This window comes from Callorhinchus milii, unplaced genomic scaffold, assembly GCF_018977255.1.
Source record: "Callorhinchus milii isolate IMCB2004 unplaced genomic scaffold, IMCB_Cmil_1.0 Scaffold3, whole genome shotgun sequence".
Classification (NCBI taxonomy): domain Eukaryota; kingdom Metazoa; phylum Chordata; class Chondrichthyes; order Chimaeriformes; family Callorhinchidae; genus Callorhinchus; species Callorhinchus milii.
In genome coordinates this window covers 20,152,824-20,224,912 of record NW_024704744.1, presented here as the reverse complement: position 1 = coordinate 20,224,912, position 72,089 = coordinate 20,152,824, and the positions used below count along the sequence as shown (strand labels likewise).

At 40.0% G+C, this 72,089-nt stretch overlaps 1 protein-coding gene across 1 annotated transcript; it reads right to left on the bottom strand.

Annotated features, from left to right (window-relative positions):
* Positions 1 to 16,409: 16,409 nt before the first annotated feature.
* LOC103187473 (apolipoprotein B-100) lies at positions 16,410 to 55,534 on the bottom strand. The gene is made up of 29 exons (XM_007906981.2): positions 55,438 to 55,534; positions 54,808 to 54,852; positions 53,517 to 53,632; positions 52,568 to 52,713; positions 52,005 to 52,158; positions 50,244 to 50,399; positions 49,612 to 49,736; positions 48,586 to 48,671; positions 47,444 to 47,660; positions 47,111 to 47,338; positions 45,239 to 45,356; positions 44,880 to 45,026; positions 43,757 to 43,968; positions 43,164 to 43,389; positions 42,736 to 42,915; positions 42,080 to 42,274; positions 41,099 to 41,266; positions 40,459 to 40,664; positions 40,194 to 40,370; positions 38,397 to 38,518; positions 36,964 to 37,174; positions 36,100 to 36,272; positions 34,782 to 34,966; positions 33,373 to 33,518; positions 31,909 to 32,297; positions 22,429 to 30,366; positions 21,049 to 21,166; positions 19,107 to 19,290; positions 16,410 to 18,445 (listed from the first exon to the last, which is right to left on the bottom strand). Exons 1-29 carry the CDS (start codon positions 55,493 to 55,495, stop codon positions 16,820 to 16,822), a joined length of 14,052 nt encoding a protein of 4,683 aa, XP_007905172.2. The 5' UTR covers positions 55,496 to 55,534; the 3' UTR covers positions 16,410 to 16,819.
* Between the last annotated feature and the right edge of the window lie 16,555 nt (positions 55,535 to 72,089).

Sequence of the window (72,089 nt, the reverse complement as noted above, 5' to 3'; positions counted from 1 at the left end):
ATCTATTCCTGAAAAATATTATCAATGTCATTGACTAAACTGACTGGCCAACTACAACAGTAATACTGATTAACACTAATTTAGACCTTTCACATTGGGAGGACATCTCAAAGTGCTTTACACAACTAACTAGGAGCCCAAGTCTGGGGTGGGGCGGTAGCTGAGGAAGGCCTGCTCCATGTCTCCCGCCCAACCCGCCCGACCCGCCCTACCATTAATGGCCTGGCTTTCAGCATCTCTGCCCCCACCCTCTGGAACTCCATCCCACAGTCCCTTCGCCTCGTTTCCTCCCTTGCCTCCTTCAACACCAGTCTCAAGACCCTCCTCTTGGATTGTGCTTTCAGTCGCCCTCCCACCTCTCTGCCTTCCCTCACCCCTACCCCACCCCTCCCCCATGCTCGGGTCCTGAGCCCTGACTGTCCAGCGCCTTGGGACATCCTCACGACGTGAAAGGCGCTCTATAAATGTCATTTTGTTGTTGTTGTTGAAGGTGTGTTTTGAAGGCAAAGAGGGAGGGGCAAGTTGAAAGGAACTGGGATGGAGTTCTAATAGGCAGGGGCACTGAAGTCTTGCCTATTGCTGGTGGGAGGATTAGGTAGGGAACGTGAAGCAGGCTGGTGTTTGCTGAGCATTGGAAGGGGTCAGGGCAGTTTGGTCACAGGAGGTTGCAGAGGGAGGGTGGGATGAGGCCATTGATCCTTTTGATTGTGAGGTCAAGAATGTGGAATTTGTGAGTTGTGTAGTGTATTGGTTAGAGTATTTGCCTCGAAAGCGAGAGGATCTGGGTTTGATGCCCGGGCTGAGCGAAACCTTAAGCAAGCTTCCTTACTCCACGCGCCTGTTTACCTAGCAGTAAGTAGGAACTTAGCTTTAGTTGATTAGCGGATTTTTATTCCAATGATAACAATCCTTTAAAAAATATCAATAAATAAAAATAATAATAACTTGGTCATTGCATGTGAGACACTACTGTACACAATTGGCTGCAGCGTTTCGCCCACGTCAATTCACTTCACAGTATATTTTGAGACAATTTGAAACAGTGATAAGGTGCTACATCAAATACAAGGATTATTGTTAATTCAATAGACTGTGGATAGGGAGCCAATGGATGGGATATTGGGCTTGTGATGTCTGGTGTGGGAGAGGACAAAGCAGAAAGGGATCGAACACTTTAAGAAGAGGAAGAGGAATATTTAAAAAGTGCTACTTCATTGTTTTTCCTTTGTCTTTACTGATGCAATAACGTCTGAATCTATTTTATTCCTTTCCTATTTCTTAAAAGAAATGACAATTAGAATTTTCAGCTGCAATGTTTTCCACCTTTGTGATCTAAAACTAAAATTTAAAAATATTATTTACCTGTCCTCTTCCTAATCGAGATGAAACCTTTACTTTATGATGCATATTTTTTCTGACAGTGATTACAGAATGACAAATGAGGGACTTTACCCTGAGGGATAACACCCTGATGTTAACGCTGAGGGAGGTTTCAGTCCACACAAGTGTATCAAACATGAATGCTTATAACACTTGTGATTGCTGTTAAGTCAGGAACGTTTCTCTGTGTGGCTGTGGGCACAATGCTCAAACATATTCACAATGATGCTCATTGTTATCGTTAACCAGCTGTATGTGATATCTGAGGGATATCACATAACATAAAGCATTTCCTTGTTATTACACAGCATAAAACACCCTTTGACAGTACAAGTGACTGATTGCAGAAAAGGTTCCAGCATTATAGGTCACTGGCCTCACATGAGTTCTCTATTAGAAATGATACTCTTCAGAAGCTGTTATACCGTGCCTCACAGTCTGGTCAAGGACATCACTCTTCTGTTCAGCTTGTGCTCTATACAATGCAAGATACAATATCTCAATCAAGTGTTACCCTGACTCAGTTGGTGACACTCTCTCACTCTCTCCTCTGAGTCAGAAGATTATGGGTTCAAGCCCCATGCAGTGCTCTGAACTCACATAGCCTCGGCTGATATCCAGTGCAGACCTTGGGGAGCACTACATTGTTAGAGATGCTGTCCTTAGATGAGATGTTGAACCAAGGGCCTACTTGCCTGTTCAGGTAGATCTAAAATATCCATTAGCACTGTTCAGAAAGATAAGGGAGTTTCTCCCAGTGTCTGAGACCTTAACCCGTGTGAAGGGTGCCTGTATAACAAAAACAACAACAACAAAAATTACATTTGTAAAGCTCCTTTCACGTCGGGAGGACATCCCAAGGAGCTGAACAGTCAGGGATCAGGACCTGAGCATGTGGGGGGCAGGGTTGAGGTGAGGGAGGGCAGGGAGGTAGGAGGGCGGCTGAAGGCACGGTCGAAAAGGAGAGTCTTGAGTCGTGCTTTGAAGGAGGCAACTGAAGGAGCAGGCAGTTTTTGTTATGACTGACATTCCCCCCACATAATAATAATCCTATAATAATCCTTGCATTTGATATAGTGCCTTATCACATCATTGAAATGTCTCAAAGCGCTTCACAGAATATATTGTAAAGTAGATTAACTATGTATTTGTGAGCGAAACATGGCAGCCAATTGTGTACAGCAATGTTCCATAAACACTCATGGATTGAGTAACCACATTTTTTAAAATTATTTTTGCTATGTTATTGTCATGTGTAAATGTGGGTGCCGCATTCGCCTACAAAATACACAGTCACTACATTTTGAGATGACCACCCGACATGAAAGGCCCTATATCAAATGCAGAAAAATTATTATAAATTGAATCGATAATGACTTGTATCCTATGATTGCTCTAGTTAACCAGGATTGTTGTCTTATTTATATTGATTTTCTTTCCCATCTAAGAAATGATCATTTACTGTTTCAAATATCTTACATTCACTTTTGGTATCATCTATAAGTACAAAATATCTCTCAACACTGCATAGTCTTGTATGTTTTTGAAATAATGAAATCTCCTTATTTTCTCCTGTAGAAATTATAGCAGTGGACACAATAATTACCCTCAGGAATCTATCCAATATAGTACAACTGAAGAACTATTTAATAATTGCCTTTTTAATGATGTCAACTATCCAAACTGTACCTTCAAGAGAAATTTGTCACCCTGGTTGAAAAAAAGCACTCAACAAGAAAACTGTGGTGTAAATAGTACCTTCACTTCAGAAAAGGAGCCTCAAGCTATAAAGTCCATCTCTTGCAGGAATTCCCATTTAGAATAATGACACATGAGACCACTATCCTCACTTCCATTGCCTCAGGTTGTTTTTGAGTTGCTGTGACGTACATGGAGTAACTTGCAGGACATGCATTTAATGTCCTGAAGTGCTTTGTTCTATGCAGAGGTATCATTTACACTCCTGTTTTCCTGATGAGCGCTGAAGGACCTTCTTCCTTTCTTGTGTTCCTGCCATGTGAATGAATTGGTTATCATTCTGCTTTGAAATCCTGATTGAAGTGATACAATGCCAAGCGACTCAATCTGAGATAGTGCAACACAATCAGTACTTGAAGAATGCTATGCTGCATGAAGGGCATTGTATAAATGCAAGTGAATATTGTTGTATACAGGGTATAAGGCTTTCCATAAATTATAAAATAATCCGTGCAACTGAAATGTGGACGATCATTGTTAGGAATTAATCTGCATTTGTATTCTGTACTTTCACAGCAGCCATACAAACACAGGTTAATGTATCATTACAACAACAATTTTCATTTATATGCCAGCCATAATATAGAAGTATTGTTCTGGATTTACTTTCTTAATTCATTTAATTGCTTGTATTCGTGATAAGGTACTATTAATCACTGGCAGTAATTCTACATCAAATTTGCAAGATTTCCTTACATTATCTTATAATTAAATCTAATTCAAGTGAACGTGTTTTTTGGAGTGAGTGTCTTGTGAAAACAAAAATAGAATGGAAGATGGTAATTGATGGCCGCATGGAAGACAAATCCATCATAAAATAAGGTCACACCACCATCTTTCTTGCTGTTCTCATGTATAGTTTACTCCAAGAATACCGTGCATTTTATTTTTATGGACAACAATTTGCCACCAAGTAACCTCGATTTGATTCTGAACTTGTACACAATTTTCTTTTGGTTAACCGGGTGTCTGAAACATGCGGAAACCCAACTCCATGCTTAAGAGTAGCCAAATCAAACTGAGAGTTCCATGCATCCCACCTATACAGGGAAATTTCAGAGATTCCAATAAACATCCCTGAAATTTCCATGTATAGGTGGAATGCACAGAACTCTTGGTTTGGTTTGGCTATACATAATAAACATAAACATCCTTGCATTTGATATAGTGTCTTATCACATCAGAAGGACATCTCAAAGCACTAAATGAAGTGACTGTGTATTTGTAGGCAAACACAGCAGCACAAATGTGCCCAGCAATATCCCACAAACAGCCATGAAACGAGTAACCAATTTTTAAGGCTGGGTGGTAGGGCAGGACACCGACAAACTTCTTTCTCTTTTTGAATAGTGCCATAGGATTTTTAACATCAAAAATGACTAGGTAGACCTCAGTTTATTGGGACCTCAGTTTAATGTCTCATCTGAAGGATGGCACCAGTGACAATGCAATCCCCCAGCCTCCCCCCAGTGCTGCATAGTGTGTCATAGTCTAACTCAAAGGCGAGAGTCAGACAACTGACACACTATGCTAACATTGATGTTAACAGTACATCAATTTAATTTCCATTTATGCCATACCTTCGATATCAAAAAGAGCCTTAGTGCAAAGGGCACAGAAATGTTTGCAAGTGGTGTGCCTCAGGAGATATAACAACAACAACCACTTGGATATATTTAGCGCCCTCCACGCCGGACGGCGTCTCAGAGCGCTTCACAATAATGGATCCCGGGGCCAAGCCAGGGGGAGGGGGAAGAAGGTGACCAAAGGCATGGTCGAAAAGAAAGGCCTTTTGCCAAGATCTGAAAGTAGGAAGAGAGGGGGCGAGGTGAAGGGGGTGAGGAAGGGAGTTCCAGAGCCTTGGGGTGTATTGGCTGAAGATGGTGGAGCGGAGGATTCGGGGGACAAGGAGGAGGCCAGACCTGGTGGAAAGAAGGCAAAGGGCACTGTTGTGAGAAGAGAGGAGATCAGAGAGGTAGGGGATGCAGAGGAGTGGAGGGATTTGAAAACAAGAATGAGGATCTTGAAATCGATCCTCTCTGGGACAGGCAGCCACTGCAGTCTGGTAAGGACTGGAGCAATCGGGCAGTGGAATTTGGTACGGGTTGCGGGCGGCAGAATTCTGGATGACCTGGATTTTATGAATGGTAGTGGAGGGTAGACCGGCGAGGAGCGCATTTGAATAGCCCAGCCGAGAGGTGACAAAGGCATGGACCAGGGTTTCCGCGGCTTTTGGGGTGAGATATTGGTGGAGACGGGTGATGCGTCGGAGGTGGAAGAAAGCGATGCTGGTGAGGGACCGGATGTGGGGGAGGAAGGATAATTGGGGGTCGAACCTGACGCCTAAGTTGCGTAAGGGTTCAGAGAGTTTTAGGGGCAGGTCACGTAGGTGGAGGATGTGAGAATCGTGCGATTGAAGACGTTGACGAGAGCCAAAGAGTATGGCTTCCGTTTTGTCAACATTTAGCTGAAGGAAATTCGCACTCATTCAGTTCCTGATGTCTGACAGGCAGGCTGACAGAACATCAGGGGACTGGGGGTCGCAAAGTGAGGTGGAAAAATAGAGTTGGGTGTCATCCGCATACATGTGGAAGTGTACCCCATGTTTGCGGATGACATCCCCAAGGGGGAGCATATATAGATTAGGAAGAGGAGGGGGCCAAGGATGCAGATAACCAGGTGAGAGCGGGAAGAAAAGCCGTTAGTGCAGATGTACTGCTGGCGGTTTATGAGGTAGGATTCGAACCAGGCGAGTGCGGTCCCACTGAGGTGGATGACGGAAGAAAGGCGGTGGAGGAGGATGGCGTGATCGACTGTGTTGAAAGCAACGGAGAGGTACAGGCGGACAAGGAGGCACAGATAGAGAGGATGTCGTTTGTGACTTTCACAAGCACAGTCTCTGTACTGTGGGCAGGGCGGAAACTGGACTGGAGGGCTTCGAATAGTGAGTGGGAGGAGAGGTGTGCGCGGAGCTGATTGGCAACAATGCATTCTAGGACTTTGGTGAGGAAGGGCAAGTTTGAAATAGGGCAATAGTGGCCGGGGTTTGAGGGATCTAGGGAAGATTTTTTGAGGAGGGGGGTAATGACAGCAGTTTTGAGGGGGGGGGCAGGGATTGATCCAGAGGAGAGGAACTGATTGATGACATCAGCCAGTAGTGGAGGAAGGAATGTAGGATGGGGGTTATGGTAGGAGATGTTGATGGGGAGGGTGAGGGGGACGGAGAGGGGGTGGTGGTGGGTGACAAGAGGCAGGAGGATGAGGCTGCCTGGCGGATATTATTTATATAGTATATAACAATAGTTTCATGCTGTAGCTCGCTTCAAAGCATAATTTCTAACACCGGAGGATGAGATAATTTAACACACCCTGGTTGTGCCATATAGATTGACCCAGCTGCATGCATTGGGTCTTCTGGATTCGTCCAAAATGTAGAGCCTCAATGGGGATGAGCAGACACTTACAGAGTGTTATATAGTTCCTTCCAAGAAAAATTTGTAATGTAGGTCATTGCTCTGGACAAATTGACTGCTGCGTTTGCCCACAAATACACAGTCATTACTTTTTATAGTAAATTTTGTGATATGTTTCAATAATGTGATAAGGTGCTATATCAAATGCAAGGATTATTATATTTTGGCAAATCTTTTAATCTCAATTCACTGCCCTTTCACCATATGCCTAAATACCTCTACTGCCCAAGTATATATCCATCTCTCTTGTAAACAGCCCTGTTGATTCCACCTCTATAGCTTTCTGGGGAAGAGTGTTCCATATCTTCAAATTCCTATGTATAAAGCTCCTGTTTGCAGGTCTATCTTGGCTCTGGTTTTAAAGCTATGCTTCATTGTAATAAAGGAGAATTAAGATGAGTTACCTATCTATGATAGACTTGAATATCCAATATCTGAGTCAAGTAAGTCCGCAGTACTCTTTGGCAGTGTTGCTTCTTGTCTGGCTTATCAATGGAGAGGTCTTGGGAAGGTAGATATGTCAGTGGAGAATGAGATTCTTCCCACTCGGATCCTGTTGACACTCAATGGACAGAGTCTTCTTAGCTGGGGGAGAAACAGGAATAATCCCTCAAGAAAAAAAATTGGTCGCTTCAATCCGCGACTGCTGTGTGCAATTGACTGCTGCGGTTCGCTCACAAATATGCAGTCTATTCACTTTAGAGTATATTCTGTGAAACGCTTTGAGACGTCTAGAAGATGAGAAAAGCGGTATATCAAATGCAAGGATTATTTTATTTATTATATATAGCGCCTTATCATGTCTTCGAGATGTCTCAAAGCGTTTCAAAGAGATATAGATACAAGACAGCCACAGGAATAGCAAAAGGGGAATTTAGGAAGATTTTTTTCACCCAGAGAGTAGTTGCGATATAGAATATCCTGCCAAGTAGGTGAAGGAGGCAAAGTCCAATGTAGCTTTGAAGAGCGAAGTAGACAGGTATCTGAAAGTGAGGGGCTTGAAGAGGTATTGGGATAGGGCGGAGCTGTGGAATTGAAGCGATCTCCTTGCTCAGTGAATGTATGCAGGCTTAATGGCTTCCTTCTGAGCTGCAGATGTCTATATGTCTGTCTTTATATTCTTCACATGGTTTTAAAGTAAAAAAGGAGTGGTCATTTCCTGTTGATAATATAATGCGACCTCTTCCTATAATGAGGTCAGAAACAGCCTTCGGATTGTAGGTTCAGTGGAGCATTGGACATTTAATCTTATCTGAGCAGAAACAACAGATGCAATTTACTTTTAGCACAAAGAAAATCACCTGTCAACTTTCTTTTGACATGGAATATTAACTTATGTTTGTGTATATAAAATAGGATGTTCATCTCCATTGCAGGGCTTTAGACATGACAATCAGTGAGACCAAAGGACATTCCTGCAGATGCACAATCTCTGCATCTGCAGGGTAACATTACGAAGGTCAAATATAACTCATCCGGTACTGGTGGCTCACGCTTTGTGGTATGTGTCTCAGATTCCTTTGATACATGTTCTTGAAGTTTATTTAACGAGTTAGATAAAAAGTTATGAGAAAAGAGCAAGGGATTTGGGGTTTGAGTAAATAACTGAACGTGGGGAACCAGCACAGAGACAATAGCATAGACATCCAAAAGACCTTTGACAATGTAGAACGTGAGAGACTCCTTTACAAAAGGATGTCACTATGGATTAAAGGTAACATGTGGATTAATAACTATACCAATAATAATCCTTGCATTTTGCATACAGCATTTTATCAGGTCATCAAAATGCCTCAAAGTGCTTCACATGATTTTTCTGTGAAGTGTAATCACTGTGGATTTGTAGATAAATGCAAGTCAATTTGTGCACAGCAATGACCTGTAAACATCCATGATGTAAGTAACCAATCTGTCTGAAAAGAAGGAATCATAATATAATCATTATGGGAGCTATGTTAAAATGGTAGAGAGGGGATTCCACACGAGTCTTGTGAGGACTAATCCTGTTCCAAGTGTATTTAGATGTTCTAGATTGGAGAGTCAGCGAGGTATAGAGGCCAGTGACATGAGATTGAATGAGGCACAGCGCCTTCTTCATCTAAACCTTTCTTGTGCTTGTGATGAAATGTGAATATATTTTACAATATGACAGAAACGTGATGTCAGCTTGGTTCAGATGCTAGCATTTTTGTCTTGTGGCCAGAAGGTTGTGGGTATATACCCCAATTCAGGACTTTAATCTTATTGCACTCTGGGACGCTACCCCACATGAAGGGTGCTACAGAAATGCAAGTTGCTGTTATTGTCTAGGCTGACACTCCAGTACAGTGCTGAGGAGTGCTCACTTGGTAGAGATGTCATCCTTCAGATGAGATGTTAAGCATATCCCTCCAGCCATGCCTTTAGTCAGATATTTACATCTTTTATTTCTTTGTTCAATGCGCATCACTACTACACTTATCAAGTGCTTTGAGATTTTTGTTTATGTGAAAAGTGCCTAATAAATGCAAGTTGATATTTATTAAGAATTTAGGAATGCGCAGTTAAAAAAATACTGCCATTCTGGATAGTTCATTCTACATACGCCACCACTGTCGGTGTAATATATTGAAGTCTAAGATGTCAACTCAGCTATCTTGACTCTGTAAATATACAATGCACAAAATACAACTGAAAATATTTAATTAGAGACTATTTTTTCTGCATATTGCTTTCGGTATTTTATTGGGTAGCCCACTTTGAAGAGCTACCAAATGACATGGTAGCTTTCATTACTTAGGCTTCCAGTCTATTTTCTGCAATGAACAGTCATTGAGGAAAATACAGTGGAAGGAAAATAGATCGTGAAATGGTTCAAACCGCATGCAGACAATTCCTGCCATTGTGTGCAATGTTCTCTCATTCAGGATTGAGATGGCACACGTGGTCGGTTTTATGCTGTTTCATAAGTTTGTAAATGGTTTGACTAGAATCAATTAACAAAGCTACATAGCATAGTGTGCAAATTCAATAAATGGAGAATTTTCACATATGCAGGTGTTAAGCTACTTTGGCAGTAAAAAAGTGCTAACTACTCACATTTACTGCACACTTACGTTTCAACTATCCAGATGGTAATTTACTGCTGAAAGCATACTAAGCCATGTAACAAAAAGTCTTGAGACATCAATGAGATATTCTTCCAATTTGAAAGATGCTATCTACATTGAAATTGTATTTGAAATTGTACCTCCTCCATCCAAATTATTTATCTGCCTTGGGATTGCGTTAATCGTTACATTTTAATAGAACAAGAGAACATTGGTTTATAATTACAAAGGACAATTTCAAGATAGTTATCAGAAAGTTTTTCTTTACTCAGAGGGTGACTAACGACTGAAAGAGGTTGCCAGGAATAGTGGTTGAGGCCAGGACACTCGATTTAGGAAATAGTTTGATGTGGTGATGGTGTTCTGGAAGGATGAGATCAGATGGGCTGAAGGGCTTTGTTCATCCAAACCAGTCTAGTCTTGTAACATAGAAATATTTTACGACACAAAGAAACTATGACATGCAGATATCGCCAAACAGGGCTTTTCTCTCCATAGGTAGAATTACATAGAGTGATACCGCATCGAATTAGAGCAGGTGTTCCATGCAAGTGTTTATACTCCACATGAGCCTTTACCCATATGATTTCTCTCTCCTATTACATTTATTTTCAATGTCTGCCATCTAATTTCCCTCTTAAATACATTGATAAGATTTGTTCAACCACTTCTTCCGACAGAAATTCCAGCAAAACATTGTTTTAGGTCTACTAGTTGTTCTCATATATTTATGAGCCCCACCCCTCTTCCCTCTTCCAGCTGTCACATCTGGCGTCCCCCAGGGCTCTGTCCTCGGCCCTCTCCTCTTTAATATCTATATGCTCCCCCTTGGTGACATCATCCACAAACATGGGGTTAACTTCCATATGTATGCGGACGACACCCAACTCTCTCTTTCTGCCTCCACCCTCAACTCCAGGACCATTGCTGTCCTGACAGACTGCTGTCGGACATCAAATCCTGGATGAGGGCAAATTTCCTACAGTTGAATGTGAACAAGACTGAGGCCCTCCTGATTGGCTCGCACCAGCGCCTCTGCACCTCAGACTCTGGCAGCATCAACCACCATGGTTGCACACTTCAACTCATTAAGCCAGTCAGGAACCTAAGTGTCTTGTTCGACCTTCAACTGTCTTTTCTTCCACTCATCCAAGCCATGACCCGCTCTGCCTTCCCTCACCTCCATAGCATTGCTGACTCCGCCACTACCTCACCCCTCAGGCCGCTGAAACTCTTGTTCATGCCTTCATCACCCCCAGGCTCGACTATGCAAACGCCCTGCTTGTCGGCCTTACCAACTCCTCCCTCCCCAGGCTGCAGATAATCCAGAACTCTGCAGCCCGTGTCCTCTCCCGCACCAAACTCCGTGACCCCATCTCCCCCATTCTCATCCAACTCCATTGGCTCTCTATCCTTCAGAGGATCCAGTTCAAGATTCTGGTCCTCACCTACAAAGCCCTCCATGGCCTTGCCCCACCCTACCTCTGTGACCTCCTAACCCCATACCAACCTGCCCGCTCCCTCAGCTCAGCCAGCTCCGGTCTGCTCCATGTCCCCCGACCCACCCGCCCCACCATTGGCGGGAGAGCCTTCAGCCACTCTGCCCCCAACCTCTGGAATTCCATTCCCCAATCTCTCCGTCTCGCCCCCTCCTTAGCTTTCTTCAAGTCCCATGCCATTGGTCATCACCCTTCCCCTCCACTAATCTCCCCCCCTGACCCCAGCTCGGGTCTGAAATTCTGTACACTGTCCAGCGCCTTGGGACGTCCTCCCGACGTGAAAGGTGCTATACAAATGTAATCTTGTTGTTGTTCCCTAGATATTGATATATCAACAAGTGGTCTTATAAAGATCCAACTTATTGAATCTTTTCAAAATCATGTACACCTCTATCAGATCCCTTCTCAATTGTCTCATCTCCATCTTGCTTACCATTTAAGAGGGAAATGAACTTTTGTTGCCAATGTCAAGACAAAACCATTAATTTTTGCTAATTAGGTTTCGGAGTTTTTTGGGTTGTCTGATGCATGCAGAAATCCATCACCATGCTTAAGAGTATCCAAACCAGACTGAATGTTCCGCATATGTAGGCTACCTACACCATGTCTAGAATGGAATAGGTCCTCTTTCCCTAGAGGAACACACACTGTTTGCCTAATGCATCCCTGCAACTCTAATCCTAATCCCTAGCCTTGACCAAAAAACTAACCCTAAAAAATTAAATGTACATCTGGGGCTAACCTCATCCAAATACCCAGCCAGCAGTTTAGACTCTGAATCCACTAAAACAATCTAGACAGCTCTTAGATTAAATATGTAATTAATAAACCCTGATAAAAACTAAAAACAAACAATTAAGTGAGAATTAAAATCTTAAAAATGTTTTAAAATAGATTAAAGCAGCAAAGGGAATTTTCCTTGCCAGTGTCACAGTGATTTCATCCAGATGGCTTTTTGAACTGGCTCTTGTTTCAGTATATTCAACCACACAGCATATTTTTACAATAATCTAATAGGTAATAAATCCTCTCCACTTGACAGTTTAACAAAATCCCCAGCCACTTACTGTTCTTCACTTGTTAGCAAGCTGCACTTCATAAATTACTAGTAAAGTGGCTCTCCCAGAATAAGCAATAGGTAGGAGGGATTACCTGGGAACAAAGGTTTATGGGAGAGAGCTATTGGTTCTGTGTGTAACTATACTTTGTGATAGTGTCTCTCACTCCTATTTGTCTCTGTGTGTTTCTACCTTTCAGTGCCTTGGGACATCCTCCCGACGTGAAAGACGCTATACAAATGTAATCTTGTTGTTGTTGTTTCTCTTTCACGCTTCCTGTCTTTGTCCCTCTTTTTATCCCTACCCTATCTTCCTGTCCAATTGTTCTGTGTGTTTTTGTGTGTGTATTTGTATATATCACTCTGTCTCTCTCTCTTTTTCGTTGGTCTTTAACCTTGAATTTTTTGCTTTTAGTCTAGTCAGGCTAATGGATCTACCATTGCCAGGTTCTTTCTTGAATATGGGAACAACATCTGATTGCTTCTAGTCCATTGAAATCTCCCCAATCCTGATTGACTCCCTTAAAAGGTCTGTCAGTGGTGCACAAATCTCCTGCCTTGTCTCCCTAAGTACCCTGGGGTCCAATTCATGAGTTGGTTTTAAACACATTGAGCCTATCCAGAATCTCAGCCTCATTTATCTTAAAGTTCTGGAGCTGAAACAATGTTCGCTGGCTGTTCGGGCTGTGTACTTAGTGTCCTTCCGGGTAAAAATCTCCAGGTTGCAGTCATTTAATGTGTTTGCTATCTTCTTTTCATTCTCTTTATCAATCCCATTTGAATTATGTCTCTTTCCAGTTCTTTCTTGGGTTTCCTAATCTCGTTTTTTAACTCCTTTTGTACAGTGGGGTCTCCTTGGAGCTGGACTGGCTCCAAGATGCCTGGCAAAGGAATGTTGGAATCAAGCCAGCCCTCTGTGCTGGTCTCAGTAGTCTGGTTCCTGAGTCAAGCGGGTCCGCAGTATTCCAGGGGACTGGTGATCACAGCACGATCCTGGCTGATCGGCAGAACTGGAAGGGCAGATCAGTCACTGGAGGCAAGGAGTCACTACTGGAACCTAACAAGTTCAGAATCAAATCGAGGTTACTTGGTGGTAAGTTGTTGTCCATAAAAATAAAATGCACATTATTCTTGGAGTAAACTATACATGAACAAACACATTCCCACAGAGGGGAAAGGTAGGGATTCCAAACCTCCCTGGATGAATAAGGAAATTGGGATTAAAATAAAACAGAAAAAGGAGGATTATGATAAATGTCAGGAACAAAATACAGAAGGTAATTAAATAGAACATAGAAAGTACAGAGGAGAACTGAGAAAGGAAATAAGAGAGGCAAAGAGATTGTATGAGAAAAGATTAGTGGGTAACATAAAAGGGTACCCTCAGGTATTTTATAAGCATATAAAGAATACACGTTTAATTAAAAGTAGGTTGGGTCCAATTAGGGACCAAAGAGGAAATCTTCTTGTGGAGGTAGAGGGCATGGCTGATGTACTGAATGAGTACTTTTCATCTGTCTTCACAAAAGAAGAGGACACAGCCAATGCCACATTATTGACGGAGAGGGTAGAGAAATTGGATACGAATAAACTGAGAGGAGGTACTAAAAAGGTTGTTGGTGTTCAAGATAGATAAGTCACCCGGTCCGGATGGGATGCATTCTAGGTTACTGAGGGAAGTAAGGGTGGAAATAATGGAGGCTCTGGCCACAATCTTTCAATCCTCCTTGGAGACCAGGGTAGTGCCGGAGGACTGGAGGTTTGCAAATGTTATTCCCCTGTACAAAACCGGTCAGTAGGATAATCCCAGGAACTACAGGCCAGTCAGCCTAACGTCAGTAGTGGGTAAACTTCTAGTGACTATAATCCAAGTAACAATTTTCACTTAGAAAAATATGGGTTAATAAAGGACAGCCAACATGGATTTGTTAAAGGTAAATTGTGTCTACAAACCCGATAGTGTTTTGATGAAGTAACGGAAAGGGTGGATGAAGGTCGTGCAGTTGATGTAGTTTATATGGATTTTCAAAAGGCTTTGATAAAGTGCCACATAAGAGACTTGTAAGCAAAATAGAAGTCCAAGGTATTAAAGTGACAGTGGCAGCATAAATACAGAACTGGCTGGGAGACAGAAAGCAGAGTGATGGTGAATGGTTGTTTTTCTGACTGGAGGGAAATGTGCAGTGCTGTCCCCCGGGAGTCAGTATTGGGACCACTGCTATTTTTGATCTATATAAATGACTTGGACTTGGGTAAAGGGAGTACAATTTCCAAGTTTGCAGATGATACTAAGCTAGAAAAGGTAGTCAACAGTGAGGAGGATAATAGCAGTATGCAAGAGGACATAGACAGACCGGTAAAATGGGCCGACACGTGGCAAATGAAGTTTAATGTGGAGAAATGCGAAGTGATGAATTTTGGGAGGAAGAATAAGGAGAGGCAATATAAGCTGATGGTACAATCTTAAAGGAGGTTAAGGAACAGAGAGACCTGGGGTTTCATATAAGTAAATCTTTGAAGGTGGCAAGATAGATAAAGCTGTTAAACAAAGCAAATGGGATATTAGGCTTTATAAATAGGGGCATAGAATACAAAAGTCAGGAAGTTATAATAAACCTTTATAAAACGCTGGTTAGGCATCAGCTGGAGTACTGTGTTCAGTTCTGGGCACCACACTTTCAGAGGGATGTCAAGGCATTGGAAAGGGTGAAAAGGAGATTTACCAGGATGGTACCAGGAATGAGGGAGTTCAGTTATCAGGAAAGGCTGGAGAAGCTAGGATTACTGTCCTTGGAGCAGAGAAGATTAAGAGGAGACTTAATAGAAGTTTTCAAAATTATGAAGGAATTCGATAGGGTGAACAAGGAGAAACTATTTCCACTGGCGGGTGGGTCGGTAACCCAAGGATACCAATTTAAAATAGTTGTTAAAAGAAACAGAGGGGAGGTGAGGAGAAATTTTTTCACACAGCGAGCTGTTCGGATCTGGAATGCATTTCCTGAAAGGGTAGTGGAAGCTCATTCGATAACAACTTTTAAGAGAGTAGACAATTATTTGGGGAGGCCAAGTTTGCAGGGTTATGGGGAGAGAGCAAAGGAGCGAGATTGATTTGGAAGATCTTTCAAAGAGCCAGCACAGACATGGTGTGCCAAATGGCCTCCTTCTGTACTGTATAATTCTTTGATTCTATGATTAAGTCCTTGATGAGTGCCATCTTTCTCCAGTTGAATGTCAACCACACTGAGGTCCTCCTAATTGGCTTCCGTCAGCACCTCCACACCTCAGGCGCTGACAGCATCACTATTCGTGGATGCACTGTCCACCTCACCAAGCGAGTACAAGAACTTGGGGCCTTGTTCAACCCTTATTTATCCTTTAAACCCTACATCCATGCCATAACCCGTTTTGCCTTCTCCCATCTCCGCAACATCGCCCGGTTACACCACTATCTCTTCCCCCTGATCACCGAGATCCTCAGCCACGCTTTGATTATATCCAGGTTTGGCTATGCTAACCACCTGCTGACCGGACTTCCCAACTCTTCTCTCCACAAGCTGCAAAACTCTGCAGTTTGTGCAGAATCTGTGAGCCTATCACTCATATCCTTGCCCGGCTCCACTGGGTCCCCATCCCCAAGAGGATCATGTTGACGTTCCTCGTCCTCAATTTTAAACCCTTCCGTGTTCTTTCCCTTCCCTACCTCTGTGACCTTCTAAAACCTTACCAACCTGCCCACTCCCTTTATTTTGCAGGCATTGGCTGCACCACCATCAGCAGTCGGGCTTTCAACCTTTCTGCCCCACTCTCTGGAATTCCATTCCAAAATCCCTTTATCTTGCCCCTTCAAGGCCCGTCTCAAGACCTTCCAATTTGCCCACGTCTTTGGTCATCTTCCCACCCCACCTTCACTCCTCTTTTGCCCCCACCCTTCTCGAATCCAATCCCCAACTCAAACGCAAACCCTCAACTGTCCGATGCTTTGGGATGTCCTTCCTACATGAAAGGCACTGTATAAATGCAATTTGTTGTTATTGTTGTAAACGTGCAGTACCTTTTTTTTTAAAGTGTGCATTTTGCCTGGATGTAATTTAAAAATGACAAGTATTTTACTTTCCCCTTCCCATGGGTTTTGTACACTTCAATTAAACTTTCAAAGTGTTTAAAATCTTTTTTATTTGAGTACAACTTAAAACATTTGCAATAGGGCCACATTTCTTTCACATGAAGAAAATAAAGCAATACATGAAGAACTTGCCAATTTATTCAGAAATCTGTAAATATTTGCATTGTGAAGGCACTGAAATAACATGTAATTATCTTTTTCATACATGAAAATAACACAAATTCTACATGCTACTTTGATTACAACAACTTAAATATTCAGCTAAAATTTTATTTTTTGTTGTTTATTGTCCTTTGGGCTGGTTTTCCTAGAGAATAATTTTTTTCATGTTTGATAAGATTATCATTTCTTTGCTGTACCCGATGTCCATTGGCAATGGTTGTGTTTAACTGACTCATTGCATCTGTTTCAATTATGGGCATTAAATCAAAGATTTAACATTAAAAATTGTGAGGCAGATTAAGTGTAACTTGTCCCTGGCGGACTTCCAAGTAAGACTGAGTTGTTTCAGAGATCATAATGGAAATGGATTCCACAAAATTATATATGGTTTGCATGAATTGACTGTATGTTTTAATGAGAATATCAATCGCCATCTGTGCTTTGTCATTTAGCATTCCATATGATTCAGTGAAGTAGTCATAAGCTTCGCTTACTTTGATTTTGGCTGTCTTTTTATATTCAGTTATGCTCCTTTTAGCTTGAAGGCGTAACTCAGTCAGCTTTGTTTTCAGCATTCTAAGATATTCAGTAATGTTTATGTTCGCTTTGCCTTCAAAACCTATTTGTATGTCTTTCAGATAGTTGAAAACCTTGTCAGCAGACATTTCAACAAATCTTCTTGTTTCCTTTTTCAGATTATTGGTATTTGTCACAATCTTGTCAATTATTGTTGGACTCTCTTCTTTAATATGGTCCAGCAATTCTTTTAATGACTTTAAGACATTTTCTTCAATCTCAATGAATTTGGCAGTCCATCCAAACAGAAAATTATCAAGATGCTCTTCACGTATTGCCTTCACATAGAGGCCTGCTGCCTGAATCTTTTCCACAAGAACTTGCAAAATGGTTTGGCTCATTTGAAGAAGTTTGGAAACATATTCTTTCACATTATCTGAATGCAATATTTCGGCATATGGTGAATCAAGTATATCAAGGTACATCATGTGCACTTGATATCTAATGGTTTCAGGGTCTCCATTCTCTAACTCTCTGAACTTTAACTCAATTTTGCCATAGCAGTTCTTCATATATTCTTTTATTGATTGCATATCTTTTTCAAAATTAGATTTGTTCATTTTCCTTAGAGTTTCATGGATGTTTCTCTGAACTTTTCTTAGAAATTCTTTTAATTCTGATAGGATTTCTGAGCCTTTGATGATTTTGTCAGTAGAAGGTACTTTAATTTCCAACTGAACAATATATTTTATCAAAGCTTCAAGATATCCTTCCACAATTTTATCAAGTTTTTGAATGAGTTCCTCTAATAGTGCCATCCGATCCATGGCCATGTTGTATAGCTCTTGACCCGTATATGGGCGATCAAGTCCTGGTGGTTGAAATCTGGTCATCTTTGCAAAATGAATGAATGAATCAAATTGACGTTCAAATATCCGATAATACTGTTGGAATATAAATCTAAAGATATCGATCAAATCTCTTTGAATATTTGAATATTTTACATTTATTTTTGCTGTTTTGAACATTTTTCTCATCGTTTCCCTCATCTGGTCGTAATTCAAGGAGATACCATCAATATCAACCTGGAGATAGTTTTCTACTTCATTCATTTGATTGACTGCTATTTTGTATGCTTCATTGATATTTCCATTGATTGATTCCTTCAACTTCAAGGAGGCAGCACTTAACTCCATTCCAAAATGATCATTGTGATACTTGTTCACGCAGTTATATAGAGCTCTTGTCATCTTAGGTACTCTCTCCTTTAGACCTTGTAGCATATCTACAGCAACATCGTTCCTCCAGTTGACTTGGACTTGGATGCTTTTTGGATTCTCCAGTGAAACTTTGCCATCCAGAATAACTAAATCTGTTGTAGGAGATGACTGCAGAAAGCAAAATATGCAATAATAATAATCATCCATACATTTGGTATAACTCCTTTCATGTCAAGAGGACGTCCCAAAGTACTCAAAAGATATTCTGTAAAGTGTATTTACTGTGTGCTTTGTGGGTAAATGTGACAGTCGATCTTGTGCACAGCAATGTCTCACAAACAGCCATGAAGTGAATGACCAATTTTATTTGGGGGATTGTTGGACACTTTTCAAATAGTGTTATGGGATAATAATAATAATAATAATCCTTGCATTTGATATAGGGCCTTACCACGTCTTCAAGATGTCTTAAACCCCTTCACAGAATATACTGCGAAATGAATTGAATGTATATTTTGTGGGCAAAACGGGATATTTAATTTCCTGATGGGATATTTAATGTACAGGCAGAAAGGGCCTCAGCTTAATGCCTCATCCAACTCATAAGTAGATTCATATTCCATGTAAAGTTATGTACATAAGTTTGGAAATAATTCCGAAGTGAAAGATCAAATCAATTCACAAATCTAAGTATTTTCTCCTGCCATTTCCTATATAATGCAACACATTTAAGCTTTGTGAATCGAAACAATATATTTGGTTATTAAGTTAACTGAATAATGTATTTGTATGGTAGTTGATATAATATTAACACTGTAAAGTTACTTACTGTTTTTTGGGCATAAAGCTTTGAGTGCAGAACTTCTGATCCTTGCATTTCAATGATCAAGCCCAAAAGTCCAGCAGTTGGAGAGGAAATTGTTGTAGAAAGTCCATCATCGTTTTGCAACCAGGAAAGATTAAGATCTGTGAAAGTTGGGCTGTTGACATCTATGTTGACCTTACATGTCATTCTAAAAAAAGCACACAAGATCATTAAAAACAGACATATATTATAAAGCTGAAGCAATAATTTATTAACATGGAAATACATTTATTTTAAAAGTTTGAAAAGAAATGATAATTGTATCCAGTGAGTGGCTGAGCCAGTTACATTGGGAAGAGTCAAAGATTGAGCCCTGGTACGGTATCTGATTGCTGTGTGACCTTCCAGTTCAATAGTTAGGTAATACTCAGTGTTAAGATACATAGGCAATGAATAATGCTCATTTGATGAGATATCAAAAGGTTATAACAACCTGTCTCCAATGTCTATACCCCTTATAGAAGGAAGCACTACACATAGAAAGTCCCAATCCATTCTAGAGGCAGTTTCACTGCACATGTAATTAGCCAAAACACAAAATACTGCAGATGCTGGAAATCTGAAACAAAAACAGAGAGAGCTGGGAAAACTCAGCAGGTCAGGCAGCATCTATGGAGAAAGAAAACTGAGTCAACGTTTCGGGTCCATGACCCTTTGTCAGAACATCAGAACACGTAATTAGGCAGCTGACTTGCTCCATGGTTCACCCGCTAACAAGAACATGACTGACTTCCAGGTCATCAGGTCACTACTGTGTCATTTGCTGTTCGATGCGCAAAGCAGGACGACATGTCCTCAGTGACCTAATGACTCAGAGGTTGTTCATTATTCAAGCATGGGAAAGCCAGCCGGACTGTAGACCAGTTGTATGCATGTGCAGTGAATAGGTTCTGCAATACAATGGCATTATAACCAAATCCGCACTACAAAAAAGGATATTGCAATGGGGTACACTGTAGGCACACAGTCTTAAGTGATATTCTGCCAGATTAGAGTTCTCAGAAGTCAGTTTGAAACATTTCAAGTTCTCGGAAGAAATTTCTGAAACACAAAGTCATTGTTGATGACTGTTACAAGTCTCTGCAATTCCGATCCCTTCCAATACTTAAAACAAGCAATCAGAACATCTAAAAAGACAAATAAGGTAGGAACGTGCCTTTGGTGGGATTCATTTTATCTCTAGGGATTAATGGACATTTTTTAAGTTGTCATAGGGAGATTATTGAAGCATAGAATCATAGAATATTTCAGCACAGAAGAAGGCTATTCAGCCCATCATGCCTGTGCTCTTTGGAAGAGCTATCCAAATAGTCCCACTCCCTTGCTCTTTCCCCATATCCTTGAAAAAGATTGGCATGTTTCCGTGCTTCCTCCTCAGAAACATTGCAAAAAAAATCAAATGGTGTGAAGAAACATTATATTTATGATAATAAGTTTCAATCAGTTTGCTTCAATCCATACAAAAATCATTTAACTCCCAAAAATATAAAATTATCTTCATATTTTAATTGCATAATTTACTTTGAATTCTTCATATAAAAGACCGAGAGATAAAGAATATTGCATTCTGTAATTTTGATAACATGAAACACAGCTAATGTAATAGTAATAATAATAGCAATCCTTGCATTGGATATTGCGCCTTATCGTGTCTTTGAGACGTCTCAAAGCGTTTCACAGAATATACTGTAAAGTGTAGTGACTGTATATTTTGTGGGAGAAATACGACAGCCTATTACCCACAGCAGTGTCCCACAAACAGTCGTGGATTGAGCGATCAAATTATTTTTATTTTATTTTGAAGGAATGATTACCCCGGAAAAGCAATCTGCCAATCGACTAACAACCGGGTTCCTACAACAATAAATTATTCCAGCTAATAGAGAAATAACAAGCTACACATTACCTTGGACCTTCAACTAGATAATTCTCCTGCCAGTCAACATTGAAGTCAAGGTGTTTCAGTGTGTACTTTCGAATAAAACTGTAGCTGTCTTTGGTATTTCTATTTACATCTAAAGTTGCTGTTGAAAGGTGGGTGGGGGAAGGGGAGAAGAAAAGACATTATCTTTCAATTTTCATTAGAAAGAATATTATTGTTATTTATATTGGAGTCTAAAATTCAATTTAAAATATTATATTTATCATTTAATTTGTCAATGTAAATTGACACTACATTTAAGTCTAAAATCCAAATTCTCAAACCACAATCATTGCTTTAAATAGGAACATGAACGCAGTCCAAAAAAAATGCTGGTGAGCAAAAGTAGTGCGTTACTCTCCAGCTTATCTGCCTTGTATCTGACATTTTTTCTTTGGCATTTGTGATCAACCAGCTGAAAAATTTCCAATTCAATATTCCTAAACTGGAAGTTGCAATTAGCGCAACAAGCAGAATTTGGAACTTCACATTTTAGATCTTAATGAAGTATTACTTAAAGTTGGCAAATCAAATAATAAATTCTTCAACTTTACAAATTCACTGTTCACGCATATGTTTTCTTAAAACATTAAAACATTCTTAATTGAGCAGTGGTTGAATTATGCAAATTAACATTATTCATCGAATATGACTGATTAAATAGTATGTGGCTTTGGACGTGAGAAACACATGAAGTAACACAAAACAATTGTCATTTTGCCTCAATTGATATCGTCCTTCTGTGCGAGAAGGCTATTGATTCAAATCCCTTACACTCACAGTACAGTTCAAGGGGAGAGCTACGTTGTTGGAAGTGTCAGCTTTTTGACAAAACAATGTTCTGCCTGCCTGTTCTCAGATGCATGTTAAAGATCCCATGCCTATCTGAAAATAGAATGGTATTTCTCACAGTGCACTTTGAGAATAATCCACCAGGTTAATCAACCATTCACCTGATGTCTGTTTCTGTATTCTTTCTGGTGCAAATGTATGATAAGTTTGATCAAAACTTGTGAAGTTGTTAAAGATATTTCAATGTGATATAAGTTTGATACAGATGCAAGTTCTTTTTTACACATATAATAATCCTTGCGTTTGACATGCTGCCTTATTTATTAGAAACGTCTCAAATTGCTTCACATAATCTTTCTGCAAGTGTGTATTTGCAGACAAAATGATTTTTTTTAAAAGTAGATTGATAGTGTTATCTGGAAACAACAATAAATTCCCTGATAAACCAGAGGAAACAAGAACAGGGACATTTAGTAAAATGATTTGGAAAAAGGCTGAATAATCAAAGGGCAGTTTGAGGGAACAATAAATATTAAACATTTTCAGAAAAAAAACAATATATTTTGAACTTACCAGTCAAATCATACTCCAGGAACTGCATTGTAGAACTGCATGTTGCATTCAAAGCAGCTCCAAAGACATTATGTGTATTTGCTACACTTGCGATCCATGTTGTGTTGTATATTGGGGATATAACTTTCACATTTGCAGTCAGAGACTTAAATTTCGGCAAAGCAATTGCTGCAGGCAAACTGAACTTAAGTGATGGAATATCCAATGTCATTTCTGAGATTGTTATTGCTGGCAGATCAAAGTTTGCTATGTAATTTGTAATTTTGTCCAACTCCACATAATAATCATCGATGCTGAAGGATTTTGGTAGAGAAAACGGCAAAATGGTGATTCGGAATTCAGGTACAGTCACTTCAAAATACGGGATCTTGTACTCAGCAACTTCAAGATACTTGGAAGTAATGCTTACTTTTGGAAATCTTATTGTAGGTAAAGCTGGCAAAGTCACATCAAATGGAAGAGTGTTGATCTTGGATGGAATAGTAATCACTGTAAGGTCAATGGTATATGATGGTATCTGAAGTGTAGTAAATGGAACTTTGAATGTGGGGGTGATAATTACTGTTGGCAGCTTAACCTCTGATAACGTGAATGTATATGATGGTATGACAATGTTCATTCCTGGAACTTCATATGTTGGAACATTGATTTCCTCAGGAATCTCAGGAATCCTAGGGACATCTTGAAGATATTGGATCAGGATGCCATTAATTACGTCAGGTGTTGATTTTACCCAATCTGGGACATGAAGGACAAATTCAGGGAGCTTGATCTTGACACCATCTGATAACATTTCCACTAGTAGAGGAATAAGAAAGTTTCCATCCTTTATGCATACGATTGACGTAGATACATTTATGTATTGGCTATGGACACCAGTATTAGTCTGGTCCATTTTCAGTATACTGTACAATGATTTCTGATACACTGGAAGGGTAATTGATTTCAGTATATATGCACTTCCTTGCCAGAAATAAGCCATGTCAAGACGAAGTTCTTCTTCGTTGTTTGACAACTGCACATCAAAACTGAATAACGTGTTTGAATCATAATTTCCTTTACTTTTTGAAGTTAATTTTTGAATCTCTGAATTGATGACTGCTGTTGATTCATGTTGCATAGCTACCTTACCCCATATGTAAGACAGTTGTTCCATCTGAGCTTGCAGGTTTCCTTTCAAACTCCAGGGTTCCAGCTCAAGAGTTCCTAATGATTTTTGACTGCCATACCCATTATACAAAAATATTTTCAATGCATTATCGACAGAATGCTGCCAGGTGGCATAAATGCGTTTCATCGAGGCATCCACAGCAAAATATTCATTCATTGTAATGTTCCAAATTTTATGATAACCTCTATTCGCTAATGAACCGAGCAGAAGTTTTACAGTGGCACGAGCACCATTTGAATTGAGGTAGGCATTTGCTTCATTGTGCACAACACCAGTATATTTCTTTTCGGAAGAAAGACTTCCCTTAACCTGAGCATCTGTTGTAGTTTCCAAATTGAAGTAAGATGTAAGACCTTCCATGGTGAGAGAATGTGTAACTGCTCCTTGAGTACTGATGTCTGGTGAAAAGAGTGAAAGGTCATAATCCAGTGACACTCTTGACATTACATTAGGCTTAGATTTAGTGTTTCCACTCAGATCATGCTTCAAATTAAGAGTCATGTGAGGAAGTTTGACATGTGCTTCAGTGGAAACTGAAGCTTCCATGTTCCTCTTGGTGAAACTCACAGTGCTGTCATGCTTTCCTTGAATGGCGTCATGATTAACAGATATTGTTGTAGCTAATTTGAACCCTCGCTTTTTTGTCAGACTTGTTGTTCCCTCTGCTTTGAAATCTGAAGTAAAGACAGATGAAGAAGAGGCACCATAACGGGCTACTATGTCTGATTGGTTGAAGAGTCCAGCAGAAGCACTGAGTGTTATTACACTTGATTTGAATGAGAAATCATAAGTCAAGTTGCCCATAGCAGGGATTTTGATGGAATCTTGAATACGTGGCATTTTGATTTTTGGAAGTGACAGCCTGTACAGACTGGAAGGTATATGTAATAGTGGCAAATCAGGAGATGGTACCACAAGGTTGTATGATGGCATAGTGAAGGAAATAATGGGCAATGTAAAGGTAGGTGTCGTTATCTCTCTAGGTGTAACAAAACCTAAAGCTGGCAGCTCAACTGTATATGAGGAGACATCAATATTCAACAGTGGGATAGTATATCCTGGAATATGAAGACTTTTTGGCAGCTTTCTTACACCAGAATCTATTCCCAATGCATAATAATTAGCCTTGGCATTATTGTACGATGCTTGCAGTACATTCAAAGCTTTGTCCCTGCTCTGTTCAAAATTTTGCACAGATTTTTTAATACCATTATTAATCATCCTGTAAAGCGGTTCCATTTCTACTTTGAAGGTGTGCATATCCTTGTTCTTCTTGTACTGAGCTTTCATACTAAGGTCATATGACTGACTAATTGTTTTCAGAAGGGATTTCAATCCTGCTTCTTCCCACAAAGAATAGCCAGTAATTGCAGGAGTTTTGACTGATGAATAAGGAAGAGTAACAGCAGGAATTGAAATTGGTGTGATCAGGAAATCAAGATTTGCATGGCCGTTCAGTCTAAGTTGCGCAGTTATGCTTTCTTCATCATTGCCTACAGAAAGTTCGTGATGATATCTGTACTGGTTGAACTTACTGTTTACTTGCCAGGTGCACAGTTGTTTGTTTGAAGTAAGAGTCAGTTCGTAGTTATTCATTAAATCTATTTTGCCGATGAGGGTCAAAGGGAAGGAAACCTTCAGAATTGCCCTGTTCTTTGTTGAAGTGTGAATTGCAAATGGTTGTGCTGTGAAGCTAAGTGAATTGCTAAGTGTACCTGCCACTCGGCCAGAAAGATTAGCATCGTGAAATGCTGTTACTTCCATTTTCAAATCTCCAAGTTCTCCTTTTCCACTTACATTCACAAAGCTATGTCCAACGTCTGTAATATCTGTGTCTGCATTCAATGCAAATTTGGCATGAAACAACGAACTAACCTCAGATGTGAAAGTTTGCTTCATCTTTATATACTTGGTACTGGTGTCACCTGAGAATGTAGCTACTGCGACAGTTTCTCTTAGGTTTAGCTTCAGTTCACTTTTGTGTGTGCCTTCATCAGAGAAGTCCTTTACAGACCATCTTCCACTACCTGTATTTGTCACAGATACCGTTGCACTTGTTTGTTGAGCCAAACCTTTTACAATGTTAACCATTGTAACCTGACTTGATATCTGTGCCTGAGGAACATTGAAATTGTGGTTATAGGTTGTCTCCATGTTTGTGGAAAGTCCTTGTCGTACACTCATTGATAAAACATTTTTAGCTTCTGCATTATAGGCTTCACTGACGATCTTGACAGTTGTCTCAGATTTTCCATCAATAGATGGTGCAGTGAAGGTCAAAGTTCCCATGTGGTCAATTCTGACAGTTGTGTGTTCAAGCTTTATATTTTCACTCAATTTTAGAAGCCGAAGCTCAGGTGCTGACAGGCGGGCTGTAGCATCGAAGTTGAAGGACAAGATCTCTGCTGTAGATTTGGCTTTTGCAGTAAGAAAAGCGAGAGCTACTGGACTGTTTTGACTGGTTGTACTGTTGTGAATGCCAGCTTTGGCCATCAGGGTGTAGACAGGAGATGAGATATTGAAGGTTCCAGTAAGTTTTCCGAAAGCGGGCAGCACAACTGTGTGAGGTATACGAGGAAGTTGGAAGTCTGGAATTTGCATGTCATTCAGATTGAAGCTGTCCAAATTCAGTTTGGGGATTCTGATATCAGGTATATTTAGTGCACTGAAATCCAGTTCGCTGATCTTTATTTCTGGTAAAGAAATAACTGGAAAAGGAATATCTCGAAGTAAATTGATTTCTTGTACTGAAATATCAAAATGACGCAAGTTGTTAATTGTTGAGACAATATACTCTTTAATTTTTTCTAAATCGATTGTAATGTCAGGGACAGTCACTAGTTTCAAGATCGTGAACTGTGGAATGGTAAATCGAGTAGGAATGGTGATGCTATTGAGCTTTTTCAAGTTTACATGGAAAGATGGTATTTGCAGGTCTGTTAAAGGAACTGTGAATGCTGGCGTGTTAAATTCTCCTCTTCTGATAGCTTGAAGACTCACTTCAAATTGAGGCACAGTGAATAGGCTGGTCTTCAATTCTGGAACAACAAAGCCTTCTTCCAAGTAGCTACATAATTGAGTCAGCAAATCTTGTAACTGATATCTTTCAGCCCAAATGCTAAGTTGTTCTGCGATGTTATCGTACAAGTCACAGAGGTGCCCATTGATTCTCTGGTAGGATTGCACAGCTTGCTGCCAGTACCATTGCAGTTCCTGTTGAATATTCATTCTACTGAACCTCTCTTCAAGATCCTCGAGGACGTACTGAAATCCAGTAATCATGTCTTCAAGCAGTGATGTGCCAATGCTTCTAAAAATATCTGACAAATGCTTGATCAGTTCACTGAGCTTTTTTTGATTGAGCGTTTCCAGGTATTCACTTACTGTTGATTGCAATGCCTGTACATAGTCTTTCACAGCTTCAACCTTCTGTGGTAGTTCTAAATCCTGAATCTTATCATTGACTGTCCTGGTCATGTCACGGATCCTTTTGTTTGCCTCATCAACAAATACATTGTAGTCAAATTCCTTTAATTTTGTGATAAGTGTGCTGAGCAAATCATTGATTTTTTCAATCATATCCTCATAGTTGTATGATTTTATTTGTTTAATGCTTTCATCGATATTTTGAATGAGGCTGTCAGTGTATGATTTTATGTCTATGCTTTTCAGAATATTTGTTAGCTTTTGTAATGTTTCTTTAAACTTGTATTTCTTAATGATTTGCACAGTGTTATCCCAGAATATCTGAACCTGTTTGCCAATTTCATACATAACAATTATCTCCTGCAGCTTGGTATTGATGCTGTTAATTTTGTCCATAATTTCATAATCCTCCATCAGCATCAAAAGCACCTTTTTGAGTTTGTCAATTAGTTCATTTATCTTGTCAGTATTCAAAAGTTGCTTCAGTTTTTCAACAACCTCATCAGCATTGATGGATGCAATTTGTTGTTTCAATCTATTTGCTGTTTCCTCCAAATCAATGCTCTGGATCTGCATCTTTAGCTGCTGTAATGTGTTTTGAAGCTGAACTTGAATCTGGTGTTTTTCATCTATGTGTTGGAGCCAAACCACAGCATCACCTTGTAATTTACTGAGTTGAAACCTCTGGAGAGCATCCTGTAGGGTAGTGAGGGTCCGAATAGATGTTTGGGTTATTTCATATCGCTTATCAATAGACCTCAGTGTTTCCATGAGTTGGTTAATGAGATTTTCAATAGCTTTCTGTACTTCGTAGTTGTTGTAATACTTTTGCAGAAAGTCCTTCAGATCTGTCAGGTATGTTTGCAGCTGGGTAATTGCATCTTGGTAAAACACTTGAGCTTGCTTCAACGCAACTTCAAGATCCTCTTCTGTTATTCTATATTCCTCTGCAAAACTCAATATCCTCCCTCTTGCATCATTAATCTTCTGTTCTAATTTCAATTTCCTAATGAAATTATTCACTTGGCCTGGAAATTTCTCTAGGGTTTTCTTGTAGTTCTCAACAAACTGATTAATGTCCAAATTCTTCAGGTAATTTTGAATGGACTCCAGTGTACTTAGAATTACACCCTTAAATTCCTCAAAATAAATGGGCACATCTTCCAAGAAGGGTATGTTAATAACATGGGCCTCTTTACTTTTATCGTATTGAAGGCTCCCTGAGATTTGCAGTTCTTTAGGTTCAGCTATATCGGCACTTGTCAGACCCAACGCAGAAAGTAAATACAATTTATTTGAGGAGAATGGGATAGCAACTGGATATTTGAGCATTCCTAGATCAACCATAGCTTGACCTGTAATGTCCATACCAATTGTTTCTGGATTATTATAGGCATTGATATTTTGTACATAAGTATTCCTGTTTAACTGACTTTTTAGCCCCCATGTGCTTGTCTGCTCAGATGGATTCAGCATTACATTTAACTTGTTTTCCAGAAGTGTTGTGGCCGGGTTTTCACTTTCCCGATCAAGTTGAGATGTTCCTCTGAAGTCATGAACCAATATGAGGGATAGTGGTGCTGCCTTCATTTGGAACTTATTGATGAGGTCTCCACTATGGGATCCCAGAACGTTAATAAATCCCCTGCCATTGGTGTTAGCTTCAAAGGTGAAGAGAAAAGGAACAACTGCAGAGCGTATGCGATTTGTAAATTGAAGTGATTTTGAATCACAGTTGGAGTCGCTGGAGAATTTTGCGGAAAGTCCAGCAATTTTGAGATCCACCTTGTGTCTCATGGTTTCACTTTCTATATTTCCAACTGTGTTTGTGCTCAACGCAGCTACCCAATCGGCATACTGAATGGAATACGTATGTGTCACTTGATTCCTTTTGTGTAATCCTTTCAAGTCTCCCTTAAAGTTAATCTTGAATGGTTCCAGCACTAGTTGTCCATTGTGGGTAACATCTAATTCTCGGTACTTGAAATTGTTTATTACATCAAATGAAACTGTGAAAGGTTTCATCTCCACCTCACATGTGTGCTTGTATTTGCTTCCACAACTTAGAGAACTATCAGTTTGGATTTTGCCTTTGAGTGACCAACCAGCAACGGACAATTCATTCTTATGTTTCAATTTATTCTCTCCGTATGATGCCTGGGTTTTTGAATTAAACACCAGGCCTTCTTCCTTATTCAGTTTAAAGTTGACAATATTGTTTGAGTTTGTGTCCAAAATATCACCTTGATATGTAGTACTGGCAACTATTCCTCTGTTGTCTGCTGTTCCCTCTGCTATCAAACGTATTGAATTTTCACTGATTTGGCCTGTTGCGTCTAACTTCATGCTTGCTTTTGTTCCGTCCACAGCAGCGTTGAAAGTATGTTTCAGCTTCAAAGGACTTATCTGTACATTGGAGATCACACCAGTTGTCAGACCATTGGTGTCAATTTTCAGAGTTGCCTTATTGGCAGCTTGGCTTGCTCCACCACTCAATCTAGTGTCAGCCTTTACCTCAAGACCACGAAGATTAAACGTGCCGGTCAGGATGTTGTGCAACTGTTTGTCAGAATAGCTTGCGAGACACTCATGTCGAACATCCATTTGCTGCATTGATGCAGTGAGATCCAATTTATTCTTTGTCTCCATGGCCTTGTACCTTCCAGTTGTGTCCAATGAGAGACTCAGAAGACTATTACCGTATTCTAGCAGAGCTACATTTTCCAAGTTAGCATCAAACAGTTCACCTTTCAGTTTGTTTTCTGTCTTAAAGCCATTCTTGTTGACCATCCATTTTATGTTACTGATCAGGTTACCATTGTCAACCTGGCCTGAAGTATCACATTTCAGCTCAGCTTCTTCAGAGCTCATCTTCGCACTTAGGACATTTTTAAAATTTAAATGGGAACAACCAGTATTTGAATTGATTGAGAAAACCCCTTTAGTATATTCACCATCAATTGTGTTGCTAACCTGAAGTAGGGGTGAGTTAAAATCTAAAACTGAATTTCCTACAGCTTCGTAGTTTTGGGTATCAAGTGTGGAAGTGGTGGTATAATTCCAGGCAGATTGATATGAAGAGACAGCTAATATCCCTCGGACATTTCCTTGTGTTTCAAGTTTTGAATTTTTGGTCTCCAGTTGAAGTTGTGATGACAAGGAGGCTTTGGCTCCTACACTGCTCGATGCTTCCCATGTAAAACTTGACTGAGATTTCTTTCCAGCTGATGTATCCAATGTTTCACTGAGACGTATTGAAGATTCAAGTAGTTTATGGTGAAATGATCCATCAAGGTTCACAGCCGTAATCTGCTTTGTATTTTGGCTTAAAATTGTATTACCTAGGGTACATTAAATTAATATGTTTTAGAAATTGTGACCGTTGTTTAACTCGAGAAGTTAATTATTAGTGCAAAGGTATTTGCCAAAAGAGCTTATGCAGTAATTTATTTATTTGTTGAACTGGTTAAACTCCAGCATTAACTCAAAGCGAACTCTGGGGACCCCAAGCTTTGGCTCAGCCAAACTACATCGAATACTCTCCAATATTAGATAAGCAGGGTATGTCCTTTTTGGGAGAGAGTATTGATTCCATTTGAAACGCGGTGAAATTTCTTTGTGTTGGGGGCTTACATACATGAAATTCTCACACATATGGAGACTTTTAAGAAAGGTAATGGGTTTCATTAATGCTGGCTAACCTAAGAAAACCTGTATAATACAGTTCGAAGGATGAAGAATTTCTAAGTGCAGGAAAACGTACATGTTGCGGGATACTGTAAAATAGTATGACCAATTATATTTTTTTACGCAGTTCTGATAATATTTAAAAGTAATTAAAAAAAGGAAGTTTTGTAGAATTGGAAATTTGTCAGTCATCTGTTATTTCATTCTATATCTACCATTTGTAAGAAAGGATTATTGGCTTCAGAACATCAAACTCAACTCTTACAGTTTTTTTCAGCTAATTTGACAATATACTTTAAGGGTGTACAGGAATTCTGCTAAATGCAGCAATTTTGTTGATGTGTGTTTGGCTCTCAGGAATTCTCTGGAACTCCATCCCTCTGCCTGGCTCGCTTGCTCCCCCCATTTGAAACACACCTTAAGACTTTTCTTTTCTAGGGGTGGAGGGGTGAAGCTCTCTCCACCCATAGCTTGGGCTCTCAGTCAGTGGTCCTGACCCAAGTGTCCAGCGCCTTGGGACGTCCTACCGACGTGAAAGACGCTCTATAAATGGAATCTTGTTGTTGTTGTAAAGAGCTTTGTGGTGTGAAAGGGGCTATGTAAGTGTAACTGATTCACCAGATTGTTACCAGGGCTTATAGGGTTAAATTATGAGGACATGTTGCATTAACTAAAAGGAAATTGATAGGGTAGATACAGAGAAACTATCCCTTCTGATGGGGGAATCCAGAATAAGGGGGCATAATCTTAAAATTACTGTTAGGCCATTTAGGAGTGAAATCATGAAGTACTCTTCCACACAATGTCAGTGGAAATCTGGAACTCTCTACCTCAAAAGACTGTGGATGCTGGATCAATTCAAATTTTCAAGACTAAGTGGATAGATTTTTGTTATATCAGGGTATCAAGGGATATGGAGCAAACACAGGTAAATGGAGTTGAGGTAAAGATCAGCTATGTTCTAATAGAATGGCGAAGCAGGCTCAAGGGGCTAAACAGCCTACTCTTGTTCCTATTTTCCTATGATATGACAGATTTTTGTTCAGAGGACATTCCAAAACACGTCACAGGATTTACTGTAAAGTGTTGTGACTGCATTTTACAAGCAACATTTCAACATTTGGGAGACTGATAGCTTAAACAGAAACAGGTTTTGAACAATGTTGAAACATAAAGAAATTACAACAGTTTCTTACCTTTCAGTTGATAGGCCAGAAGATCCAGTGTAGAGTCTGCCTTGATATTCATATTAGCAGTAATCTGGGTTACACCCTTCTTTGACATTTTTTCACCTAAAAAGCTTCCATCCCAATTGTAGTAATTGCTATTCAGATGTGTGGAGAATTCCAATTTGTTAACTAAAGGAATGAGGAGTGTGTGCTCTTCAGGAATAGAAATGGATGGAATGGAATTTATTGGTAAATTGTACTGCTTGGATGGGATGTTGAATCCCAAAGCAAACACTGCTGGTGTTTGGAATGAACTTGGTAACAGTCGAATTTCTTTAGTTACCTTTCCACCAAAAGGAATTGGAATGGTGATGGATATTCTTTCTCTGCTAAATGTAAATTTGGCAGAGCCTTGACTGCAAAAGAAAACAATACAGAAGTTGAAATAGATTCACAGAAAAATATCTAGGAAATTACACTGAAACACATTGAAAGTGTATTAAAAAAATGGAAATCCACAAAATACGGTGGTGAAAATTATGGTATTCCTAAAAAAATCTTCCCTTAAATGACATTTATAAAATATTTGAAATACCCCTGCGATAATGCTAATGTCCATGTAATCCTGTACTCAACTCAGTGAGCTGCTCCAGAACTATGAGCTAAGAGTGTGAAAAGACTACAAATCCTCACAGTTGTTTGAGGAAACGTGTACGTTAAGAGATCAAGTTCTGGAGATATTTATTTTCAAAACAACTTTGACACATCGTTTCTATGAAGTAGAAGAGGCCTGTGATTATTTTCACAGTTAATCATTTTCACACCTCCTGTGGCTCCAGAGCTCATGGAAAGTATGAAGCCTCCACAGCTAAAAGGCAGTGTAGAACAGAGCAATGAGGATGATCCCTGGTGTTAGATGAATGAGCTATGAGCAACTCTTCAGTTTTGAGAGCAAATGTATCAGAGGGGACAGTAGACAAGAGGGCAGAGATATCGAATCATGAAAAGCAATTTCAATACAGATACTTGGAAGTTTATTAATTACTGTTATCATTATTCACAAGATTATTGCAAAATGAAGTGTATTTTGTGGGTGTACACAGCAGCCCAATTGCGCACAGCAATGTCCCCCAAACAGCCATGAGGTGAATGGCCAATTTTATTTTGAGAGGGATCGTTGGTTAGGACATTGGGAAAAACTGCCATCTTCCAGCCTGGACTATGTGAGTTCAAGTTCCAAAGTGGGTTGATTTAGTGCTTTGAGATATCTCAACGATGTGATAAGGTGCTATATCAATTATAAGGAATATTATTATACTACATAGATTGAAAACGTTTCACACACAAAATGCACTGACAATCCACTTTACAGTGTATATATTATTATATATCAAAAGCAAGGATTATTATTATTAAGTTCAAAACAGGAAATAATGCATGCAATGTTTAGAGGTTGCCATTTACTATTTTCACAGATTGAAGCAGACGTACCTTTTCAGGAATAGTTTTTCAGGAAGGTCAATAGAAAATAATCCCATTTGCTCAAAGTTCAGATCTTGCAGATGCTTCAGCTTGTTTTGAAATGTGGCAACATAAGGAACGTCTTCAGAGGCCCTTTTCAGCCAACTATTCATTGCCTGCCAGAAGCGGAGTATTATTGTGTCATGTCTGACATTCATAGAATTACAAAAAATGTTATTACAATTGCAAATTATATTTGCAAAACACCTTTTACAGAGGCTGATTGTGAGGCTGAGCTTGGAGGGGTGGGGGGTGATGGGGGTGGAAACTGCAGTTGAAAACATAGGTCTTAAGGCTAGGTTTGATGATGGGAAGGGAGGTGACAAAGCAGAATGACTCCAGGATGGAGTTTTAGCAAGCAGGATGATTGATGGTGGGGTGGATTGGGCAGGAGACATGAAGCAGGCCATTGTTTTCTTAGCAGAGAGAACGGACAGGGAAGTAGGGTTGCAAAGGTAGGATGCAGGGAGCATTGGAATGCACTGAAAAGTGAGGAAGAGAATCTTGAATTCGATGTGCAATATGGAGCCAATGGAGCAGATTGAGGATGAAGGTGAAAGGCCTGTGGAGCCTGGTGTAGGAGAGGATACAGGCTGCAGAATTATGGATGTACTGCAGCTTGTGTCAGCAGGAGTTGGGGAATTTGCTGAGTAAGGTGTTGGAATAATCAATAATGTGGATGAAGGTCCCAGCAGCCTGGAGGATGGGGACTGGTACTGGTGTCAGTGTAGGTGAGCAAAGCTGAGGTGAGAGAAAGCTGAGCAATGGAGAGCAAAGCTCAGAGAGATGGAGTGAGCATCTGTGCAGGTCAATGCGGTAAGCATCGGAGGTAAGCAGGTATTGATGGAAGGCAAATTGGAAGCTTCTGTCTTGTTGGTATTGAGTTGTAGAAGGTTAGAATTCAAGTAGAACTTGATGTCTTACAGACAATCAGTCTGAGCAGCACCGGTTCTGGAGTTGAGGGTAAAGGCAGAGAGATAAGAGCTGGGTCTTATCCACATACAAGTGGAAGTTAACCCCACGCCTACAGATGATGTCATCAAGGGGGGCACGTAAATGGTAATAAGGTTAGGAGCATGGAATACCACAAATGTGAGTGTGTGTGCCATTAGAAGAGATGACGTGATGGTGTTGGAATAGATAAGAGATACAAGATAATCACCATCTGTGTTGCAGGATTCTATGATTCCATTTACAGTCTAATTTCAATACACAAAATCATATAAATTTGCAGTACAGAAGAAGGCCATCCGGCCCATCGAGTGTACCTCAGCCCTCAGACAAAAGTCAATCCTACTGCCCTGCCTTATCCCCGTATCCCTTCAAAAATCTATCTTTCATATACATTTCCAGACAAAATGTCAAAAAGATTGTCTTACCACCATGAATTTGGAAATTATGTGTTTTACTGTCATGTCAGTTTGAGCCATTTTGCGATCCAAGAGTTGATCTGCATACTCCTGCAGGTTTGCCTGGTAGGTGGACAGATCAGGGATTTGTTCACGGATTATTTGGATATCAGATGTCACTTCTGAACTCCATGACACTTGAGCCTTTTTAGAAGCTAAGAGTGGAAAAAAATAGAATAAATTCAAGGAAATACTATTAATGCACTGCATGGCCAAGGCCCCAACCTCCATTATAAAATAACTATTCTGCACTAGGCAGAGCATGACTTTTGTCACCCTTCCATTGATCAGGCTCTTAAAACAACTATTTAACTACAAATAACACATTTAACAAACTCTCTAAAGGTCAAAAGAAGAATCGATGGCCTGCCATGTCAAGCATGGAAATTCAACATGTTTGGATCCAGGTTGACTGGGGAATAAATCGGTGAAAGAGAAGGTGGCACTCAATGTATTACAGTAGATTTAGAATGAAGTTGGAATTGTGATCTCACACTAAATATCAGTAATTGTGGTGTTTATTAATGCTATCTTAATTTTAGAATTTATTTCATTAGCCAGTGTCTGACAAACCCATCTCCATGCTTAAAGAGTATCCAAAACAACTGAGAGTTCCCACCTATACATGGAAATCCCAGAGATAGATTGCTGGAATGTGCACTCTCTCCCTGGAGGGACTCATCCTATTTACCTAATTCCAGAAGATATTTGGTGCAGGTTGGTGAGAGTTAAGGCTTGGGGACAACATCAACAACTTGCCCTTCTTGTTGGATAACTTCTCTTATTTGACTGCTCTTTTGGTTGTTCCCCTCCAACCCCCTCAGCTCCCATCCGAGCTCTGGTGCCTAACTAACAGTGCTTTGGGATGAAAGAAGCTTTATATATTTGTATTGCATTGTTTTAGAATGCTTCACAGTGGCAGAGTCAGATGCTGACCAAGAAAGAAGGGGGAGTGGGGAAACTTAAGGAATACTACAGATTTTACTCCAACTGGAGTCAACTCTTACAAATACTTTAAAAAATAACTTATTATTGCAAATAAAATATTTTTACCATGCTGTCTCTAATTCACAGTTTAACAAATAAATTACAAGAATAGCAGAAGCTTAGTGATATTGGTAAGTGTACAGATTTCTAACATTAATATTATGTCACAATTCAGCAGAAAGCACTTTTAAATTAAAAATACTGTTAATTATCAAGACTATTTTACACGTAGGAATAGAAAGCATAAGGCAGCAGAAATGTATCAATGTGTTTACAAAATAAAGAATTATTAGTGACATACATGATTGGATAGTAACTTGGTGTGATGCCTTGGAATGAGGCATAACGGCATCTGCATCAAACCGAGCAGTGAACATTTTGTCTATCAACTGAAAGTAAGTGCTGGTTTTTGCCTCTACAGCCAGCTGAGGCATGGAGAACAGGCCACGGAGCATGACGTCTTTCATTCCAGTGCTTTAAAACAGAAAAATATAGGTCAGAATTATAATCTTCATTGCCATCAGAATAGATGAGAAACTCTTGTTATCATGCTGTTGAGATGTCTCAAAGCTCTTCACAGGATACAGTCTATTTTGTATGTGAAATGTGGCAGCCAGTTGCGCACAGCAATGTCCTATAAATAGCCATGATGTGAGTGACTTTTTTTTATTTTGGGGGGGTTGTTGGCCAGAACACTGGGAGAAACTCACTTATCTTTTTGAATAATGCCATGGAATCTTTAACACCCACCTAAACAGGAAGATGGGATCGAGATCGAGAGCGTCAAATTGATACCTTACTATTTTTTTTCTGGTCACAGCCTTAAAAGTTAATTGCCTTAGAGTTGTGAACAAGCAGAATTTTGGAAAAATTCCATCTTAATTTGAAAGCCTGCATGACCTAAAGCAAAGTTGAGGAACATGGCTTAAAATTAAGGCTGACTTTAAGACCTTTTAAAAATTCTGCATGATCTTAAATTTTCAGAGAACAGGCTTAATGCTAGCTTAGACCATGAAAAAACACCAGGGCCAGAGCTACATGAAACATGTCCACCATCTGGTCTGATAAAATTAACTGTTTCTTTGAGTTTTTACTTGGAGCAGTAATAGTTTGTTGTTTACCATAAATTGTTTACCATAAATTGAGTGCGATATTTTACACATACCTTACATGTCCAACAAGGGTCAGGTCGGGCACATTTTTGTTTGTGACATTAAAGCTGAGAGCATATGAGGTCTTTTCAGGTGCAGATGTATCTTGAATTCCCATTTTCACACCAAATTCCATATCAAATTTGGGAATCTGAATGTCTCCTGTGACAACATGCGTATTTGCATTGTACGTAACATCCAGTGTAGCTTCTGTACCTTCAGTACCTGTTCAACGAAAATAATTTGTAATTTCAAGACATTTCTGTGAATTATAAATCTTGTAAACATAATTCATTTGCAGTGGATGTTCAGGCAAGAGCTGTGCAATGTAAAGCATTTTCCATGAATGACAGTCATAGAATTGTAGCTTTCTCTATATTCATTTGGGTTTTCACAGCTGGCCAATGAAATATTCTGGCTTGATGTTTAAAATGTACTCTGGCTTGCATTATCTTTAACAGGGCTGTAGTGACTGGATTTTAGGCAAAATGGCAGCCAACTTGTGCATAGCAAGCTCCCATAATAGATGTGAATGAACAATTTATTTGGAGGATTGTTGCCCAAGATGTCAGGAGATGTTGTAAAAATAATAATAATTCTTGCATTTGATATAGCACCTTATCACATCATCAAGATGTCTCAAAGTGCTTCACAAGATATACTGCAAGTTGATGTATCTGTGTATTTTGTGGCGAATGTGGCAGTCAATTTAGGCACATCAATGTCCCACAAACATCCATGGACTGAATGACCAGTTTTATTTGGGGGTATGTTAGCCAGGACATCGGGAGAAATTGCTTTCTCTTTTCAAATAATGCCTCGGGATCTTTAATGTCCACCTGAACAGGTAGACGGGGCCTCGGTTTAATGACAAATCCAAAGGAGGGCACCTTCAACAATGTAGTACTCCCCCAGCATTGCATTGGATTGTCAGCATAGACTATATTGGTTCCAGGTCCCAACATGAGCCAGGTTGACACGCATCCCTTTCCAATTTGAATAGCATTACGGGATCTTTACTGATCACCTGAATCCGTAGGTGAAACCCTAGTTTAATGTCTGATCTGAAGAATGGTAGCTCTGACAATGCATCACTTTCTGTTACTATAGTGCCAGCCTAGACTTTGAGCTGAATAATAATAATAAAAATCCTTGCATGGCGCTTTTCACGTCTTCTAGATGTCTCAAAGCGCTTCACAAAATATACTGTAAAGTGAATTGATTGTATATTTGTGGGCAAAACTCCCAGTGTCCCATGTCCCAAAGTGGGGAAGGTCTCAAAGTGGTGTTTGAACCCACAATCTTCTCACCCATTGGTCAGACATCTCATTGAAGTCGAGAATTGGAGGTTGCTAAGCGCACAATCGGTGCAAACTAGCTTAAAATGCATTTAGTTATATGTTTTACTGGGAACACATTGGTTTGTGAATTAATGAAAATAACCTACCTTTTGCCTGAACAACAAGTTGAACAGAGTGTTCTAAGTCTTCTTTGCTTCTTGGGGATTGATATGTCACTGTTGCAGAATACTCACTTACAGTGCCTGTAGGTTCAAGCTGAACCACAAACCTAAATTGCAAAATAAAAAAACAGAAATGTAAGCAACTATCGTAGGTCAATGGGATCTGAAAGCATACCAGTGGGGTGTAAAAACAATATTTGTAAAAGGAGACACAAATATCCCTCCTGTTGAAAATCCTGTGTGCCACGTCAAACTGGGGAAATGTTCTCTGGAAATAGAATGTGTTAGCCCAGATTTCGTACAGGTCACAGTAACACACACATGTGGTTAACAACAACAATATTACATTTGTATAGCACCTTTCATGTTGGGAGGATGTCCCAAGGCGCTGGACAGTCAATGTTTCGAACCAGAATTGAAGGTCGGAATTGGGGAAGGTGGAGGGCAAGGGAGGAAGCAGGGTGATCGAAAGCACAGTCGATAAGGAGGGTCTTAAGATGGGTCTTGAAGGAAGCAATGGAAGGGGTGAGGCGGAGGGACTGCAGGATGGAGTTCCAGAGGGTGGGGCAGAGTGGCAGATGGCCTGCCCGCTAATGGTGGGGTGGGTGAGGTGGGGGAAGTGAAGCAGGCCGGAGCACACTGAGCGGATGGAGCGGGCAGATTGGTAGGGTGTTAGGAGGTCACAGAGGTACAGGGAAGCGAAGCCATGGAGGGCTTTGAAGGTGAGGACCAGGATCTTGAACTGTATCCTCTGTGTGATGAGAAGCTAGTTAGGTCAGGCGAGAATGGAGGAGATAGGGTCATGGAGCCTGGTGCGGGAGAGGACACGGGCTGCAGAGTTCTGGATGATCTTACAACTCTTTGCAAGCGAGAGACCTGGGTTTGATTCCTGGCAGGGTGAAACCTTGGGCAAGTTTCCTTACTCCACACGCCTGATAATAATCCCTCAAGAAAAAAAACAAATAATAAAATGGTCACTTCAATCCATGACTGTTTGTGGGACACTACTGTGCGCAATTGGCTGCCGCATTTCACCCATAAATATACAGTCAATTCACTTTACAGTATATTCTGTGAAGCGCTTTGAGACGTCTAGAAGATGTGAAAAGCGCTATATCAAAATGCAAGGATTATTATTAACACTGCATTTTAGATTATGGTGACAAACCTAAGACTGCCGGCACCATTACAGCTATCGAAATCTTTGTTTCTAGAGAAAACTACTACCTGAACAAATATGACAGCATTGAGATAACTTAATCACTGCAATATTAAAATACTAAAAGAAATATGAGAAACTAAAGTCAAAATGCTCACACTTTTTCCTCCTTTCCTTCTATTCTCTCTTGCTCTCCAATCTTTCTCTGTCCAATAACAACAAGAAGTTACATTTGTATAGCACCTTTCTTGTTCGGAGGCGCTAGACAATCAGGGATCCGTGCTATTATCATGTCTTCGAGATGTCTCAAAGCGATTTAAGCTCTTCAGTTTTGTATATGGGATGAATTAATGCTTCAATGTTGTCAATATCATAAAAAGCAGGGAACAAATTTATTTTTAACAAATTTCACCTTTGTTTTCGTAAACTGATCTATTTCTGATCTGCATGGGTGGCAAGCAGCCAACAGTCAGGCTCAAACACTGGTTTAAACCAAGACGTGAGATTTAAGTTCACATAGTCTTTTGAGGCATTTCATTCTCTATTCTGTACATCACTACAATACAATTATGTTGCTATTTTTCCAGTGCTGGTAGCTTATCTGGCACAGGCCCATTATTCACCTCGTTGCCCTAATTAGTGAATATCTGGATGTTTCATCATTAGAATCGTAGTACATAGCAGTACTGCATAGGTTAAGGCCTGAGATCAGTGGTTTGCAGGATTTCCATTCTTGTCTGTCTTCCATGATGGATGGGATTTCTTCACTTTTTGTACTATGTAACAGTGACAGTCGAAGGCTGTAAAAGAGAGGTGACATCTGTTAAAGCCACAGTTATGCATTGCTTACCATGAAATTGATACACATGAAAGAATTAATATTCATACCTCGCACTCAAGAGCTTGGTTGGTTCCTTTGGTGCTGGGATGCTGAGTTTAACTTGACCGTTATTCATGCTGATCTTGGCTTCAAAACCAGACTCGTGATATAAGTTGTAATTCATTTGAATCGCATTTCTGGTAAAATCAGGTACATTGACTCCCAGTTGAGTCACAAATTCCACTCCAACTGATGGTTTGATAAACACGTCTCCCTGATGTTGAAACAATATTGACTTCTATTAAAAGTTGGATTTACAAATTCAACAATTTCTTGAAACATTTACTTTTGATTAAGATAACAATTGTAAAGCAATCTGTGTTCACTGTTATTCCTCATTTTAAATACATGTTATATGTTTTGTGGGTGAGCTTTCAACTATTCTACCCTCGTTCTTTCCCAGTGTCCCTCCAACTTATCCCCTCCCTCCACATTTTTAAATCCCAGCCTAAAAACCTATTTTTTCAATCACATTTTTGGTCAACTTTACCCGATATACTCCTCAGTTTCCTGCTCCCCACAGTTCTAGCTCCCAGTCAGCTTTGTGAAGGCCAGTGATACATCCTTCCAAGATGAAAGGTGCTATATAAATGTAAATTGTTTTAAAAAATTATTCAAAAAGAAAAATGCAAATTAACTGAGTGTTACCTGCTTTCTGTCAACTTTTATGCCTGCTTTGGCGCCTGGTGCGATTGTGCCTGACAAAGAGAATTTGAGAGGAAAGCCAGCTCCAGTCGGAAAGTTAAATTGACTATCCAGGAAGATGTAATGCGCAAATAGGTCACCATTTATCCCTTTTGCTATAGCCTGTTTGATCTGTAAAACAAAAAGTGTAGCACCCATTAGATTCGCATAACAAATATTCACGGAGAAAATATAATTGAGGCATAGTCTTTACTGCTAAGTAAAAAAGCGTAAACAGTTCTTTGATATTTCATATTACAGTGGAGAGCTGATTATATACACCCCACAACTGTTTGTGGGACACTGCTGTACGCAATTGGCTGCTGTGTTTCGCCCACAAAATATACAACAACAACAAGATTCCATTTATAGAGTGCCTTTCAGTCGGGAGGACGTCCCAAGGCCCTGGACAGTTGGGTAGGACCCGAGCAGGGGGGAAATGGTCAGGGTGAGGGGAGGAAAGGGAGGGAGTAAGGAGGGGGTAGAGAGTCAAGAGGGGACCTGAAGGCTCGGTCAAAGAGAAAGGTCTTGAGACTGGCCTTGAAGGAGGAAAGGGAGGAAGCAAGGCGAAGGCACTGGGGGATGGAGTTCCAGTCAATTCACTTTACAATATATTCTGTGAAGCACTTTGAGACATTTCGAAGAATTAATAAGGTGGTATATCAAATGGAAGGATTATTATTTTTATTATCTGCACTAATTTGGACTGGCTCCATTGTGGATAAGGAAACAGTGCAAATAATTGAACAGCACACAAAATACAAATTAGCTACAGTGCAAACTAAAACATGTTCTGTCTGGAATTATACTGCCACTATGGCACTGTCAGCCCTTCTCTCTGCCAAAAAATAAGATTTTCAAAATTGTAGATGTTATATAAAATGCAAGGATTATTCTTAATATCACTCATGTTATCTCTGTGTATGGTGACATGATGTACTGTACCTGTACTGGAAGTTGCTGCAGGTACTTGGCACTTCTTGATAGCATTCCTCCCAGCTGCTTGATATCGCTGAATTTAACATATCCAAGTTCATTTCCGAATATTCTCAAGAAAGCATTTGCTTCTGGTGTTCCTGCCTGTGTCTGAATCTCCTTCATCATTTTCTGAAAATTGCGCATGAGTTCCTTCATCAGACCCTATTGAGTGTCAGACAAGAAAGATACAGGGTGATTATGAGATAACTTAGTCCATGGAGTCCTGTATTGGTTAGAGCACTCGCCTCGTAAGCAAGACGACCCAGGTTTAATTCCCAGGCAGGACAAAACATTAGGCAAGTTTTTTTTTACTCCACATGCCTCTGTTTACCTAACCATAAGTAGGAACCTGATTGTTAGTTGAATGGCAGATCGCTTTTCTAGGGATAATAATCCCTTCAAAAGAATATTATAATATTTGGTCACTCAATCCACTACTGCTGTGTGCAACTGGCTGCCACATTTTGCCCATAAGATATACAGTCAATTCACTTTGCAGTATATTTTGCGAAGCGCTTTGGCATGTCTCAACAATGTGATGAGGCATTATATCGAATGCAAGGTTTATTGTCATTATAACTTAATTCCTAAACACATTAAGGGAATCACTCAGAAACACTTACATCTTTTGGTGCTTTGTTGTTTCTGCTGACTCCAAACCAATTAAACAGCACTTCTGATACCTTCTCTGGAACTTTCCCATCCACCCAATACAGAGTTTTCATTGCGCTGTTGGGGAAAAATCCTTCTGGTCCAAAAATAGCCTCCAGAGATGGGTCAAAGTCTTTGCCATCAAGACCAAGCTATGCACAAATAACCAATTAATTAAATTTAGTCATATCAAATTATTCACATTTCATTTATTTTATTACTTTTAAATCCATGAGGATTTAGTCTGGGTTGCATTAGATATAATTGGCTGCTGCATTTTGCCCACAAAATACACAGTAACTACACATTATAGTATATTCTGTGAAGCGATTTTAGACGTCTCGAAGATGTGATGAGGCACTATAGCAAATGTAAGGATTATTATTATGTATATTCCTACCTCAAAAAGGTCAATGGAGCGACCGAAAGCATTCAAAGTGGTTTCCAGCATGACTGCTTTTGGTATCTTGGTATACGGTTCAAAAATGAGATCACTTTTCGCTGTGCTTATGAAAGGCTTTGCAAAAGACAGTAGATCCATCTTTTTGGATGTTTCGTAATGTCTGGAGAATCCTGGAACATCCACAATTGGATCTTTCATAATTTTTACAACTTTGTTTTTTAGTCTGTGCAAAAAACAAAAAGACAAGTTCAGGAATTCAATTGGGACACAAGTGATCAATATTGTTACAATCCAAAATTCCTTAGAAATCTTAGCAATGCCAGTGACAGATTTATCTACATACAAGCAATTCTAGAATTTGGATGCAGCTATGAGATAAGACAACTCATAGAAATTATTTACATTTTATTGAATGGAAAAGACATGTCCTCTTCTTCTCAACCTTGAACAAACTACATTCTTGCCAGATGAATATCAAAATTGAAGCGACAGGAATAACGCTGCTTGTAAAGAATACAATTATAACATCACTGCCCACTCAGCTGAATGTACGTATGTCGGCTAAGATTTTAGTACGGCAGTTCACTTACTCCTGAACTGTAGGCTCCTCTGACTGAAGAATATGAATCAAATGTGAGGACACAAAACTTCGTAGTTCTACATTTTTCTCATTTGGCAGATTCCTTGTGATTTTTTTAAGGTCACTTGTTGATGGATTCTTCATGACCATGAAGTAAGCTCCCAGTCTCTTCAGGAGAGGCGAAGTTACATCCTGATATACATCAAGAAGCACACTGCGCGCCTGGGAGTAAATCATTGACAGGTAAGTGAGCCGCGGGTTACATCACAATGTTGGGAGTTGGAACAGAGGCAGAAACTAGATTTTAAAATAAAAATAGGTAAGAATAGGCAACAAGGTCGACTATAATCCTTGCATTTTGTGACAACAACAACAAGATTCCATTTATAGAGCGCCTTTCAAGTCGGGAGGACGTCCCAAGGCGCTGACTAAGGAAAATAGTAAAAAAAAGTTAAATGACAAAGAACAAGGAACAAAAATTGAAAGTATCAACGGCTACAGTAAGTATAGGTAAAGGTATTTCATGTATTATTATTTTTTGAAGCGCTCTGAGACGCTGTCCAGGTGGAGGGTGCTATATAAATCCAAGTTGTTTTTTTTAAAGTATAAGAACGTTATAATAGTAAATATATCCTGATATTTCAGTAGTGCTATTCTTTTAATTTCATTATTTTTTAGAAACACAATGTATCAGCTGAAAACTGAACTGACTGACTCACAGAGCCCTCTATACAAGTGGTAACAAATTGTGCTAAATAGTAGTATTCAGACCTTAAACAGCTGTGGACTCGTAAGAAAATATATTTTTCTATTGACTAGCTGGGTGTCTGACACATGTGGAAATCTATCGCTATGCTCAAAAGTGTCCAAACCAGATTGAGAGTTCCACATATGTATGTCACTCATCCATGGAAATTTCCCCGTTTTTCCGGAAGGGAATGTGTACTCTCTCTGTGAAGGGATGTGCCATGTTTACCTAATTCCAGGGAGAATTAGATACACTCTTGAAATTGACATGCGTGGGGAATGAGCAGCAGAGTGGGATTAGAATAGATGGCTTAAGTGTGGAAAAAAACACTAGCACAAACATAATCATCAGTTTCTGTGGACAATGAATTCAGATGTGACATTACCTCATCAGTGAGAGTCATTTGTCTGAAAGCTTGAATTGCAGCTTGCTGAACAGGTGCGGAAGCTTTAGAGTTTTTAAGACATTTCAGGAGAGTAGATGTAATTCTGGGATTTGCGTTCTCCATTGCCTTTCCCATATTTCCTAGTGCCTGGAGAATAAGGAAACAGATTAGGGAGTAACTTATGTTCAATACATTTGCAATGTGTTAATCAATAACGTGATAAAAAAAATGGTGGTGTTTCGTATCCCATTCCATGTATTAATTAGCACAAGGAATGGGTGTTAAGAAACACTGCAAAATCTTAACCCTTTATTCGTGAAAATGAATATTTCTTATGTCCTCAGTTATGAAACGGTTACCTTTAGAGTCAAATAGATCTCGCCTTCCTCACCAGAGCAGTCAGTTCCAATTAAAGACATCATGTAATCCGCTACAGCCTTTAGTTCTGGCCCTACAGTCTGCTGCTGTTTGTAAAAACTAACAGAGAAATATTACAGCATTAGTGCTGGGAAAATTGTACTGATGGCAATTTGAAGTATAAACAATGGTGTCCAAAACATCCCTTCTCTATCATAAGATCAACTGCTGTTAAAGGTGACATAATGCTAAAGTTGAACATTTGAGAAAGATAACGATTCAGTACTTCATCTGGAGTCCCTCTGCCTTGTTCCCTCCCTCATGTCTTCAAAACTCACCTTAAGACCTATGACTTGTGCTTTTGATCACTACCCCCCCACACCACCCCATCACCCACAATTTTGGGTTCCCAGTCAGCTGTGTGAAGCTCTTGAGATGTTCTCCCTATATAATCATTCAAATGATCAGTTCATACAGTGGTTTGCAGTTGTTGCAATGCTAAGTACGAATTGTACTGAACTTTCTCTGAAACTGTCAAGGTTCAGAATTATAATGATTAATAATACCTGCATTTGATATGATGCCCTATCACTTTAAAAAGATATTCAAGTACTTTAAATGGAGTAAATGCAATATATAAATTAAATGTAATTTGATTCTTTTTGAATAGAACTGCTGTACAGATATAGAACTACTGGGCAGGATAAGAATAAATTGCTTGATCTTTCAAACATTCCACGTGAACTTCACTTGAAATATTTACTTGAACCACTATAATATATATAATAATAATAATAATATATATAATAAGTTATACTTTGATACAATATCTCATCTAATAAACAGGCATCTGGCAATGCTGCACTGTATTCTCTCAGTTCTGAAGTGCCAGATTGAGTAGCAACAAAATAATACTCGCCAATTAACACTGCCCTTACTCTTTGTGGCTCACAACGCTTTCATGATTTTCTTTCTTCCTGAATATAAGGTCACATTCTACTGTAGAATACAAGTGTACAGCCTTCTGACTCAGAGATGAAAGCAACCAATGGAACCAAACTGACTTTCAAGTTTTGCAAACATTTAGGGAAGAAATAAATATGCCACTGGATTTCAAGGACAACACTGTATATATACTGGTACTATAAGGGGATAGTGTGCAGATTTAACCCTTTAGTTAAAGGACTGTGAATCAATATTGGCCTGCATTTAAAGAAGTAGTACATTAGATGTGAAACTATATTTAATAGAACTTCAATTAGTTGATGCATTGCTTCCACCAACATGAAAGGATATTTGGGAAAAAATAGCAGTTTTGTTGTTTATCTAGAAGATAGATAATATCAAAGTATTGCTGTGCTCCAGAGAGGAAAGCTTCACAGAACACTTTCTGTCAAGTTTTCTTGAATTCGGTGCACCTTGTCTACCCTCATGCCCACTTTTTAAAGAGTTATGTTTTATGAGCACAGCTGCAATTAAAATGTTTTGCTGTTAAAATTGAAGTATAAAAAATGCATTGAAGTTTGTTAGTGGTACTGGATATACAGTATTTGGTCATTACATTGTTAAACCACTAGATGGGGCATTTTGAAATGGTATTGCATCTCACAGGAGAAAAGCCTTGCAAGAAACAACTCCAGTCTGTATCATCTGCACCCAGAGAAATCAGCATCAAACGCAACATATACTCATCACAACAGGTAGTGGAATGAGTGAAGATACAAATAAGGATGTGTAAGGAGGAAATGGGTTCCCAAAATCCAGATTTCAGAAACTTGGGATAAATTAATACAGAATTTACATTTGCCATCTTAACTTAAAAGGGTAATTTTGCTTTAAAATGCTGTTTTATTTCACCGTAATCCTTTACTTACTTCCTTGCAGTGTGACTCAGTCCATAAAATGTAGCCCGTGATTGCCGATGCTTTGCAATGCTGAGGGCCTCCGTAAGTCTATGCTTGGAGGGTGAAGGCATGAGTCCCATGGCGTACGTAATTGTATCGATGAGCAGAGGGGAGTCTGTTTCATTTTCAAATACCTTGAGGACTGCCGAAAAACATTCTTGTGTCCCGCATTGGGGGAGAGCTTGCACAGTAATTGAGCTATTAAAAAAGAAAGAGATCCAAAGTTAAGTAAAGCAAAGGTCAGGTATTTTCTTTAGATATTGAAGTTGTATAGCACGTTTCTAAATTCATCGTCTCTATTACCTGGATGTTTCCATTAGCTTTGGTAAGACATTGAAAAGTGTATCTTCCTCCAAGCTCCTCAATTCGAACACAAATTTCTGGAACAAGTTGGCTCGTTGTTGATTCTGAGCAGTCTCAGCCAGCTTGACAAGTTTCTGTAGAGTTGTCAGGGCAGAATCTGCACTCTTTGTTTTACTGTCAGTAAGCTCCAACCTCAAGTATTTCAAGTTAACTTTATCTATGAATAACAAATTTAAAAGGATCAGTGAAAATGTTGTACTAAACAACATATATTTACTTTTCATCTCTTGTGACCAACGTACTTATAACATTAAGTCGCGGGAACTCTATGCAGTTCTCTCCCTAATCATCAAATAAGGGTTATCCTTTGATTGGTAGAGAAAGGCACTTCAGACAATTTTGAGCTATCAGAGTCCCAAAGTCCCTTGTGGTGAATCTTATTATATTTATCTTAAAATTTGAAATTCTGCAGTATTTGGGAAAATCCGTAAATTCAATTTTAATTTGGAAGCCAGTTTTCTGCACATCTTCTTAAAAAAATGTGGCCATTACTAGACTAGGGTTGAATATTGGAGACAGGTAAATCTCTTAAGAGGTTTGGTATAAGGATTATGTAGATTGGGTTTGGTCCATTTTCAACTTCCAATATGCCCATCGCTTGGATTGAGGAAATGGAACAGACTGCACGACTGGTTAACTTTTGTGTGTTCTTTCGTTGTTCCAGTCTTCTCTGTCCTACCCGTGTGAATGAGCCGCTGAGTCACTCATACCCCATTTTCAACTCCTGTGAGGCTTTCTATTTTGCTAATGGAAAGGTTAACTCCAACCATCAGAGGAAAGCTGGAAATACCCCCAAAAGGTATAAATGACTGGAACAGGTTGCCAGGAAGGACGGTTGAGGCCAGGACACTGGACTCATTTAATGGCAGCTTGATGCTGTGATGGAAGGATGGTGGGATGGATGGTGGGATGGATGTTCTGGACGGAGGGGGTCGGATGAGCCAAAGGACTTTCTTCAGCCAAACCAACCTTGTGATTCCTGCTGGATATCATTTCATTTCATCAAACAGCAAAAACAATTGCTAGTAATGAAAGATTCTTGTAAGGAGGATTTTGGTGCAGCTAAAAAGCAGTCATTGTACCTTCGATAAAGTATCGGTTGTTGATCCGAAATGAGGTTTCCAGTTTGAGTGTCTGTTTAACGGTTGACATCAGTCCGTAATTGTTTCTAATAACAAAAGGAAAATAGTGTTTACTTGGGAGTTACTGCCTTGCTGGCCCTGTTACATTTAACATCTTAAAGAAGCCAACTTTTATTCATTACAAGTATTTTATTTTTTCTACCCCAAATCAAACTCTTAAAATTTCATCTCGCCTTAGCCCACAAGACCAATTTGGTTTAAATAATAATAGTAATAATACTTGCATTTGATACAGCGCCTTATCACATTTTCAAGGCATCTCAAAGCGTTTCACAAAATATAATGTAAGGTTAATTGATTATATATTTTGTGGGCGAAAATGTAAGATTATTGTGGAAATTTCTTAAATTCAGTCTTTCTTTCGAAGCTGACTCTTTTTAAGAACTGCAGAATAAAAGCTTCCCATAAGACTGAGTTGAAGAATTTTCACGGTTCTGTTCGATTTTATATTTTTAAAACAAACTGGCCTGATAGGCTAAAATCAGGTGGAATTGTAGTCTTAATTTTTAAAAAAATAATTCTATGAAACGTTTAATGATCATTATTTGTACAGCAACCAGTAAATTAAGTGTCACTAGAAATCTTGCAAACTGTTTTGTTCATAGTCCACTCAAATATAAATTTATTATGAATTAACATGAAACTTTGTTCAGGTTCTCTCTAGAGACAAGACAGAGTAAACTTGAGTTCAGCCACTTTGTCCAGGCCTCAGGCACAACTATTTGACAAAGGTGGGGGTGGGTTTCACAGTCAAGTGAGACATTGAAAAACGTGAAGTTTTTGAAAATGTGATACCATCACCAGTGCTCATTATCGGTCTCAGATTTCTCATTGCTCCATTTCTGAATTAACTCGCTATACTGTAAAGGGGCGGGGGGGGAGGGGAGGAATCCCACTACAGAGAAATGTGCAAAAGCAGAAATGACCACCACTTATTATTCATTAGTAATTAGTGAAACAACCTACTGGTTAAAGGAAGGCAGAAAAATGTGTTTTTCACTGCAGACGGCTTCTGTTACATGCTTCTTACTTCCATCCAGGGAATACGTGCAAGACTGGCTGCTGCCCAGTTGGGATGATGTTGCAAATTCCTATAGATATATATATCTACATATGAAACAAATAATGGTTGTACAGCTAGAAAGAAAATTGAATTATGAATTTGTAATAAAAACAGAAATGCTGGAAATGTATAGCAGGAATAGCAACACAGATCAGAAAGAGAAGCCAAAGCAATGCTTCAGGTAGGATACTCCTTCCAAAGTTAAAGAGATAAACTGATAATTCCCTCAGAACACTTAACAGTGGTGCAGCTTGATGCCAAGCTGAGAAAAGATATGATATAGGGCAGTGGATCAGACCAGAAAATACTTAGAATAAAAGTGCAAGGATTAAGTTAAAAACATAAAATCAATTACAGATACAGAGGGATGGACAGACTCACAGACTGCTGAATCACAGACTGCTAAAGTTGCTAAAAGACTGTACAGATTGTGAATGGTACATCTCTTACAATAGGCAAATGTAAGTCTTGAAATTGCAAATAGTATCAGTTCACTCATGTTAATACTTAAAAGGTATTTCTACTGATTTCTTACCTCTCCTCCAAGTATTGCAAAAGGGCTACCTTTTACACTCTTGGGATAGTACATCCTGCATTCGGTAAGGTCCCGTTCAATGACCACATTAGTAGCTACTGACTTTCTTCTGCTATTGACTGCAAAATGACTTTTACATTTGCCGTAAATAGAATCCTGAATCATAAAGAAGAGAATTAGAGGAAGCCATCTCCTTGTTTTACTTCTTCAAAATAATAATTGAGTGAGGCAGGCAATTTTGTCTCTTCTAATTAGCAGGGCATCAGTTGTGGTATTTCTCAATGGGGTTCCATGCAACGAATTCTTATAAGGAATCTGAGTGGTGCAAATGGAAGTCTCCAGGCAAACTGGAACTGCATCATGCTAATACCACACGCGGGAAAATTATTTTGATTATCTGCAGAGTCAACAGGAATTCTCAAATAAATGCTGGAAATTAGATCCCATCAAAACGATAGTGATGGTTAAAACTTTGCCCCACGACTACTGGAGCTGAGAGAATGGGAGCCCTATTTTATTCTTAAGATTGGGAACATAATTAGTTCAGCAGTTATAAGCGGAATAAGGCTTCTCTTTTGTTTGCTGGCTATGCGGTTGCCGTCACCAATCTTTATAAAGGCTTCAGCAAGAAAAACCCCCAAAATTGATTTAACATTAACAAGTAATTTTATTTCCCCAATGTTATTGCTAGTTTCCACTAGAAGTGAGTTGGAATTGATGAATACAAGGGATATGTGTGCACAGCTCAGTAAAATTAAAAGAAACCTTACAATATAAAATTTACATTTATAGAGTACTTTCAGGAGTGTCAGGAGGTGCTAGACAATCCTAGTTTGGCACATGCAGATACTTAACACTTACTTAACATTGTCTTTGATATTGATTGTTTTCCACCTCAATAATTTTAATATTCACACTTTAGGTGGATTTGGGAGGGAAATTTTCCTTCTTTCAATTTTCTCTCTTTCCTTTACTGAGAATGATATAAACCAGTTCAGGTTGGGCACAGCTTTGAGTTTCATATGGTAGGTAGGCTTCGGTCACTGTTCAGGTTTACATTTAAAGGATTGTCCCTTATGTAAGGTATCTTAGAACAATAACACCACCAACAACTTGAATGTATATAGCACTTGTGTGAAGGGCGCTATATAAATGCAAGTTGTTCTTGTTGCTGCTCTACAGTACCTTAACGATCCTTCAAATGTAAGGTTGAGCAGCTAATTCAGGCTTACATTTGAAGAATTGTTAAGGTGCACTTACTAAGGTACAAACAATGCTATCTACCAAGTAAAACTCATAGCTGAGCCCAACGTAAATATATATGCATATTTGTACTTTCCAGTAGAGGTCAGTAGATATCAAACAGAAGCAGGAACTGTGGCTGATCCTCCAAATTCCTCTCCTGTCTGGAACCTGCTGCCATGGAGCTGAACTAACTCAGCACAGACTAGATATTTAACCTAAACACAAAATACTGCAGATGCTGGAAATCTGAAACAAAAACAGAAGTCGCTGGGAACACTCAGCAGGTCAGGCAGCATCTATGGAGAAAGGAAAGTGAGTCAACGTTTCGGGTTTTGAAGGATCGTGAACCCAAAACGTTGATTCACTTCCTTTCTCCACATTTAACCTGCAACTTTTTGGCTCTGTTTAGCATTGGACAGTATCTTTCCAATGAAGTCCATTAAGGAGTTGTTTTTAATATATACTTTATAAAATCCCCTAGAAATATGTTCCACTCATTAAAACATATATTCTCACCATGAAAAGAGTCTCCGTGTCACTACTAGATTCCATCGGCACCAAAAGAGTGGAAATTATACCTCTCTTGATGTTGAGAATGTTGGTTGGCTCATCTTGATGTGGATACAAAGTGATGCCATTATCTCCTGATGTTGTGAATTTCAGCTCATATCTACAGAAAAAGACTTTTCATTCAGTGGCCATATCATTCCAAAGTGTATTCTTCACCAATACTAGCAATCTAAAGCCAATTACATTACACTGCTGATGTGCCTGGTTAATATTAATATTCATTACTTCAACACACACTCAAAATCCCAGCCCCAAGACCATTGCTCAACTATTGGAATTGCAATGTTTATCACAAATTTGGTGGGGAATACCACAATTTAAGGAGCAAACCCAAAGTCCTAAAAAGCCTGGCAGGAGCTTTTGGTTTATGGATGTTATGGATACATTGTCAAACCCAGTGCAGAAAAGCTACAAATATTTATTTTGATTTCTACTGCTCAGTTTCAAATCTTTTTCAGGAGAGAAATCCACACGGCACAGAATCGTGAGATAAGGTTAACGTTACTTACTGGGACATGGCTTTCTGGAAGTTTTCTGACTCTTTAGATTTTTTGAAGATCGGCTTGCCATCTGCATTGATGCTGTGTACCTCCTGCAGTTTGCACTGGTTTACCTGCATCATGAGCCCACAGTGCCGAGGAACTTCCAGTTCAACCTAAACACAAGAGGCAAGGTTACAGCTGTTGAGTTTCTGCATGCACGTTAATCTCAGTTGAGAGGTACACTACCTGTTAGCCCGCGTGCTAGTCACATCATAGTGAGTGAGCTAAAATCACATATAGCTCTAAAGGAAAAGGCCACTTGAAGAAATATTAGGAAAATTGGGAAAATGTCAATCTAAGAATGCTTTGAGAATCATTATGAGATATGAGTTTACCAAAAGGCAGTATACTGACTTTAATCAACAGATATAAATAAAGGTGTTAGTATTTTCCTTGGAGTAGACATATTGCAGTTACTGGCAGAGTTGAGCGATTGTCCTGCAGTAATGCCACCAGCAAATAAACTTCAGAGCTCAGTCCACAGCTGGTGATGATAGGTTAGTTTGGGACATACAGGGCAACAGGCATCTCACAGAGATCAGCCAGACCATTGGTTGAATTCCTACCAGTTTCAGTAAAGGTCAGATTATTTAGTGATTTCAAACACTTACTAGTTTAAAGTAGTTAGAATCTTAGAAGCATTTCTGTTTATTAAACTTACACAAAGTTTGAAACATGTTGGTGATCACTTAACAAATTAATTACCTGAAATTACATGTTATTCTGTCAAATATATTTGAGGAATAAAAAAAATGTTAAATGTATGTTAACATGGTGTTCTATAAATGCACTTTATTCAAAAATTCTTGGTTATGTACCATTTGATCACAGGTACAAGAATCGCATGCCAGAGACTGCAGTTTTAATAATTCATTTCGGTGTTTTGCTTGGAAACAAGGATGGATCTTTAACTTACTTTGCAGGACAGCTTGACACCAGAGCGGGAGTCTGCAGTTCCAGGCACTCCATTTAAGGTCTCCGTTTCATAATTGTATACATACTTCCAAAAATTTTTGAAACGAAACAACTCTCCTATATTATATAAAATAAAAACAATTGAATGGATTGTGCTTTATATCGTTGATCCTCAGGCAGGGTGAAACTTTAGGCAAGTTTCCTGACTCTGCATGGTTCTGTTTACCTGGCAGTAAGTAGGAACCAGGTTGTTAGTTGATTAGTGGATCGCTTTCCGGAGGTAATAATCCATTAACAAAAATAATAAATAATTTGGTCACTCAATCCACGATTATTTGTGGGACACCGCTGTGCGCAATCAAAATGTACAGTCAATACTGTAAGGGACACTTTTCAGCTGCCTGCTTTACAGTATATTATGTGAAGCTCTTTGAGACATCTGAACGATGTGATAAGTCGCTACATCAAATGCAGTGATTATTGTCTCTGCCTCTCACTTGTATTTTTCTCTCTCTCTATCTATCTGTATCTATCATTTTCAATCTCTACGTTGACACGATTTGACATTCAGCTGGGCAAAATCTACTGTATGGCCCACTCTCCCCCTCACACACAAAATAGGTTGGATGCCTAACAGCAGTGTGAAGTGCTTCGAGACATCCTTTCGATGTGAAAAGCGCTAGACACATGTAAATTGCAGTCCTTTTCCCTGGGGATAGTTAAAGTATCCATACTCCCTCAGCCCCCAAAGATGATCAAGCTAAAACCTTCACCCTTTCAAAAGTGGATAGGAGTCAGTGTGTCCCAGGAGTGTTCACCTATCTCGATATCTTTTGGTACTATTTTGAAGAATGTTTCGGCAGAACATGATTGATTTTTGTTGAGAGTTTCTTCCAAATATTCACAACTTGGTGAGAAAACATTTTTTGTCATTTAAAGTCCTGCTTGAGACATTTCAGTTTAAAATCTATATTCTCCAGTTCTGCTCTTGCACACTACACCAAATAGTTTGCTTATATTTATGCCACTCATCATTTTGAGGATCTAGATTATATTTCTTCTAAATTTCTTCTTGTAATGAGAGTAAGTTCAGCTCTGTGAATTTTCCTTCTTTACTATCGTCTTGGTTGCTCTCTCTGGTCAATAAGAATTGCTTGCTTCAAGTTGTCCTTGTGAAGTAGACAATGCCTAAAACTGCAAAGATTACTGAAAATGTAATTTCTTCAGTTACTTAAGGTTCTATAAATTAGTTACCATTTTAAAACAATATAACATAATACACCACAACTCACTTAAACAAGTGTCTTTTGCGCCACTGGAACTCCTGCCCCTTTCTTCTGAAAAAAATGTAATTTTATAAATCTTTGTTTGATGAACACAATTTTTTTTAACCTTGCACATTTCAGCTCTCTCTTATTTCCTTCATTTTGCCCAATTTAGTTTAAAGCATAACATTTTATTGAAGAAATTATTTAAATCAAATACAACATCCTGCAAAATTGTTCTTATATTCCAAAAATGTATACTTTGTTTTATTGACTGGTTTTAAAACATTTGAACAAACTATCTTCAAGTGGAATTTCTCATATACTACTTAGCATGTAAGAACATTGATAGGAATTTTACATTTAGTAGTTTTAGGTGTTCAAAAATATTACACGTTTTAGATACATGCCTGTGTATTAAATCTAAAATTGTACTTCCTCTTAAAATGCACTAATTTCATTTTATTTTACAAGTTTCTTCAAGAACCACATCAAATTCTGAATTATCACCTTATATTCTATTTGAAGTTGCAGTTGTGTACTGCAGTGTAAATTGTAACACAGTGAGCAAAACATATAACACTAGACACACTGCAATTTTATATTTGTGTTTGTCGGGTTAGTTTATTTCTATGAAAAATGTATAAAGAAACTTACGAGCAAAAGCACAACTGGTCAAGAGCAGCAAGAAGCTGAGCTTTGTGTTGAAGCCCATGCTGAGCTTACTGGTCCTTACTGCCACGAACTGGTGCAGCCATCAGCTGAAATGACTGGGTTCTCACTGGGGCAGGATTTATACACTGCTGAGCAGCCAGGTCATTCTGCTTTGAAGTTCACTGCAGTTGCAAAAGGGACCAGGAAGTCAAAAGGTTAACCCTTTAGGGTGCTGGTGGGTATTCAGTAATTCTTGGCCATTGGGTACCAAGCACCTTTTCACTTGATTGATCCTGAAAATAACGACACGTATAATGTTCGTCACACATCAGGAATAGACTCTTGCTATCTTTAAGAGGGGACCTTAAGGGATATGGGGATAAAGCAGGGTTAGGTTATTAGCTGGAGTTAGATTAGAAGATCAGCCATGATTGAATGGCGGGGCAGGCTCGAAGGGCCGAATGGCCTACTCCTGCTCCTACATGTTATGTTATGTTAATATACTTTGTTGGAGTCCTGTAGCTCAGTGGTTAGAGCACTCGCTTTGCAAGCGAGAGACCTGAGTTCAATTCCCGGCAATTCCTTACTCCACACGCCTAATAATAATCCCTCCAAAAAAAACAATAATAAATTGGTCATTTTCAATCTACGACTGTTTGTGGGACATTGCTGTGCGCAATTGGCTGCCGCGTTCGCCCACAAATATACAGTCAATTCACTTCACAATGTGTTCTGTGAAGCACTTTGGGACGTCCTCCCGACGTGAAAAGCGCAATATCAAATGCAAGGATTATTATTATTATTATTAATAGAAGGATTCAAGAGATAGCTAAACTTTCACATGAGGGAGAAGGGAATGGGAGGGAGTAGGGAGTGGATGTAGACTTATGTGGAGTATAACAACAACAACTTGGATTTATATAGTATCAATACCAGCATAGACTAGTTGGGCTGAGTGACCTGTTTCCATGCTGTACATTCTTTGGAAACCCATTCGCCTTTTTGATTGCTTTCTGTACTTGTACACAAGCTTTCAGTGATTTATGTAGTTTGATATCAAAATCCATTTGCTCCGCCACAGCTCCTACTCTTTCCCCATTAATAATAATAATAATTATTTAATATAGTGCCTTATCACATCTTTGAGACATCTCCAAGCACTTCACAAAGTATACTGTAAAGTGAATTGACTGTATATTTTGTGGGTGAAACGCGGCAGCCAATTGCGCACAGCAGGGTCCCACAAACAGTCAGGAATTCTTATTTATTTATTTTTGAAAGGGATTTTTATCCACAGAAAAGCAATTAGCAAATCGACTAATAACTGGGTCCCTACTTACTGCTAGGTAAACAGAGGTATGTGGAGTAAGGAAATGCCAAACAACAACAAGATTCCATTTATAGAGTGCCTTTCACGTCGGGAGGACTTCCCAAGGCTCTGGACAGTTGGGTCAGGACCCGAGGAGGGGGGAAATGATCAGGGTGAGGGGAGGGAATGGAGGGAGCGAGGAGGGAGTAGAGAGTCGAGAGGGGAGCTGAAGGCACGGTCAAAGAGAAAGGTCTTGAGACTGGCCTTGAAGGAGGAAAGGGAGGAGGCAAGGCGAAGGCACTGGGGGATAGAGTTCCAGAGTCTAGGGGCTGAGAGGCTGAAGGCCCGACCACCGATGGTAGGGCGGTTGGGGCGGGGGATATGGAGGAGACCGGAGCCAGAGGAACGGAGGGTACGGGCAGATAGGTAGGGGGATAGTAGATCGGAGATGTAGGAGGGAGCAAGGCCGTGAATGGCCTTGTAGGTGAGGATGAGGATCTTGAATTCGATCCTCTGGGGGATGGGGAGCCAGTGGAGGCGAGCGAGGGTGTGGTCGTGAAGCCTGGTGCGGGACAGGACACGAGCTGCAGAGTTCTGAATGACCTGCAGCTTGTGGAGGGAGGTGGCGGGAAGGCCGGCGAGGAGAGAGTTCCCATAGTCCAGCCTTGAGGTGATAAAGGTGTGGACCAGGGTTTCAGCAGCGTGAGGGGTGAGATAGTGCCGTAGTCTGGCGACATTCCGGAGGTGATGGAAGGCGGTGCCAGTTGTGGCGCGGATATGAGGGAGAAAGGACAGCTCAGTGTTGAACAGAACACCAAGGTTCCTGACCGGCTTTGAGAGGTGGAGAGTGCAGCCTTGGATACTGATGCTGTCAGCGCCTGAGGTGCGGAGGCGCTGACGCGAGCCAATCAGGAGGGCCTCAGTTTTATGCACGTTGAGCTGAAGAAAGTTATCTCTCGTCCAGGACTCGATGTAGGACAGGCAGGCTGTCAGGACATCGGTGGTCGTGGAGTTGAGGGTAGAGGAGGAAAGGTAGAGTTGGATGACCTCCACTTCCTCCACCTGCCATAATTCTGCCCGCTTGCTTAATCTGTCTATATCCTTTGTAACTTCCTGCTCCGAGGTACACAATTTACTAACTTAGTGTCCTCCTGACTTAGTGTCATCTGCAAACGTAGGTATATAGCCCTTTAATCTTTCATTCAAGTCATAATATGTATGGGGTAAAGCTGAGGACCCAGTACAGATCCCTGAGGAACCCCATTTATTAAATCCTATGAATTAGAGGGCTTTCCCTTTATCCCTTCTGTCTGTCCCCTACCTCACAATTACCAATCCACCGCACAAGGTTATCTCCAATTCCATGTGCTTTTATTTTTGCTAATAATCTCGTGTGTGGAACCTTATCAAATGCCTTCTGGAAGTCAGACATATAGACAATATCCATAGACATTGCCTTATTCATCGTGCTTGTGAGCTCCTCAAAAATGTCAACAAGATTAGTGGGACATGACCTACCATTCATAAATTAATGCTTAATCTCCTTTATCAGCTCATACTTACTCAAGTGTTCAGTCACTCTGTGCCTGGTACAAAAACAGAAGTCGCTGGGAACACTCAGCAGGTCAGGCAGCATTAATGGAAAAAGGAAAGTGAGTCACCATTTTGTGTCCACAACTTTTCGTCAGAACTGTGGCATGTTGGGAAGGAGAGGCTTTTAACGGCTAACAGAGAGGGGGGAAGACAGGGCAAGGAAGACAAAGGAGAAAATGGGGTAGAGGACAGAGGATGATGGGCTAAAGTAGTGTTAATGATACAAAACAAAGCGTGGGGTATTGCAACAAAACAGAGAATTAGAGGTATGAATATTACAAAACAAAAAGGGGAAATTGGAACAAAATAGGCAGACCAGTGAGAGAAAAGGTGTGTCTGGGACCCAGATAATGTGGTAATGATCACAGAAAAGGGGGAGGGGGAAGGTGAGCTGTTATGGTCTGAAATTGTTGAAACCAATATGAGGTCAGAGGGCTTTAAGGTCCCCAGCAGGTAAATGAGGGCCCTTTTATTTCAGATTTCCAGCATCTGCAGTATTTTGCATTTTGCACTCTGTCCCTGATAACAGAATCCAAACTGATAGGCCTCAGGAGATAGTTCGAATGACATGAAGAGGGTTAGGGTGACATTATGTCAGCTTGACTCAGTTTGTCGTACTCTCCGCTTTAGGTCAGAAGGTTGTAGGTTCAACCCCATTTCAGAACTTTGAGCTCACAATGAAAACTGACACTCAGTGCTGTAGGAGTGTTGGGTTGTCAGAGGTTCTGTCTCTCAGATGAGATGGACGTTAAAGATCCCATGACACTATGCAGAAGGAAAATAAAGTTCTCCTGGTGTCTTGACTAAAATAAATTGATCACTTGCTTCAAACAAGGCAATAATAATAACTCCTTGCATTTGATATAACCCATTATCACATTGTTGAGCCGTCTCTAAGCACCTCACAGGATATATTGTGGATTGACTGTATTTTGTAGGCGAAACCTATGCTTGTGTATTTTGTAAATGAAAATTGGTCATGGTTATGTTTAAAAATTGTCTCCAGCATCTGCAAATACAACAACAACAACTTGGATTTATATAGTGCCCTCCACACCGGACAGCATCTCAGAGCGCTTCACAGTAACGGGTTCCGGGGCCGAGCCAGGGGGAGGGGGACGAAGGTGACCAAAGTTGCGGTCGAAAAGAAAGGTCTTCAGCCGAGACCTGAAAATAGGAAGAGAGGGGACAAGGCGAAGAGAGTGAAGAAGGGAGTTGTAGAGCCTCGGGGGTAGTGGCACTGCCACCAATGGTAGAGCAGAGGATTCGGGGTAATAAGGAGGAGGCCAGACCCGGTGGAGCGAAGGCAATGGGCACTGTTGTGAGGAGAGAGGATGCCAGAGAGGTAGGGAAATGCAAAGGAGTGGAGGGATTTGAAGACAAGAGTGGGGATTTTGAAGTTGATCCTCTCTGGGACAGCGGTGTTGGTGAGAGACCAGATGTGGGGGAGGAACAATAATTGTGGGTGGAACCTGACGCCTAGGTTGCGTATGGGTTCGGAAAGTTTTAGGGTGAGGTCGGGTAGGTGGAGGTGAGAACCATGCGATACACAGATACCACACTTCATAGCAATTTCCTGTAAAGTGCTTTGAGACGTTTCAATGTTATAGGCAGTATACTGCAAAGATTATTATTTATTATTAGATTACAAACCATGATATGGATTTAGATTGAAATCTAAAGTGTAATAATCTGCAGGGGTATGGGGGAAAGGCATGTAAATGGGATTGAATGGTTTGCTGTTTTTAAATGGTTGGCATGCACAATGAGCCAAATGGTCTTTTCTGTGCTGTACATTTCTATGATTCTATGAAAATCCCCTTCTGTCTCACTGCCTCTCTGTTATTAAATCCTACTAAAAAACTCCTTGACCCAAAAACGTGGGGTACACATCCTCATGGTCATAAAGAGTAGCACATCTACAGCTATCAACAGCAACAACAAAGCATCCTTCATGTAGAATAACATCTTAATCACCTGTAGCAACAACAAAGTACAACAACATTACATTTATAGAGTGCCTTTCACGTCAATAATAATAATAATCCTTGCATTTGATATAGCACTTTTCACGTCGGGAGGACATCCCAAAGCGCTTCACAAAACACACTGTAAAGTGAATTGACTGTATATTTGTGGTCGAACACAGCAGCCAATTGCGCACAGCAATGTCCCACAAACAGTCGTAGATTGACAATGACCAATTTATTATTGTTTTTGGTTTTGGAGGGATTATTATTAGGCGTGTGGAGTAAGGAAACTTGCCCAAGGTTTCGCCCTGCCTGGAATTGAACTCAGGTCTCTCACTTGCAAAGCGAGTGCTCTAACCACTGAGCTACAGGACTCCAATCAAGAGGATGTCCCAAAGCGCAGGGATGTTTCCTATTCATTTGCTATTAACCTTGCAAAACCCTAGCCTGAAGCTTGCCAGATAGTACTCTCAATGGCAAGCTATGTGAATTTAGTTGGTTAAACTCCAGCAATTCCTCAATACACACTTTAGAATCCCTAAGCCTTGGCTCTCGCCTACCTGCACCTAATACTCGTTGGAATTAAATAAGGAGGATATGTCTCTCCAGGGAGAGAGTGTTATTTTCATTCCAAGCATAGGGTATATTTCCACCCAGTTTAGACTTCGTGTTGGTGGTGCACATATGTGGAATTCTCAATCTGGTTTGAATACTCTTAAGCATGGGGATGGGTTTCAGTCACCTGGCAGACCAAAAAATGTGAAACTCAACATTTTAACAATGGATGTCTAAAGCATAATAATTTTGAATGGAATTCCTTTATTAAGGAAGCAGAAAATATCTTATGGCATTTTGTGAGAACTCTTTCCAGGAATATAATTGATATTTGGAGTTCCTTGAGTTGGCATGACTGACATGACAAATGTATAGTCATCATAATGAGTTGCGACTCGGATTCTAATTTTCAGTTTATACATAAGTTAAAATGTTTTTAAGATAAAAAGGTGTTTTTACATGGGAATGTTAACGCTGATCAATGATAGTTTGAATGATAAACATAAGTTGCTGTGAACACTCAGCAGGTCAGGCAGCATCTATGGAGAAAGGAAAGTTAGTCAATGTTTTGGGTCCATGACTCTTCGTCAGAACTGGAGCATGTTGGGAGAAAGAGGCTTTTAAGGGCTAACAGAGAGGGGAGAGGCAGGGCAAGGAAGACAAAGGAGAAAATGGGGTAGAGGACAGGGGATGATGGGTTAAAGAGGTGTTAATGATGCAGAACAAATGGCGGTTTACAACAAAGCAGAGGAATAGAGGTGTTAATACTGCAGAACAAAAATGGGGGAGCAGGGGGAAAAGAACTTGCAACAAAACAGGCAGATCAGGGAGAGAAAAGGTGTTTCTGGGACCAAGATGATGTGGTAATGGTCATAGAAGAGGGGGAGAGGGAAGATGAGCTGTTATGGTCCTGAAATTGTTGAAATCAATATTGAGGCCAGAGGGCTGTAAGGTCCCTAGCAGATAAATGAGGTGCTCGAGCTTACACTGTGGCTCATTGGAACAGCATAGGAGACCATGATGGAGAGGTCAGAGTGCGTTTGGGGGGGGAGTTGAAATGGCAAGAAACCGGAAGCTCAGGGTTGTGTATGCGGATAGAATGGAGGTGTTTGGCAAATCGGTCGCCCAATCTGTGTTTCGTCTCCCCAGTGTAGAGGAGACCACATCGTGAGCAGCGAATGAAGTAAACTACATTGGTGGTAGTGCAAATCTGTGTTTGGGGCCCTGGACAGTGGTATGGGAGGAGGTGAAAGGGCATGTATTGCATCTAAAAGAGAACCCTCTCCATCCACTGTCTCCTACGCTGTTCCAGTGAGCTACAGAACAAGCTCGTTATTCTTACCAACCACTTTTTATTCCTCACCAGCCCCCATGGAGTCCACACTACCCAGTACCAATGCTTCCATCAGAATTAAGTGTATAAGGGAGGATGAGGGTGCGGATATATCTGAAAATTAAGATGAGTCCATAGCATACAAAAAAAAGTAATATTTTCACACAATGCACAAACAAAAGCTAACTGTCATACAGTCTATTATATACAAAATGCCACATGGCCACATCTAATCTTATTAAGAGTTTAGATTTCTTTTACAAATAAAATGTTTGTACACTGCACAGGTTTTAGCAATGCTACGTTATAAAGAAAGAAAAAATATTGATCGGTAAACAGCCTCTCTCTTCCCCTCCTCCCCCCACTCACCCTGCCACTCCCTTCCAGTCCTGCCATTGACATTGTCCTCATTTGTCAAACATATTGACAATGAGTTTCTGTTGGGAAACTATGCCTGTAGAGTGCCTTCATCAGCACCAGCAACTTTCCCAACCTCCTCCTGAATGACACGTTCGTAACATTCAGTCATACTTGTAAACCAAAGAATGTTTCTTCCCTTGACAATCTTCAGCATTTCGATGGGCTGGTACTGCCACATACCATTTAAGTGGTCCAACCAGCGAAAACTCTGCTTCTAAACCCCAAAGGTGTCCTCAATAGTAATCTGAGTACACTTATACACAGTACTGTACCTTTCATTGGTTAGGGATTGTGGTTGTAGCATGGGGCTGAGGATCCATGGACTAAGGGCATAGCTCCTGTTTTCCAGGAGCCACCCATGTAGTTTGTTGGGCCCACAGAACAAGTTGAGTATCTGAGAGTTCCTCAAAATATGGGCTTCATGTGCAGACCCTGGGAAAACACTGTTGATGTGAAAATGTGCTTTTTGCCCATTGCTGACCATCTGAATATTCAGGCCGTAGAAACCTATCTTGTTCATGTCATTTATAACAAGGGACATATGGACAAAGCACATGTTACTATATGGGTGCAATCTACTATCCCTTGGGAAGCCAGAGAGCTTGTAAGCTATGAGCAATGATTAGACAAGCTAGGGCCCCTTCAATCTTGAGAGCAGGCATCTCAGAGGGTACCTCATAGAGGTGTAAAAATTTTTAAATGGGATTTAAAAAGTAAACTCAGATCAATACATTAGGTTGTGTCAAGACAGTAGAACAAGAGGCCATGATTTAGAGTAGTTTTTCTTTACACAGAGGGCAATTAATGATTGGACCAAGTTGTCAGCAAACGTGTAGAGCCCAAGACACTGGACTCATTTAAAAAGCAGCTTGATGCAGTGATTAGGAGACAGTAGGGTGAGTGTTCTGGATGGATGAGATTGGATGGGCCAAAGAGCCTTCTTCATCCAGATCGATCTTGTGATCTGGTGAAAAGCCAATTTGTCTGTCAATTTGTTCTTGTTGAATTAACCGAAACTTGATGTACCGAAATACATTAGGTACAACTGCATAGTCACCTGTGCCATGGAGCAGTGAACAGAGTATTGGCTGACTCTATGTTAGTCTTCCTCTGGTCTCTGGAAGGAGCCTTCATTTTAGAAGTTAATTGTCTCTATTAATTTGAGGTCCACTGACAGCGTTATTCTGATCCCACTTCTGAATTGTACGGTTTTACACAGTTGTACACGGTCTTAAATTTTATGTTGACTTGTGTCATTTCTAACAAAATGCTTATTTTACTCCATGTTTATGCTTTATTAGCAGCTACATTTAATGCATTGAAATAAAGGGCTCCTTACCTCTTGATCTCCCAAATCCACCTGAAGACCTCTCTTTTTGACCACGCTTTCAACCAGCATTCTTCAACCAGCCCTCCACCCCCTTTCCCTCCATAATCTTTCCCTCAAATCTTTCCATCCCCACTCAGCTTGTACTCCCAGTCAAGTGTGTGAAGCATTTTGAGAAGTCCTCATGAGGTGAAAGATCGTATGCAAATGTACATTTTTATTGTGGAGCACAGAGGATTCATTGCACACATTCAAGAAGTGCACCAATATAAATTTTCACTTACCAACAAACTTACCAACAAATGGAAACATTCTATATAACATTCATGAATATACATTAGGAAACCAAAGATAAGAGATTTCACTTATTGGGATAGACCGGAAGATGTGGGGCTTTTTCCTGATAACCAAAAAGTTGTTAAAAAATAATTAAGAGTTGGGCTGTTAAAGTAAACAGTGAGAAATTATTTCCACTGGTTGGTGGATTCGTAACTGGAGAGCATGGATTTAAAGTCATTACCAGAAAAGAAAGGGCGAGGTGAAGAGAATTTTCCTTGTTCAGAAGCTGATTAGCACAGGGAAAATCCTATTTAGGACAATCGTTCAGTTAGAATCGATGATGAAAATTTTTAAGAAAAGATATCTGAAAATGGGAAATATAAAAGGACTTGGAGAAAAGGCAGGAGAATGGGACTGAACAGATAGTTCCAGCACAGGCACAGTTGGCTGAATGGCCTCCTTCTGTGCTGTAACAATATATAGTTCTATAGTTTTACTAAATTCTTTTTAATTTTTCTTCTCTGAAGCAGAGATTGGGTATTTTGGAAAGAAACATTTGGGGAATGGGAATATAATAGTTGTTATGATCAGTACACAACTGGTGTTTATAGCTTGGGGATCAAAACAGTCAGTGATAAGGCAAACGTGTCTCTGTCCCAAAGTTAAAATTTAGTCGAAATGTTTATAATGAACAACAGTTTCTTTACTTCCTTAAATCACGAGATTGATCTTCAACTGACTGCATATTATGCAAACAAATTGGATCTTGAAAACTACTTCCAAGAGCTTCAGTGAAATTAATTCTTTCAAAAAAATAACTAGGAGATCAGCCCATGTGCAGGCTGTAATTTACCGTTTTATGATTGGAAGAATGCCCTCCCGTTGTTTGATGATTCTATTGATCTTTATGAGCTGATAAATGGAAGATAAATGCTTCATTCTATTTCAGTCATAATTCAGGTACAGGGTAAGTGATTTGTACCCTTATTCATTGTAAGAAATTGTTCAAATTCAGGACTGTAACTGTAGTAGAGAAATGTTTTAATATTTTATGAACAAAATTGAGCATGATTAATTGTGACTGCTTGTTAGTATTGTTTTAAGATTGCCCTCAAGAAGATTAATATATTTAAAGGCATTTACTATTTGTACAGTTTTCTGAAACAAGTTGCTGTTTGGCACAATTGTATTGATAGCAATAATACTTGAGTGCAAGTGTTAGCCTGACTGGTAGCACTCTTGTCTTTGGGTCAGATGGTTGAGGGTTCATACCCTTTGAACTCACATTGTCTGAGATGACACTCCAACTTGGAGCAGTGATGGAGGTGCTGCCTTTTGGGTAAGATTTTAAACCAAGTTCTGTTCTTCATGTGGATGCTAAAGATCCTATGGCAGTATTCAAAAAGAAAAGGGAATTTATCATAGTGTCCTAGCCAACAATCCCCAAGTCATTTTAAACTTTGTATAGTTGAATTTTATTGTAGGATTAAATTTGGTCTCCACAGTTTCTGCTGGATTTAGAAATGTGTCACACTTTACATGTTATCAGTTTGTACTGCCTTTTTTTGTCTAAACTTTCATTGCTTTGAAGCTTTATTTTTTGTTAAATTTGAGGTGTGATTATTTTTATATCATTTAACACAAAGTTGGTAAAATTAAGAACATTTCCCTGCAAGTACTCAATTGAAATATTTTTGCAAGAAACAAAGTTAGGTGTTATTTTCAATGTGGCACTGCATATGCAGTATGAGTGGTAGAATAGGGTATAAAATCTGAAATAAACAAATAAAAGTTTTTGTTATATCACTATGCTAACCCATCAGATTTTTGAGTTTCACTCACAGTGATATTTTATCTAGAAGCAATATTAATGTTGTCACAAAATGATACTTTGATTCATACGATGATACTATACTTGTGACAAATGTTTAACTGCCACCCACCCCACCCACACACATCGCATCTCTCATTTCCCACGTTTGTGCACGGCCTAGTTATAGAATAGTTATACACATTCCCATTCTAACCACAGGAATTTCTATGTGCAGCTGACTTGTATAGAACTCTCAGTCTGGTTTGGATATTCGTAAGCTTGTTGATGGATTTCCACTTGTGTTAGACTGATCAAAACAATACTTTACCTTGAAGACAATTACTTGAAACAAGCAAAGTAGCACACTCCGAAATATACAATTAGGAAATCTGACATTTCATAGGATTTGATGTGATATATGAATTGTCAACAAACAGGGTCCACAGTATTCCAGAGCAGTGCTGTTGACGGCACAGCCAGCCTGACTCATTGGCAGGATATGGAAGGGCAGACCAGCCACTGGGGGCAGGGAATTATCCCACTCAGCTCCTGTTTCCTGTTAACCCTGCAAGCCAAAACCCTTAAGAGTAGGATGGTCCTAGTTGGACAAGCAATGGGAAAGTTTGCTCTACAGCGATATCAATGGTAAGCTACGTGGTTTTAGCTGGTTAGACTCCAGCAGTACTCTAAAGAACACTCCGGGGTGCCCAAACCTTGGCTCGGCAGGAAGGCTTGCCTTGCCTTCCCTTCTCTGTTAGCCCTTAAAAGCCTCTCCCTCCCAACATGCCCCAGTTCTGATGAAGGGTCATGGACCCGAAATGTTGAGAGACTTTGGGATATGTTGGTTAGCAATCTATTTGAAGTAAATAAAAATTCCCCAAAGTTTAATGAGATATTTCTGCCATTCAAATAATAATAATAATAATAATAACCCTTGCATTTGATATAGTGCTTTTCATGCCTTCTAGACATCTCAAAGCACTTCACAGAATATACTGTAAAGTGAATTGACTATATATTTGTGGGCAAAACGAGGCAGCCAATTGCGCACAGCAGTCGTGGATTGAAGTGACCAATTTATTATATTTTTTTCTTGAGGGATTATTATCAAGCGTGTGGAGTAAGGAAACTTGCCCATGGTGTTGCCCCACCAGGAATCAAACCCAATTCTCTTGCTTACTTTTATATCATTTAACCCAATGCTCGAACCCAATGCTCTAACCAATGAGCTACAGGACTCCACGCAAGTGCACTGAGCTAAAGGTAATGTTTTATCCTAAAAAGAATCTTCCCTGAACCCATCCCTGCTCTCAAATTACCACCCAATCTCTAACCACTCTTTTCTTTCCAAGGTCCTTCAACAAGTCGATGCTTCCTTGCTTTGCTCCTTCCTCTCTTACCACTCCCTCTACAAACCTCTCCAATCGGATTTCCATACCTCCCACAGTACAAAAATAGCCCTGGTCAAAGTGACAAATGACATTCTGTCCATCTGTGACCAGGGCTCCCTCGTCCTTTTCGACATTTCTGCTGCCTTTGATACCGCTGACAACTCTATCCTCTTCTAATGCCTCTCATCTCACCTCAACCTTCATGGTTCTCTCCTTGAATGGTTCAGATTCTACCTCTCAAAATGCTTCTACTTTGTCTCGACAAACAGCTTCTCCTCCAGACCCCACACGGTCTTGTGTGGTGTTCCTCAGGGCTCTGTCCTTGGTCCTCTCCTCTTCAACTTGTATATGCTTCCTCTTGGCGGCATCATCTGCAGACATGGGGTCAACTTTCACATGATTGCGGATGACATCCAACTCTATCTTTCTGCCTTCACTCTTGACTCCAGGACCACAGCTGTCCTGATGGAATGTCTGCCAGGCATTAAGTCCTGGATGAGAGCCAACTTTCTTCAGTTGAACATCAACAAGACCAAGGTCCTCCTGATTGGCTCCTGTCAGCACCTTCACACTTGAGGCACTGGTAGCATCCCATCCAAGGATGCACACTCCACCTCAACTGTTCTTTCCCCTCCACATCCGTGCCATGACCCGCTCTGCCTTCCCCCACCTCTGCAACATTGTCCAGTTCCACCACTGCTTCACCCCTCAGGATCCTGAAACCCTCATTCACTCATTACATCTCAGCTCAATTATGGCAACCGCCTCCTTGATGGCCTTCTTAACTCTTCCCTCCACAAGCCTGAGATCAAACAGAACTCTACAGTTTGTGTCCTTTCCTGCACCTGGCACCATGAACTCATCACCTACATCCTCACCCGGCTTCACTGGCTCTCCATCTCCCAGAGGATTATTACCCCCGGAAAAGTGATTCGTCAATCTACTACAACAACAACTTGGATTTATATAAGCGCCCTCCATGCCGGATGTCTCAGAGCGCTTAACAGTAACAGATCCCGGTGCCGAGCCAGGGGTATGGGGAGGAAGGTGACCAAAGACACGGTCGAAGAGAAAGGTCTTCAGCAGAGACCTGAAAATAGAAAGAGAGGGAGCGAGGCGAAGGGAGTGAGGAAGGGAGTTCCAGAGCCTCGGGGCATAGTGGCTGAAGGCACGGCCGCTGAGGGTGGAGCAGAGGACTCGGGGGATGTGGAGGAGGCCAAACCCGGAGAAATGAAGGCAATGGTTACTGTTTTGAGGAGAGAGGAGGTCAGAGAGGTAGGGGGTTGCAGAGGAGTCGAGGGATTTGAATTCAAGGGTGAGGACTTGCAATCGGGTTCCTACTTACTACTAAATAAACAGAGGCATGTGGAGTAAGGAAACTTGCCCAACATTTCTCCTTACCAGGAATCAAACCCTGGTCCTCTCACTTGCAAGGTAAATGCTCCACTAAGCTACAGGACTCCATATATTGATATATGGTTCTATAGTTTTACCAACTTTTTTGATATTTTTACTTCTCTGAAGAAGAGATTGAGGTATTTTGGAAAGAAATATTTGGGGAATGGGTATAATAATAATCCTTGCATTTGATTTTGCACCTTATCATGTCTTCGAGATGTCTCAAAGTTCTTCACAGAATATACCGTAAACTGAATGCATTAGTTGTCATGATCAGTACAAAACTGTTGTTTATGGTCTGAGGATCAAAACAGTCAGTGATAAGGCAAACTTGTATCTCTGTTCCAAAGTTAATATTTCGCCCAAATGTTTATTCAAAAACTAACTAATAAACAACAGTTTCTTTGCTTCCTTAAATCTCGAGGTTGAACTTTAACTGAATGCATATTACGCAAACAAATTGGATCCTGAAAACTATTTCCAAGAGCTCCAGTGAATTAATCCAACATTTCACCCTGTTGGTAATCGAACCCAGATCTCTCGCTCTCAAGGTGAGTGCTCTAACCACTCCACGTCCTGTAACTTCCATCCTTTTATCACAAATGTTACAGCCTTAGTGCATGATTGGATGTCAAGTGTGCCGTGATCTGATATGTCACGGTGAAAGACAAGACATGATACATTCAATGGACTTGATTTGGAGAGCACAAGCTTTGGTTCACTTAACTTAGTACTGAACTGATATTGTAACACATTGGTTGTCATCATTAGAATTCTGCTTATTTGTATTAAGAATATTGAATGCTGTATTTCAATAAGATCTCCCATGATTAAGGAATTTCAGTTCTCTGCTGGTCTGTTGCAAAGTGGAAAACTGATGTTATAGCAATCAAACTTACTTGGCAAAGAACTTTTATCTGGAGGAGCATGTGGCAATAATTGAATAAATATGACTCCGGTATGGTGGAAACACTCTGGATCAGAGTGAATAACACAAATAATAATAATATTAATACTCCTTGAGTTTGACATAGTGCCTAATCATATCTTTGAGATGTCTCAAAGCTCTTCACAGAATATATTGTAAAGTGGATTGACTGTGCATTTTGTGGGCGAAACACGGCAGCCAATTGCAGTTAAAGGGAAATACACTTCATAGAATTCAGTTATTGGTAAAGTAGGTCAGAAAGTCAGACTAATCCTAGATTTCTAATCCTGGGATCAAGCTTTGGCTCTCATCAAACCAGCATCTAAGCTTTCCGGAATTGGTGTATAAATTGCATCCTTCTAGGGAGAAAGTTCAAAGTTCATTTCATATTAGTGATTTCTGTGATGGGTTATATCAGGCAACATGTTGATCAAAAATATAGAAAAGATCATATAAGACCACAATAATGATCTGATCTGAATCTCTTCAACCAAATTAAATAGTAACCAAAGAAAACAATCCTCATGGCAATTGTGACAATTTTTTTGTTTCAATACTTTTGTTTACTTTTATTCCAGTTGAATGTCAACAAGACAAAGGTTCTCCTGCTTGGCTCCTGTCAGTGCCTTCTCCACTAGCCACAAAATTCATACTACCATCACATCAGTTCCTATCACCGAACAGATTGATTTCAAGATCCTCACACTCGTTTTCAAATCCCTTCATGCTCTGGCACCTCCCTAGCTCTCCGACCAGCTACTACCCAATCCACTACCCATTGCCTCTGCAGGACTGACTCCAGCTTGTTCTTCGTGTAACTCTTTTCCACTAACGGTGGCTGCACTTTCAGCCATTATGCCAAGACACTCTGGAACTATCTTCCTCAATTCCTTCGCCTTGCCCTGTTTCCTCATTTTCAGGTCACGCCTGAAATCGCCCTCTTTGACTGTGCTTACAGTCACACCACCTCCCTCCAGCTCAGCGTCATGCTCCACCACTGTCTAGGGCTCTGGGACTCTATACTGCATAAGTGCTGCTATATAAATGCAAATTGTTGTGTTTCTGACCTCAGGCACTGACAGCATCAATCTACATGAATGCACGCTGCACCTTACCGAGTCATTGCAGAATCTCTCTGTTTTGTTCATCTCTTGACTGTCCTTTAAAGGCCTCCTCCATGTCCTGACCCATTCAACTTTACCCTACCTGCATAACATTGCCTGCCTCTATCACTACCTCTCCCCTCTGACCTCCGAGACTTTTTCCATGTTTCTTTCATGCCCAACTCTATTTTTTGGACTTCCAAACTCTTCCCTCCATAGGCTGCACACCATTCAGAACTCTGAAACTCATGTCCTCTCCCACAATAGAGTCCATGAGTCGATCACCAACATCTTCGCCCAGCTCCACTGGCTTTCCATCTTGAGGATCAAGTTCAAGATCCTCGTACTCACATTTAAATCCCTCCATGGTCTTGCTTCAGCTTGGTGATCTTCTAAAATCCTACCAACCTGCTCGCTCCCTGCACTCAATAGGCACTGGCGTACTTCACATCTCCCACCTCGCCCGCCCCATCATTGGTGGTCTGGCTGTCAACCTTTCTGTCCCCACTCTTTGGAATTCCGTTCCAGAGTCCCTTTTCCGCGTCCCTTCCTTTGCCTTCAAGGCACATCTCGAGACTCTCTTCTTTGACTGTGCCTTCGGTCATCTTCCCACCCCCATTCATTTTGCTCCCCCATCCCTCCGACATCCAACCCCCAAGTCAGGTGTGAACCCTCGACAGTCCAGCATTTTAGGATGTTTTCCGAACATAGATTACCTATGTAACCAGTGCACACCGCAGAAGGAGGAAATCGGTGGCATCTGAATTGGTAGTAACCAAGAAAGGGGCTACTGAGAAAGCATTCAACCAAAGTGGCCAGACAATTGTACTTTTGGAGCAATAATTAATAATTGATTTTAATTCATTGTACCTTTTATAAAATTGTATATTTATGTGCTTCAAGTTATTGGGTTTAAGTGTTCCAAAACACTACCTACTCGAAGCTCGTTATATAAATTCACAAGCAGAACAAGTGCACTTTAATTCTTTAATTTGGCACATGTAACTAATCATTTGACATTGATAAAGCTCAGCGTTGTAAACAGAAGGGCCTAAAATCACCTGATGCATCAGCATATAAGTTGAAATGTAGCAAATCATGTGGAGATGCATAATACATAACAGGCAGCAGCACTCTGTAACATTGAGCCACCCAGTTCACATGTTCTGCTCAACACTTTAAACGTTTCCCCAGTGACCTAGAGGGTAAAGGCACCAATTGATACAGGACAAGGCC

Bases quoted from the DNA above. Each gene is read 5' to 3' on its own strand.
- LOC103187473 (XM_007906981.2), bottom strand. From the start codon at position 55,495: ATGGGCTTCAACACAAAGCTCAGCTTCTTGCTGCTCTTGACCAGTTGT. The intron at 54,853-55,437 runs GTAAGTTTCTTT...CATTTTTTTCAG, and splicing joins GACCAGTTGTGCTTTTGCTC to AAGAAAGGGGCAGGAGTTCC. The intron at 33,519-34,781 runs GTAAGACAATCT...CGCTTCTGGCAG, and splicing joins TAATTTCCAAATTCATGGTG to GCAATGAATAGTTGGCTGAA.